Source organism: Hemiscyllium ocellatum, chromosome 39 (genome assembly GCF_020745735.1).
Source record: "Hemiscyllium ocellatum isolate sHemOce1 chromosome 39, sHemOce1.pat.X.cur, whole genome shotgun sequence".
Lineage (NCBI taxonomy): Eukaryota > Metazoa > Chordata > Chondrichthyes > Orectolobiformes > Hemiscylliidae > Hemiscyllium > Hemiscyllium ocellatum.
The window spans coordinates 16,118,480-16,190,568 of NC_083439.1; the positions used below are offsets into that span (position 1 = coordinate 16,118,480).

Consider the following 72,089-nt stretch of genomic DNA (forward strand, 5'->3'; position numbering starts at 1 on the left):
GGACTGTGACCCTGGTTCTTGAATGCCCAGTCAGTGGGAACACCCTTCCTGCATTTACTCTGTCCAATCATATTACAATTTTATATGTTTCTTTGCAATCCCCCTCATTCTAAACTTCAGTGAATATAGTTCAAACCAATCCAGTCTCTCTTCATATGTCAATCCTGCTCTCCCAGGAATCGCCCCAATATTCTAAAATATTTTTGTGCTCTGATTGCTAATCTTTTAAAAAGAAAAGCTAAATCTGGATAAAGGTGTCGAGGGCTGTAATTTTCCATCTTCACTTTCTGCAGCATATTAATCACTGGCCTAAATAGTAAGCACACAGTTTATCCCACCATGTGGGAGTTGCTGACATGGCTTGTTGGGGTTGCAGGGTGTGAGGCATGGACTGGTGTGGTACAACCAACCACATCCACAAATGAAGACGCTTATTTTTCCTTGCTACGTTTCACTCGCCAATGAGTTTAGTGCTTATGCCACAAAAGCTGAATTGTTTTGCCTGAACTGTTTCTGATATTTCATGAACTCTGGTAAAGAACGGGAAGTGCTCAATGTGGTTGGGGGGATGGGATAGACCAGCTGTGCCTTGAGGATGGGAGTTGAATTTGAGGAGGGATTAGAGTAAAGCTTATTCTTGGAGCAGTCAGAATCAAAGGCTTGAATTCTTTTAATAGCTTTGGGAATCGGCTGTGTGTGTTTTGTTTAATATTGCACTAACCTGCTATGAGACGCTGTATGGACTTGATCTGCTGCTGTTCTATGTAAATAAGGAATATTATACAATTCCATCCACCCATTTAGATTGTGTTTATGGAAATCACTGTAGGAGGAGAGCTTCTGGGAACACCGTAATTCATGTTTGGACTGGAATAGGTTCTGGCCTTTTTGGAGTTATTTTATTTTAGTGCAATATAAAATTATATGAATCTTCCCTCACACTTTTCAATCTACCTACAGTTTCAACAGAATGGAATCATGTGGGTTCCCTAGTTTAAACTCTGAATGAACGAGAGCGTCAGTATCCAATATGTGGGACACTTTGGGAATTGCATGTTCTTTCAATATAGTTTTAAAATAACATACCAACAATGCTAATATTACAAAATTATTTGCATGTAGTGCATTAAATATCTTCATTTGCAATCTAATGCTACTGTACATCCAATACTTCATAGTGTCCTCTTAAATTACTTTTTGCAACAATTTATGTCTGCAAGATTCATTCTGTCATTCATTATTATTATTGCTGGAGGATTTATTTATCCAGATTTACTAAAATCTGACATTCTGCATTAAAGTTTCACATCCTCCATATTCTTACTGTATAACTAATTGCATTTGAAAGATTTACAGTTTATTTGTAAAATTTGGCAAATGTTTTTAATTTATTGAAAGCAAATGAGACTTTTGGTCTGGTCACCTCATTTAAAGAAGTTGCTCTACTTAATGAAGACAAATGTAATTAGTTGCATTTTATTATTTATCTCTGTCTAATGCAAAGATGATATTAGTTTCTATAGTCTAAAAAGAATTACCTTCCACAACTTGCTTCACATTTCCACTGCTAACTTCAAGCTTTGTTTACTTGGCTTGGAATCCAAACTCAAGCCTAATAATCAAGCACAGTGAGCAACAATAGTAATTAGAATCACATAATCAAACACAGAACATTTGAGCACAACATAATCAAGTTAAGTGACAGGTTCTTGGATTTGCAGCTTATGTTAAAATAGAAATTGAATTGATATCGAATACCCAAATACATACAGTAAACCGAGAGAATTTACTATGGAAAATTGATTCGCAATGTTGATCTTTCAAAAACCTAATGGATATAAATTAGATTTTTTTTCCAGTTTATGATATATACAAAGTTAGCAGTCTATAACATTGACATGGTTAGAATTTGGATTTGCGCCATCACTCCCTACTGCACTGTGGCTCTGTTTTTCCATTTAGTAGATGATCTTGCCACATGTCCTGTCAGTAGTTTCAAGGCTTAAAATGTTCTCTTCTGGGTCTCTCATACCATATTGAAGTAATTTTTGAGAGAGGATAAGGTCAGTTAGCTTACAATAATATACCTACTTGATTGTAGTTTATATATTTGGAAAGAAAAGATTAGATTTACATTATCATAACTTTGAAACTGTTCAGTCATATGTCAGCATTTTGTATCTGCTTTCTGGCTCTTGTGTTTTCTCCGCTGTGTTTAGCTATAGACCTGGTGTAGCAGGCAGCCAACGGCTGCCCCTCGCCAATGTTTCCCCTCAAGCAGCCACTAGAAGTCCCAATGTGAGGAGCCTGGAGCAATTCATCATTTCCTTTCTGTTTTCTGATCAGTGGCCTCTGTTTGTTCACACTCCTCCCGGACATGGCATGGCCCACACCAGGGAGCCTGTAGTTAGTTGTCAATCTGCTATTTTATGGCCCTGTGTGTTCATCAATCTTGTGCTTATCCACTTTGCAGCACATCAGCAAGTTCTAGCCAGAGTTTTATCAATTGAATTTCCTTCCTCCTCTACTGTAAAGCAGATGCTGGGATCAATTATTGTTGTTTGGAGACCAAGGACATTGAGAATAATATCCCTAAAGCAACTTTGACTAGTATTGCAAACCCAATAGAGAGTGGGTTGGAAGATAGGGTCCAGTTTGGCTCATTAGTGCACTAGGAGAAAGTGAGGACTGCAAATGGTGGAGACCGGAGCCAAAAAGTATGGTGCTGGAAAAGCACAGCTGATCAGGCAGCATCTGAGGAGCAGGAGGGTCGACGTTTCAAGCATAATCTCTTGATCAGGAATATGAAGAGCTCATGCTCGAAATGTTGACTCCGCTGCTTCTTGGATGCTGCCTGACTGTGCTTTTCCAGCACCACACGTTTTGACTTTATTAGGGTACTATTCAGTATGCTCATCTTTGAGGTACTAAGGATCTTTGTTTTTCTTGAATTATATGTGACAATTGTGTAGTCTTGCTTTAAAAATGTAATTCCTTGAAGAATCTGACAGAAGTCATACAAATAATGGAATATACATGTAATATGAGAAATGGTTATCCATGTTTGTGTTCATTTAAAAGAAAAAAAAGACCCTATTGTTTTCAGCACTTTGATTTTCCCTTTGAAATTCTGGCACTTTTCCTCATTGAGTTCCCATTTTGCATTGAGAAAGAAACATCTCAACTTTTTAGAGTGTGCATAATAGATATTGTACCACATCCGTGCATCTCTCAGCCTCCTTCCCTCTCCACATTCCTGATGAAGGGCTTATGCCTGAAACATCAACTTTCCTGCTCCTCGGATGCTGCCCGACCTGCTCTGCTCCTCCAGAACCACACTTTTTGACAAGAAATATTTGCACAGAATCTTCATTGTCTACTTGACTGTTATCTTGGATTGATTTTCGCAAGTTGGAGATATGAAAGAAAAATCAATGGCATGAGTGTAATGTTTCTGAAGGAAAACCAATAAAACTTGGAAATGCTTGTACTGGTTCAAACTGGAGTTCCACATTCAGGTTCACAAGTTCAGACCTGTTCCATCATTTGCGAGGTTTACTGTGTTCTCTCCCTCTCCTTCTCTGAAGATCTTGCCCTTTACAATCTGCTATCCTTCTTGCTGACCTGACAGCCATGTCGCTGGTTACATGGGTGAGGGAAGACTCTTTATAAGACCTGTAATTTGTAACTAAGTCCTATTATCGTTGTACATAAAAGCCACCTCGGAGACCACATTGCATTAAAAAAAATGGAAATAATATTCTCTTTTTAAGATGTATGCTGACATTAAACATGGCCAATTATGTTTCTTCTCAGCAAAACTGTATTCCTAGTTCTTGCCCTAATTGAAGTCAGAATAAGATTCTAACTATCTTCAAACATTGGGTTTGTGCTTGTGTTTCACTTGCCTTTTTGTGTTAATATTCTTGCCTTGAAGGTTTATCTGCCAGGCCTTGAACATATATTTTACTGCTTTGTGCAAAGGTACTTGCAATGAAAGCCTTGTGTTTTGTCCAGTTTAGATTCCCTACAGTGTGGAAACTGGCCCTTTGGCCCAACAAGTCCATACCGACCCTCCAAAGAGTAACCCACCCAGACCCATTCCCCTACATTCAGCCCTGACTAATGAACCTAACACCTATGGGGGCAATTTAGAATGGCCAATTCACCTAACCCACATATCTTCAGATTGTGGGAGGAAACCGGAGCACCTGGAGGAAACCCACGCAGACATAGGGAGAATGTGCAAACTCCACGCAGACAGTCACCCGCTGCTGGACTCGAACCCAGGCGCTGTGAGGCAGCAGTGCTAACCACTGTGCCATTGTGTCGCCCCTTCATCTTTCTGAATTGCTGGAGTTATTCCTCTACATACCATCAGAAAGGATGCTATGAGTGTAGTTGAACAGTGCATATTGGTCATTGCTGTGATTCCTCACCAGAGGTTGTGTGGGCATTCTGATATATTGAAGAAAATTAAATCCAAATGTTCAACGAGGAGACAATAGTATTACCGCTGGAGTTTTAATCCAAAGACCGAGGGAGTGTTCCAGGTGACCCAGGTTTGAATCCTGACACAGCAGTTGGTGGCGATTGAGTTCAGTTTAAAAGAAAATCTGCAATCAAGATCCTAAAGATGACTATGAATCCATTGCCAGTTGTTGGAAAAGCCCATCAGGTTCACCAATGTCATTTAAAGAAGGAAATTGCCATCCTTACCTGGTCTGGCCTTCATGTGAGTCTGGACCCACTGCAACTAGGTTGATTCTTACCTGCTCTCTGGGCAATAAATACTAGTCGAGTGACTCCCTCATCCTGTGAATGAATAAAAGAAATCGGTTTCTAGCAGTTCCAATTGTTTTGCAGAAGTTTGTTAGTTTTTTGTCATACATTTGATAAAGCCAGGTGTCCTTATTTTGGTGCTTTTGGGTGGAACGCTGAAAAGTTTGCACTCTGACCAGTAACATTGTATAGATCCATTGTTACATATAGAATACATATCATTCAGCAGGACCGAATGTCAGGATTTCTCCAATTGTATGTAATCTTTGGTCTGAACAGAGCTAAATGTCAGATTTTGCACAGTTATCCCTCAATATAATGAAACTGTATCTGATATCTTGCTTATTGTGATCGATACATTAAAAAAAATTTAAATAACTTTCTTCAGGTTATCAAAGGTTCATCCTTCTTTGTATTAACCTACTAGTTTCCATTTATGTTTTTTTAAGATGGGGAGGTGGAATTTTGGTAAAAATCAATAATAATTATTTTAAATGGTGCAGCAGGTTCAAGTGGCCATGTAGTATTTCATTTGTTCTTAACTTAAATAGTTCAGCTATTTGCTTTCTTCTTTGTCAAGTCTCCTTACCTATTCGGTCACCAGTGGGTTCAACAGGCATCATGACTGTTTGGCATCACCTCTCTTCTTAAGCAAAGGTCACTAGATGATAATGCAAGTTAGAAATTAATCTCCTTTTTCCTTCCTCAATCTATTCAGAATCTAGGGACATTGAGGCTTATTTGAGTAATGGAACATTGAACTCAGTACAGGCAAATGATTGGAGCTGGGATTCTTGCTAATCAGTACAGTTGGGTATCAAGTTGTGTCCTTTTAATCTAAAAACGAGATATTGTGGAGTATATCATGGCTTCAAAATCACTGGACATCATCGATTCTTCACTATGCCCTGCTACCTAGTTTCCCCCTCCAACAGCAATTCTCATTTCCTGATTTGGTTTTGATGTTACATTATTGTGGAATTGTATTTTTTTTAAACAATCTTTTATGAAAACTCTTTCATGCTATATATATTTTTTGTTGAATGCTAATAAATTAGTTTATAATTTTAAAAATAACTGCTTTGTTCACAAATTCTACTTTCTAGAATAATCAGGCATCAAAGGAGTACAATTCTGATGTGGAATGAAGCCTTGTTTAAGAAAAAGAAAATCAAAAATTCACTGATGTTTGAGACTGTTCTTTAATCTGCAATGACGCAATTCTGGAAATACGACTCATGGGATATTTACAGAAGGAATAACATTAACGCGCGGAAAACAGAATTAAATATTCCATTTGATTTTTTTATTTTGACTTTACATGCGGAGTTAAAAACAAAATGTATGTCGTTATGTACACTTCCACAGTACAAGTTTACAAGGGTTTTCTATACATGTTACTTCAAAGGACATCATACAACAACAACATTTTTTTTCTTTTCTGGGTTAGCTTGCCAATGCACCATAAAGTGAAATGACCTGGGTTTACCTTAACACAAATGGAGAAAGTATTGGTGAATTGAAATGTATAGGCAATACAGGAAGTTGAAGATGGCACTGTAAAACTGAGCATGGGCTCAAATTGCAAAATACAGTGCAGCACTGTTTAACCAATTTGGATTTCTTTTACATTTAGGTAGAATTGTTGCAAAATTACTTTTTTCACAACTCTGCCAGTATAGAAACATACACTTTGTTCATTGACCATTAAGGATTCTGCAGCATCATGTAGATTTCATTACTGTGAGTGAACTGATCCATTTTAACCTTCACACCTCTCCCTTTCATTTGACACCACTGGTATTTCAGTCATACGGGTTGACCCTTCTGGTTAATGTCAGTAAGCATGGGCTACCAGTTCATATTGGTGGTTTCACATACCTTTTAAGCTGATGAGTCATATTTAAGGTAATCTGGCTCAACTAATGCTAGTTTTTGAAAAATAATTCCTTTGTACTTCTCAAAAACCGAACAGTGGAATGTTTATCGACATTGGGGTGAAACAAAATGTTGACCACTTGTCGTTTCTCCCACCTCTAATTGAATGACCACTAGCTAGTGGTTGCCTTTACATTTTAGGCTGTAACGTGATGGATTTGATTTTTATATGAATAATCATTTCAAAATAAAATACAACCGGCACACTGAAAAGCAGCTTTTCTGTTCGAGAACACTTGACAAGATTTCAATATCAATGATAATGCTTATTGAATAAGGCACAAAATGCACAGAATCCAGGTGAACACAGATACGCTATTTACAGAACAGTGTCATTACCTGCATGACTCTTCAGGACGCCCTATTAATCACATTTAAACACTCTTTAACAAAGTGATTGCACTGTCTTGTACACTGCCCATCTCTGTGGCACGGCAGCCTCTTGTCTACAGATTGCAAGATAAACTGACTGTATGGATTCACAATTATTGGTGTAAGTGTTGAATGTAATGGGTGTTACATTTGGTTAAGCTATGGACACATCTAAAAGAAAATGGCCGTAGACAGGTGGCTGCGTTCAACACAGTGATATGGTCCAAGTAAATCTGTAGTAGGACAGGAAGGTTCAGGTCAACTTTCGAGTTCAGTCGTGCTCAGTATATCAGGCAACACAACGTAACAGCTATAACAAGAACCATTAAGTGCATCCTAGTCTGTATAGCTTACACAGCATTTATCTGTGACGTTCTGAGGGAATACCACAAAGTATTTGTCCTTGCTACAATTGGGCTACCGTGGCATTTTGTCAAAGCAAAGCACAGTTGACGAAATCAGGAAATGTATGAAAAGTCATGAAACATCTGTGCAAGCAACAAGACAAATGTGGGTTCTGTCATTGAAAGTGTTCACATTTAATGGGAAGACGATGCTCAACAGCAGTGAGAATGGAACCATTGTTCAAGTATTTCCTTGTACGTTGATGCTTTTAACAAATTTCACAGGATAAATTCCATGTTGCACTTCTCCAAGGCTCCAAACCTTTAACAGTAATACATTCTGTACTACACAGCATCTTGTTCATGCAGCAGGAGAGCACTCCTGCCTTCAGTCTTTCATTAAAGATGCCATTTGAGGAAATGTAGCTACTTTGGCCACTTATTTGAGAATCTATCACAGCATTGTCACTGGTAGCTTTAAGCAATATTGATCTTCAAGTCCTCCCACATTATCTTAGCTAAGAAATGGACACTGCTTTTTAGCTGACTGTCCTGTTAGTAACTGTACTTGTGTAGTGGTTTGACTGGAGTTGTGGGTTGACCAAATGATGGTTTTGGTGGCACATCTGGTTTAATGGACGGTGTTCTCTTTATTCCTGATCGGGGCAGCGTACCGTTGCTTGTATAACTGCTCTGACGGGACAAAGAGCCAGGTTGTGGTTGTATAACGAGAGGAGTACCATGTACAGAATCCATCCTCATGGGGGGTGCAGGGGGGAAGTAGCCTCCCCTGTTAAAACTCTGATGTCGTGACAAGACAGCTCCGTTTAATGAACTAATAACATTCTTGGGGAGGACAGATATTGAATGCCTCTGTGAAGAATTTCTTGGGTAGCCCCGCTCTCTCTCTAAACTTGACAGCTGGATATTTGAAGCTGTTGGAACATCCACCCTCTTAGTTGGGCTGTGTCTTGGTAGAGTAGATGAAGGAGAATATAGTGAGGCCTCTCTGTTTGGGACTTTTGGCGGTATTTCAACTATTTTGGTCATTGGGTCTAACATTAGATTTTGTCGAGTCATAGGGACATCTCCTAAAATAGCTTTAGGGTTGGTGTTTCCACTTTCATTGAGATGTTTCAGGAGGTCATTTAGCGTGTTTCTCGCCTCAATAGCTCTTCGCTGTTCTTTTTTACTTGAATGACCAGTAATCGACATCTCTATGTTCTGCATTTTTCTTTCAGCTTTGTGTGCATTGGAATTGGAGAACGACATGTTGTAGGCATGGGTAGCATTGGGAAGTACCACTGCACTGGGTATTTGACCACTATGGTTTATAGGTGAGTGAGGAGGAGGACTGGATGGAATAATCTGAGGGCTTTTTAGAGGAGATTCTTTCCTTGCTGCATTGATATTGTTTTGGGCTTTCTCCCACTGGTTCTTGATCGGTTGAATACTTTTTTGTTGAAGTACTGGCGTAGACTCGGGAGTAGGCAATGCTGCCAGTTCTGGTGGTTGCCCATGGCTGTCTACAATCATGGACTTTGCATCACTGCTGGGTGCCAGCTCCTTGCCATTGGTAAGCAGGTTGGTATAAAGCTTCGGTGTGTCAATGTTTTGTGGATACTCCTTGACTGGACTGTCAAACAGCCCATTGAACTTGGTGAAGCTTCCACTCGAGTCGGTGCAGGACTGTGCCGATTCTGCATCCTTGTTCATCTTTCTGGCTTTGCGGAGATAAGTATCGCGGTGACAGTACACAGCTATGCCAGAAATGAAGGCTCCCAGAACAAAAGCGGCGAGAACGCAGGTGATCAGAACGTTCATGTGAACCATCTGGTTTGACTCTCCAGACTGCACCTCCCATCGTACACCTGGAATAGATGCAAGGTTGTAAAAGCATTAATCAGTGTTTTGTATACTGGTGAAAGCTTCTTCGCAAGGACTATACTAGAAACTGACAGTAGTTTTAAAAACTAGGCAAGGTACTTCAAGTCATAAACCTGTAACTGATTGTTATTTTGTCAGAAATCAGATTTAGTACCCTTTGTTTTTGATCATTTGTGAACATGAGTTCAGATCTTTGAGATAGTGATGTTTCAGGGCCAGCAGACACCTTGTGTAAACTCTATAAATGACTTCATGAACACGGACATAGCTGTAATTTGCACATGAATGAGCGAAGAATGTTCCTTCATTCAAACTTCATTTAAAATAATAATTTTTACCCACTGGCTGAATCCAAAATTCATTAGTCATTTTTCTCTGCTGTTAGATGATGTTTCTTAACATCCAAACAAATGATCCTTTTCCAATTGATAGCAAGCACTGTGCAGTGAAAATGATTATTTTAAATATTTGGAACTTCACGTTCACTTGAGTCTGATTTATATCCAAACCATTCTAGTAAGTTCATTTTAGTTTAATTTTAATATATTGTCATACTGTCCAAAGACTGCATCTAGAAATTCTGTTGGCAATAATAGTTCACAGACTTCAATTTGAAGGGAATGATCCTCAATTTAATTCCTGCAATTGGATGGTCTAGGGCTTGGAGCAGAGGGAAATTGGATAAGGAGGCTTCTCACTAAATTCTCACATCACTGCTTTCCTTCTCTATCAGCTTCTCCCCCGCTTTCAATGACAACTTCTAATGACAAATGCTAACTTCAGGCTTGACTTTGTATGGTGGCACATGTTGCTCTGTACTGACTACTGCTCTGGTGTCACAGCGGTGTCAGGAGGGGAGTGGGCTTGTGGAAGCCTGGTAAGCAAATCAGACTAGTTCTTTTCATCGCTTCTGCGACCTCATTCTCTTCCCCCACCATCAAAGCTAAGGGTGGGGGTTACTGTGGTGACTCTGCCCTGCTATAGGCAACAATAACTGGGCTGGACCATTGGCAGAAGATACACCCCAACTCACATCTGGTGGGGGCGATATAAATCTTGAGGTGAAACTCTTCCTCCAAAAATTAAAAAATACTATACCATTTATTTTACAATGAATGTGACCAGAGAATCTTAGGGAACTACAAAAAGAAGCCATTCAGTCCATCGTGTCCTGGCCTGCTAAATAAACTAGCCCTGCCCCTTCTTATCCCTCTGGGTGAAAGATATTTTTCATCTTTCCTCTAATTCTTCCATCAACTTAATAGAGACATATAAGATAATCAGAGGGTTAGATAGGGTGGACATGGAGAGCCTTTTTCCAAGTATGGGGACAGAGAGCATGAGGGGGCATAGCTTTAAATTGAGGGGTGATAGATATAGGACAGATGTCAGAGTTAGTTTCTTTACTCAGAGAGTAGTAAGGGTATGGAATGCTTTGCCTGCAACGGTAGTAGATTTGCCAACTTAAAGTACATTTAAGTTGTCATTGGACAAGCATATGGATGTACATGGAATAGTGTAGGTTAGATGGGCTTCAGATTGGTATGACAAGTCAGCGCAACATCGAGGGCTGAAGGGCCTGTACTGCGCTGTAATGTTCTATGTTCTATCTCCTTCAGTCTGTGTCCTAGTAATTTATTGTATAAACCAATATTTTATGTTTGTTTAATGGCTCATATGTAGTAAAAGCACTTTGTAGTTATTTTAGAAGCTTGTTAGAAACTTTTATTTTGTACCTCTAGGTGACTATTACAGGTTTCTTAATTGCACACTGCTGGTGCTTACTGTTGGCCATTACAATGTTCACTGATTGGCTCTTTACCCAAAAATATACAGGAAAAGGCTAATTGGAATTAGTTGTGGGCGAGCTGGCTTTGCTTGGCCATTTATTCCAGACCCAGTTCAGTATTACGTCTCAACTGCATATTGCAGGAGCCTGGAAACTTTACATTTTGAAATTACTGAACTATGCCACCAAGTGAAAACAGTATTTCTCAGTCATTGTATAGAACGTTGTACTGGAATTGAGATTGATGCAATGATAAAACTTAAATCTTATTTTCTAGTTCAAAAAAGCCTTGTGTTATGTCCAAGCTTGGTGTGAGCTTTTTATGTAAAGTGTTATCTACAAATAAGCGGAAAATTCCCAATTTACATCAAAATTACAATGTATGGTCTAAAGGAATGGTGGCACAGTGGTTAGCACTGCTGCTTCACAGCGCCAGAGACCTGGGTTCAATTCCCGCCTCAGGCAACTGTCTGTGTGGAGTTTGCACATTCTCCCTGTACCTGCGTGGGTTTGCTCCAGTTTCCTCCCACAGTCCAAAAATGTGCAGGTTAGGTGAATTGGCCATGCTAAATTGTCCATAGTGTTAGGTGAAGGGGTAAATGTAGGGGAATGAGTCTGGGTGGGTTGCTCTTTGGAGGGTTGGTGTGGACTTGTTGGGCCGAAGGGCCTGTTTCCACACTGTAAGTAATCTAATCTAAAACAACGTGGTTGATGATCAGCAATCCCTTGAACTGCTTCTCTCTTACTCCTGGACACCATCTCCATTTATTTGATTTACTCCTTTTTGCTCTCTCATCCCCAACTCCTGCATCAAACCCATCATTTCCCAGCTGCTTTCAGTTTTAATGCGGGGGCACTGGACTCAAAACATTTATTCTGTTTCTCTCTCCACAGATGCTGCCTGACCTGCTGCATTTCTCCAGCAATTTCTGTTTACATTTCACTCCTTTAGCATCTGCAGTGTTTTTTGTTTTATTATAGGGTTGACATTTCTTTACTAAGATCCAGAGTTGTCTAAGTATTCACATTTATTTATAGCTTTCAGTTGAAGAAAAAGATGAGGTTTTGTTGTGATGATGTTTATTTTAACACTGGATATCCTCAGCTCCTACTTTTCTTGTTCTAAAAGTAGACAGTGCTCTGGGTATCCTGGGGTAACTAATTTTGCTGTTGTAAGGTACTGAACTCAAATTAGGGAGGCATGGTGGCTCCGTGGTTAGCACTGCTGCTTCACAGCGCCAGGGACCCTAGTTCGATCCCAGCCTTGGGCGATTGTCTGTGTGGAGTTTGCACGTTCTCCCCGTGCCTGCGTGGGTTTCCGCTGGGTGTTTGGTTTCCTCCCACAGTCCAAAGATGTGCAGGCCAGGTGAACTGGCCATTCTAAGTTGCCCATGGTGTAGGTGAGTCACTCTTTGGAGGGTCGGTGTGGACTTGTTGGGAAGGGCTTGTTTTCACACTGCAGGGAATCTAATCTAAAAGCTTCAGTTTGAAGATTACACAAAGAACACTTTTTTAAAAAAAGTCATTCACAGGATGTGGGCATTGCTGGTTAGGCCAGCATCTATTGTCCATTGATGTTAAGATATAGTCTGGAAGTTAATTTTTAAACTGCTAAGTAACATTATCACAAAGTGAAGGATTGGAATACAATAGATTTACAAACTGCTGAACAATTCACATGTGGAATTTGAAGTTCAAGCACATTTCTTTTTGACTTTGTCTCTTTTCTATCTTTTATGGAGAGAGTCTCACTCAATGGTTGTGCAATATTACCATCATGTTGAGCGCAGCTAGGCAGCTGATATTTCTTAATATGCTTGGAAAAAAGTAAGGTAAAGATGAAATTTCCTAGAAGATCTGAATGAAAATTGGGTTTCTTTTTAATGGAATAGAAGGGATGTTTGTTTATCAGTTTCTTCACCCTCCCTGGAGATAACACATTTAATCTCCACTTTGAGGGGCTCTTAGATGAGTAAGTCCACTAACCAATACATCCAATGTCTCACTATATATCCATCTCTATCAAGTTGTCACTAGGATGAGTCATATCCTTTTTGTTCCTGGATGCCATGATCCAGCACGGTGTATCTTTTCAGAAAGGGATTCATTAGACCATCTCTTCATTTTCTTCTTAAGTCTAGTGCTTCACAGCACAAGTATTTCTCTTCATCTCTCGCCTTTTGAATTCGCTTTAGCTGGATGCTTATCCAATAGATTTCTGATAGGTGTGCCACATGCAGCCCTATCAGTGCTGTTCAGATGTGTTATGGTTAAACCTCTGGAACATGTGGGACTTGCACCCCAGCATTTTGGTCCAGGGACAGGCACAGTGCCACAACAGCCCTAAGGTCAAGCTGCCGCGATTGGATTTAAAACTACAATCTCACAGTATTAGCTTGTCTCTGAAATACTAGACAAGTGATATTGCCACTACCTACCTAGCAATACTGGGGTAAACTTGCCTGAATTGCTACAAGTGCAGCATGCCCTGTAGATTGGGGTAAAAGATACAGGAGTATACCTAATCAAACCCTCAATTTGGCATTAAAATACTGTGGGATAGACTGTGGGGAAAGTACAGATATATTATGGTTAATAAGGTAACGTATCTACTGCATTTCATGACTGAGAAGAAATTTTAATTTCTTTTGAAAGTCAGACACTTTGCAAATTTCATTATTGCTTAATTTAAAATTCTATTGCGAAATGTCAGCAATGACTCCTTAATGTCTAATTGAACTTCTGAGTAAACAAGCAATGGCTTTTTTTTCAGTCAAGCAACACGGCGGTTTTTTTTTAATATGCCAGAGTGCCATTATAATGCAGTGTTTGGCCAGGTCCCAAGTAGTGCATTTTAAAAAGGGCCAACTGTAATTAATATTCGTGGCTTGGCTCAATTACTTGGTTGATAGAAACCGGAAGTAATAGAGTTTTTAGTGTTCCTAGAATTCATTCCTGCTATTTGTGAAGAAAGCTCTGCACAGATGATAAGGATAAGCAAACTCCTAGAACTGTAATCTGTTGTCCTCCTAACGAAAACTGTGGCAATGGAGTGGAGCTAGCTTTATGCTGTTCAGTTTCTAACTGTGATCAGGATATTATTTAAGCCACCTGTTTATAAGGCAGCAAGTGAACACAACCTATGTCACAATAATGTTAGTAATGTTACTGCACTGGGACTAAAATTTATTTCTGGATATAAGATTTAATTTGTGTCCTCTGTTGGACAAGCTTGCAAATACTTCATAAACAAGTTGTACCACACTCAACCTATCAAACTGTGAAGTTCCGGCTCTGATTTTTTAAATCCATCCCGTTTTGTAATTCCCATGTCCCCCTTCCCTTGATTTTAAATGTCCCCTAAGCCAGCTGCCACTTTCTAAATTCTTCCATTTCAATTCAGGGAAACATCTGCTTGTGGATAAAGTGCTGTACTTTTAATTCCATCAGGCAACCCGTGCCAACAGTTATGTTTGCGTGCAAGATAGAAAGATTGTTTAAGTTCAAATAGAGGAAAAAAAATATTAGCGTTGGCAGTTTTTGAAAGCATCCTGTGTTGGTGGAATTCCAAATAAGTAAAATATAACATTTTCTATGATATCCAAGTAAAATACACAAATATAGAAAATATCAAGCTAAATCAAGCACCGTATTGTATAAAACATACAACCACGCAAACAGAAGGAAGCTGTTTCCTATTCAAAGCCAAAATGGATAATCTGGATACTACTAAGCCAATATATTCAAATACAATTTACAACCATAAATATTTTGCAATTACTACAGTCATCAAAATCAATGGTTCTTTAACACAACGATTTACATTAGTTTATTGTATAAACTATTTTTCACTTAGGTTTTATCTCAGAGCAGTTACTCAAGACAGAAGGAAAAATTGTTAGGATGACTGTCAGGATAAGATAAAATGTTAGCACAGTATATTAATATGAAACAGACGTGCTTAGTTTACATCTGTCACCATTGTGGGATTCCACTCAGGCACCAGTTGGTTAATAGGAGTTGCATTCTCTATTCTACACACATGCAGCTTTCTCATGACTCCACAGGTTAGTGAGATGTGAGAGCTATTAAGAGATTTTTGTTATATTACATACAAAAATCCAGGCAAGGCCTTTTGAACATCTTATCTTTCTAAATGATAAAATGCTCAGGGTTGGAACTGTTAATGGCAGTGGTCGACAGAAGGAAATGTCAAAAGGATAAAGGCAGCGTTGACGGTGAGATAACAAAAGCAACAAAGGAAGGAGAAGACAAGGTGACACAAACGTACAATGGACCAAGTTCAATCATGAATTGCTTACATAACCCTCATCAACACATTGAATAGAAATGTGCAAGTCTCAATCAAGGTAAGAGTGATTAACAGGGGGAAAAAAATCACTGCCAATATATCTGATAAGAAACCTGTTTTAGCTGCTTGTTTTTATGCCCAGACAAACCTGAACATTTTTCTTAAAAACCCCAAAACAGTCCTTTTGAAGCCTTTCATGTGCCGTTTTCTGATCTATATTCTCCTCAAATCCAAATTTGTGTTGATAGAAGGATTTAGCTACAAAAATGAATGTGGAATAAAAATGGAATAAAAATGGAATTTACTTTCCTCAAAGAAACGTGATTATTAATTCAAGGGGAAAAAGTATCAGCCATAGTGAAATGCCGCAGTATGGACATGATAATGCCACATTTTTTGACTGAACTCCACATGCAAATGTACTTCTCCGTACCTTGCAGTGTCTTGACTGAATTTCATGTGAAAACTTGCAGGACTAAACCAAACTGACTACGAGAGTGTTCTGAGCTTTGAAGTTCAAAACTATTCTTGGCTTCTTTTTAAAGTTCAATTCAAAAGGTTTTGATATTTAGAGAAAGAAGTTGGAAAAATTTTGCATTCTATACAGTGCAAACCTAGAATATGAAGTCTTGCAAAATTTTAAAATATCAGCATCTTTCTATTTTACTCAAGATTAATCTTGTTTTAATCAAAATTAAGCCATGAATCTTTGTGCCTATTTTGGCTGTCTGATATTTATAGAATTTGTTTGAAAAAACAGCAGCTTTTGTGTTTAAAAACCAGATTTCTATTCAGTGAAAGAAAGTTTCCCTTCAAAGGCCTTACCATTAGGGACAGCAGATAATGGTTCAAAATAATCATAAGTGTTCATATCATCTTGCACTGCAACTTTTCGTGAACCAATCACGTTTGGAGATACTACTGGGTCACTTGCACCCGTTGAAACAGAGACTGCCGAAACATCCGTGTCTGTGGTGATAAATTTAAATTATTTTCACAATTAATGGGGGGAAGAATTGAATAAATTTGCTTTGTAATGATGCCAAAAACGCACCACTTAGCAAATGTCTTAAATGTGCAAATAACAAAAACAGCATTTATTTGAACGATCGGAAAACACCCAGCCTCTGTGTTTGACTTGCATGGACCAGTTAGACCATTTTACTATCAATACATCACACCACCTCTGTCAGAGGGCAGAGGAGGTAATGCTAGGTACTGAGGGTTGATGGGTACTCGGCAACCAGCCAAGTGGATGGACATGTCTGATTCTGCAGGTCATGTTGCCCTCTGTGTCTGTTTCTCTCAAATTTCCTGGCATGAGTTTACAGCACAGAATTATAATGCACAGGAGGCCATTCAGCCCTCTCGGCCAGCAATCACAGAAAGAGCTGCAGTGTTAACTCCACAGACAACCAAATCCACTGAAATGCATTTATAATATATTTGGCATAATCTGTTCAAAGTGCTCTTAAACTGACCAGGACATTAGCCTGTTTTTTAAAAAAAACTGCTTCTTATTGAAGCAGAATATCTGAAATCTGTGACCAGTCTGCTGCCATGGCTGGTGCCTGAATCAGTTTTGATGCGTGGATACTGATATTAACCAGCTTCTAAAATGTGTCCCTTACCCCACCAGTCCTGAATACAGCAACTTGGCTTCAGCCAGACTAAAGATATCTGCGCAGGGCATCTTTTCTTTCTGAACAATAAATTTGTTTTGTGGACAGATGGAAATGAGAGCAGTTGGTTTGAGTCCAGAACATCTTTTTCAGTCAGGCAGAAATCAGGCTTCATCTGCTGTGACTACTGCTGACACATGCAAGATAGATGCCCAGAAAAGTGCTAATGTCTGAATTCAACTCGAAACTAATTCTGGCATGACCTACACACGGACAGACAGAGCACTGACTTTCGGAAAAGCTGAGATGTCTTTTTTTTTGCTTATGATTAAGGTCTATCACTCTGTGCTTATTGAGATTTATATCTCAGAGTTTCTTAGAGGTCTAACTGTAACAATGATTCTTGGGTAGGGCACCTGTCGTGGTGAGGGGCAAGATAGAATGCATGAATGACCTCTGTCTGCCATGTTGCTGCATTGTGGGGACATACTATGCTGTAAGGAATTAAATTAGTTAAGCATTCTTCAAAATGTCACTTTGTGAATCAGCAGTTTTTTGTTGAGTAGTAAAGAATTAGCTTGCAGCTTGACATCGTTATATCAGTATTCAATTTAGGAACTTTGGGTATCAGCCGCAGATAATTCAGACTCGATTTTTCAAATGTTGATGGGGACAAGGTTGAATAGGGCAGGGAGAGCTCTCCAGTGAAGTGTCAGCCTTTCCATTGCCTCTAAGACACACTGGTATTTTCACAGCAGGGTGAGGGGAGCAGAAACCTGCCCAGCTCCTAATTAAGAGCCAGATAAGCTCCTCAAAGAGCTCGTTAATGGGCTGAGGCAGAACAAGGGGATTCTTTCAAAGCACAGACTGGGAAAAGCAAACAGTCTGGGACAGGTAACTGCTCAGCTGTCAGCAGTAATGGATAGAGACATCATGTGATGAATAAAAGAAAAGGAAAACTAGGATGTGCCGAACAGAATCAGTCAACTTGACTCTCTGATCTGATGCCTGTTCCATTCTGAAAGGCAGTGGCAAGACATGTCTTGGTTACCATCTGCTATTGAGCAATCTAAAGTCTGCTCCGGTCTCTGCAATGCCCGACATCCCCAATTGAGTGTCGAGCTTACCTCTGGCTCAATTAATGAGTCTCCACTTCAGCGCAGCTACACAGTGGAGTCAGGCCCTAGAAACAGACCAAGTGTCTGATTCCTGACAGTGGACTGGAAATCAAACAAACACTTTGTTGTCATTTCAGAAACACCACCACGCCACAACTTTTTTGAAACCTCCAAACATTTTGCTTTTAAGACACCTGCAATTTATGGAGTCCAGAAAAGCTCAGGTGAATTAAGATCAAAGCCTTTTGAATGTTCTTCAGGAAGTTTCTGATTTTACAAAAGGGGCTACTTGTTTCCAGACGAGTGGAGCTTGTCATCAGGGGGAAGTAGAAAGCTTTTTGAGAGAATCAAAATTTTGGGACTCAACCCATAATTACCCAAAATGGCACCCGGTGCTCAAACGTTTCAAGAGCTGCTTGCAACAGATTTAGAAATGTGGACTTTTGACATGGCAAACCATCCATGGAAAATGCTCATTAGTTAAATACTTTGGTCTTGTTCACAATAGAATGAAGCCATTTAAACAGATGCTCAAAAGAATGGAATACAATTTCTACCACAAAATACAAATAAAGTGCTTCATTTTCACTGAACAGCATTTTGTCAAATTGGGAATATACGCAAACATCGAATGAATAAATGCTTTATGGTGTTATGCTATATTACTGAAGCACACTTCTTGATTTCTGAGAGAAAACAGATAAGCAAGTGAGTAGTTAACCAGCAAGATGCCTATACATGCTTGGGAAGCAGAGCGATCTGGACTGCTACAAGTGTTAAAAAGGTAACCTAAAGGTAAGAAGTCTGATTAGTCACCGGTGGCTGGGAAAACGTGCTGGAAGTGCTAATGAAGAAGGAGGAAAGAACAATTAGTCAGGTACGCAGTTCTCATGGCTGGCAGATATAGAGCAATTTAGAAACGGCCATCTGGGTGTGCAGCAAGGAAAAGGGGGAAAGTTTGCTGAGGAAGTGGAGGGAGAAAAACAAGTGAACATAAACAGCAACAACATGACTAACCAGATGTCGGATCACCAAATGTTTTGTAATCTGATGTGGTGGCCAAGATTTCTAAGAGAATTAAAACAGAAAGATTGGTGAAATTAAAAAAAAGTTAGCAACTGAAATACTTTCATTAATCCCAGCTGTGAATGCAACAACAACAACACTTGTTGTGCACCCACTTAGAACACATGAGACGTTATGGATTTCAGTGCTGCACATCATTTAGGAAGATGAAAGGCTTGACTTTTTTTTGAGACTACACACATTATTTGTTTGACATGTTAGCCACACATGAAATCATATACCGCAAGTTGATAAGTCAAGGTTTCAGCACCTACATGGAACTTTAAATGATTGGTTTATGCCTTCACTTCCTAAATTCCCTCCATATTAAATCAAAATCGATCGAGAAATCTTACTTACCATGACAATCTCCAAGATGTGCTGTGTTGCCCGACTCTACATCTTGTTCAAACACGGTGCTGGTGATAAAGAGCCAAAAAAAACACTCTTGAGACACGTGAAATACAACCCCATTTAGTCTATAAAACATAAACTGCTTCAACAGAAACAGGTGGAGAATAAAATAAGCCCTCACTGCAGCCTTGACGAGGAGAATTCAGCCTCATCAGAAATGAAGGTATGAGCGTGAAAATAATACTTACTTTATACCAGGCTTCACAACTCCACATGATTTATTATCCAACCATGCACAGTATGGATCCCGTGAACCAATGCAGGCTCTGTGGGTAAAATGGAAAAGAATCATTTGTAATTTTTAGGGTTTTTGGTAATAATTACAGAATGGGTAGGGTATTTAGGGGTTACTGTCTGTCATCACTTGCAAAGAGACTGCTTAGAAGATTAGGTCCATGAGAATTCTACATCCAAGGAATAATCCTGGATTTGGGGACCCTTTTGCACAAACCCAAGAATATTTGAAATAGGAATGTCCACAGCTGACATTCACCCAACTCTTTCTAATTTCTTGTCATTCTCCTCAATCCTGTGTGTCACTAAAAATGCCTTTCTTTAGGGAGTTGGTGTTGCAAATCTGGTAAGTTTTAGGTGATGAAACATCACTTGACTTTCATGTTTTGGTTTCCTTTCTTACCAAGTTCTTCAAATGTGTATTCTGGAACTTGAACCGATTGCCTGGATGACCTGTTCATGTGAGAAGATAAAGAGGAGGAGTAACCCTAATATCCCTTTAGAGGTTGTTCTGAATTCATGAAAGTTGAGGATGATCTTTGTATATCGGCTCTCTTCTCTCCTCTCCTCTCCACCCTCGCCCCCGCCCAACACCCCCCACACCTCCTGACTACCGTAGAGTTCACAGTTCATTGGATCAGCAACCATGTCAAGGCTTGGTGGGTGAGTGCCACAGTGCCAGCATGGTAGCCACTGTGAATTCCCAAGCAGCCTTTTGAACTGGGGACCTCTACAGCTGCAGCCTACCTCCCTTGGCTGCCGATTTCCCTACCCAGCCTCTGACAAGGAAATCGCAACCTTGTTCCTGCAGACCTTTCTGGCCCGCTGCATAGCCCTCACCTCTTCCTTCCAGTCATGTTCAAATTTCAGCCCAAGGTTTCCTAGGCTCTAAGGTGTTTCAACCAAGGTGCGCAAGCAACCTTTTTAAAAACTGACAGAATTTTGTATCTGCAAAAATTTTGGGATGTTCTATCTGCTGACACACCCTGTCATTTGAACAATTCAGTGAACAGTTTTCTTGAAATCAACTTTGTCAGTCACTTTTGCGACACATTTAAAATATGCGTAACATTTCACACCATTCTCATTATGGATGCTGCATAGTTTCCACTCTGACCTTGTAAGCAAACAGTAATAAAAGGTTTATTATTATCAAGTGAAGAATGACTAACTTTTTGCATGTGCCATAATGTTCACAGTGGCTAAGTGGAACTCGGATGACACAGCTGGAGAAGGCCACAAACAAGACGTGGTGATCTCGGTCAATCTGTAAACCCAGCACTTTCCTGTCATCTTCGCTCGCAGTGTTACACCTGTTTGTTTTGGTATAGAAAGAAAATTTCAGTCAGACATTTTCGCAAACAGTCTTGATTCGACTGCTATAAGTGCGACTGGAATATTCTATGTACATAGCAGCTTGAATTCACATTAGATACAGTACGCCATCTCTTTAATCCCTGATGATTTAAGAAGCTTGGAAAATCATCTGCTGACGTGTTTTCATGTAATTCTTCCACGTGAAGAGAACCTCACTGGTATGCTGCTGAATGTTCAGCAGCAGAAGACTGTACAATTCAGCAAACAGATTAATGGAGGATGGTTTGAAAATAATATTATTAATACATAGTATTCTAAACAAATGGTGTGGGAAAAGTAACAAATCCTCTTCTACCCTGTACAATGCATCCTCATTTAGATGACTCATTTCTAGAAGCATTTTATACCTTTTGAAGTAGATAGCTGATGCAAGACATTATGGATCGATAAGGGAATGATATATTGGAACAGCCCAGTAATTGGGGTTTACTGCAGCTTGGAATACCAATAGAGGGATGCCTGAACTTGATATATATTGACACTGACTATGATGGCTCTGGTTACCACAAGAAATTCACAGATTTCTTCAAACATCTGCTCCTTGATGCATCTTTGGAAACAACACTTGTTGGAAGACAAGTTCCTAAAAGCATCGTGGGCACAGGAGAAAGAAATGATTGTCAAAAATTCCTTGGTCAGTTTATTTTACGCTGCTGGATGATTTTTTTTTTAAGAATTAGAATCTCTACACTGTGGAAACAGACCCTTCAGCCCAATAAGTCCACACTGACCCTTCAAAGAGTATCTCACCCAGACCATTCCCTTACATTTACCCCTGACTCATGCACATCACTGAACACTACGGGCAATTTAGCATGATCAATTCACCTAACCTGCACATCTTTGGGTTGTGGGAGGAAACCCACGCAGACACGGGGAGAATGTGCAAACTCCACACAGACAGTTGTCCGAGGCTGGAATCGAACCTGGGACCCTGGCACTGTGAGGTAGCGGTGCTAACCGCTGAGGCCACTGTGCCACATTCTCTTTCAGTACTTTTCGCCTGACACCTGATGTTATTTACTTTGTAACTGCTTTAATTTCTTTTCAACATTTTTGTTTTTGCAAAATATAAAATTATAAACACCTTACGTACTTTAAGGAGTTAAAAACGTCCATTTCCTCCAGTAGTATGCTGTCATTGAGAGAACTGGGACTGGTTTTTGTTAACACTTTAAGCACCATGCCAGCTTCTGAACCAATAAAGGTAACCGTGTAGTTCTGACGTGGACCTGCAGCATTGTCAATAGCAATTGCCGTCAGACGGTATCTAGAAAATGGAAATTCATCCTCATTAAAGAGTTCCAAGTGAACAAGAGTCTGGAATTTAACACAGCCAGCTGGTTGGATATCTTACCTGACCCTTGTCTTGGTGAACCACGGTTCCTCTATGACGGAGGGAACAGCAGAATCCATAAGTGGATGCGATTTGATGAAGGAGAGTGTTTCATCGGGGAAATCAATCGAGACTTTGTAAGACTCTGCTGGACCATCTCCTGCACAGCAGCCAGGTCTTCTCATTAAAACAAGTTATAAGTTAGCAGAACAAAAAAATGGTACAGGGCTTCATCAAAGTATATCCTGTAATTGCTACATGATTACAGTTTCTACTGGCAGTCTAAAAATGTACACTTGGCATCAGATTGGCAAAAGCTTTGCATTTATGTAGCACCCTTCATGACCACAGCCACTGAGGTCTGGTCATTGGGGAAATGCAGCAGTAAATTTGCACAAAGCAAGCTCCTACAAATGTCAGCTCAATGAGATAATGATCAGATCATCTGTTTTTATGACACTATTTGTTTGAGGGATACACAGCCAGCACTGCTCTTCTACGAACCAACCAGTGCCAGCTATCTTCCACATCCACCTGAGGCGGCAAACTGGGCTTTTGTTTTAATGTCACAGCTAAAGACAGCAAGGCAACAGTGTTGCACTGCCTTAGTATTGCTTGACTATGTGTTCCAATTCTGAGAATGGGACTTGAATCCACCAAGCTTCTGACTCAAGGTGAGTCAACTGAGCCAAGACTCTGCCCAGATATCAAAGTTGAGAATGGTAATGGTAGGAACGCACCTTGGACTTGGTACCCTATCTTCTGGCACAGCTGTCCAAACAGAGTCTGGGGTTTTTTGTTCTTTAAATCTTCCTTTGAATGATTTTTCAATATCTTCCATGTTGAAGGCACACACTGCTGATCCAGGGATGCTGTACGAGAAGGGAAGACAATGCTTTAAAATTTCCTTCCGCAAATTCCTTTTGACCAATTTGATTTGTGAAGAGGCTTAATTGAGCTGCTGAAAGGGAACAGGATTAAAAATACGGGGTAGACCATTTAGGACAGAGATGAGGAGAAAGTTCTTCACCCAGAATGTGGTGGCTGTGTGGAATGCTCTGCCCCGGAGGGCAGTGGAGGCCCAGTCTCTGGATTCATTTAAGAAAGAGTTGGATAGAGCTCTCAAGGATAGTGGAATCAAGGGTTATGGAGATAAGGCAGGAACAGGATACTGATTAAGGATGATCAGCCATGATCATATTGAATGGCGGTGCAGGCTCAAAGGGCAGAATGGCCTACTTCTGCACCTATTGTCTATTGATTGGCTCACATCACGTTCTAGTCGAGACTGTGGTGCTGGAAAAGCACAGCAGGTCAGGCAGCATCCGAGGAGCAGGAAAATCGACGTTTCCTGATGAAGGGCTTTTGCTCGAAACGTCGATTTTCCTGTTCCTCGGATGCTGCCTGACCTGCTGTGTATTTTCCAGGACCACACTCTCGACTCTGATCTCCAGCATCTGCAGTCTTCACTTTCACCTAGTTGATTTTCACGTCACATTCCAACCTGCCGGCCTTAGGAAGTAATAGAGGCAAGCGAAGGAGCAGGTCTGTTCTCCTTGAGGGTAACAAATATAAGGAATCTTGCTGTCTCTGATTTAACCCATTTGTAAGTTAGAAAGTGGGAAAACCCTTCAGTTGAAGAAAGGCAAAGGTGTCAGTTGGAGAGATGAAAGGTGCTTTTACACCACAGCTTGTGGGCCAGGAGAAACAGTGGAGAACCCATCTTTACCAGTCCCATTGGATTGGGTTTCTCTTCTCAAGTGGTCTGTTCCATGACTCTCCTTATGTCACTGGATAAACCATAAATAAAACTGATGTACGCAATGGTGGATGGGCAGGGGACACGGAGTCCACTAAATGCAGCACATGTGGAATCCCAGACCTCAAGGTTTCCTATGTTAAATTCTGCAAACCCACCTCCTTTTTAACACCAAGTCTAATAACTTTCATAACTTTCCTCACCTGTTTAACTGGGTTGTAAATACTCCCACAATGGCAGGCGACCCATTGATCTCTGTAATGTCTGTGACAGACTGTAACACATCAAAGTAGAAGAATGAATCTCCAGGAACTGAGCAGTTTAAACGAGCTTTTAGAAATGATGTCCAGTGTTTTTCCAGCACTCGTTGTGATCCTCCCATGTCATTCTTGCAAATTCTTGCTACACGTGAATAAACGGCCTGTGGAAAAAACATAAACGACACGTTGAACATTTCTGCAGAGCTGGAATAAAGGATTGATTTCATATCATTGCTGTGCATTTATTCTCTACGTTTAATAAATTACTCCAGGTACCATCGGTAACTAATGCTTGGAAATTTTTTATTAAATGGAATTCCAAATAAGGAGAATACTCCCCGACCTGTGCTACAATATCGAAAAACATATGGTCATTGAGTTGTAACCGCTTTAATTAACCATGAGTAAAATGTTTAATAATTTACCATGGCAAATCTATGTGGGATTGCAAGTAACATGAACAGCATTAGTGAGAATAAAATATTTATTAGTGGGAACCTTCAGAGAGAAGAATAAATTTTAGAAAAATTGATCATAATGTCTGTCAACATTAGATTTCCACTTAAAGAACAAATGTAAAAGGAACAAGATCTTCAGCAGCAATTCCAACATAAATCCCTTTAACACAGATTCTAATTGTATCAAAAGGAAATGCCTAACACTTTATAACCTCCCACTCTTCTAAATGTGCAATCCAGTTCAGTCAACACAAATATTCATGAACAAACCTGCCATATGTTTACTGGGCGTGCTGATATAAATTCAACAATTTGCTTATTTAGACCAAATTCATTAATATTTCTCACGCTTATTTGAGAGTGTGAACTAACACATCTAGGGGAGATACTTGCCTTTCCAAGATTGTTATGTTCAACAGCTATTTCTCTGAAGAAGAAATACACATAGTTTTCATATTCAACAGCATGCAGGAAGTGGGGCTCTGTGAGGGAAAAAATAGATTAAACATGTATTATAAGCTTCTGGCATATTCAGCCAAACACAGAACTCTTAACTTTGTCACCCACTTGGGAGTTAGAAACACTACTAACAAATTGCTTAATGTCTAGGAACAAAGGTGTGTGCTTTATCTGTAGTAACCTTGAGGTCAGATTCTACAGGCTGCATGATTTTAGCATTACCTTTGATCCATTTTGAATCATATTTAATTGTCCTCAGAGCCGATCCATCCCCCATACTACGGTAGATGACTGCATCGCTGGCTAGGAAATCAGCAACTGTAGCTGAGTACAATTTATTGTCTGGAAAATTAAACAGACGTAAAGCAAGTTACAGGTTTGAGACTTACTCCAGTGTGATTTTTCAAATTGTACAATGTCCCCCAGCGTTTGCTTTAGAGTATAATAACAGTTCATGGATATTGTTACTCTATTTATTTGTATATATAATTGCTATAAATGTATATAGTTGGTGTTCTGAGTAGTTCCACATTGAAATGAATAATGGGCAAATATAATGTTTGTGACACAAACTTGGCACACAATGAGCTGTCGTATCTTTCCAAGCTTGTATTGACACATAAACATCATCAATCATTTAGATTCATTGCTAATGAACATCTTACCAGCAAAGAGGGCAACATTGGTTTGCTTGGCATCAAATGGGCATCGTGCCAATCCACTGACTTCTTCACCATTATAATCCAAAGTATCCAACTGCATAAAATGAAGATATATTATACCTTTGTGTCAGCATTGTTCTGTACAACAGCTGTGAAGCAATAACATTTTATATGGCTATAATGCAATTACTATTGTTGTATTCAAGTGTTCTGCTCTTCCTCAAGATTTGCATTAAAAACTTTGCAAACTTGAAATATTACAAAGGAAAAAAAAGCTTCTTTTTGAAGGGATTTATTAATATTTTTGAAGTATATTTTTCATACCATTCTGACCTGAAAAAAATCTTTCAGATAAGAGATCTAAATTTGAAAGACTCCTTTCAGAAATGAAAGTTTCACGAAGCCTCTACTACGTAATTACTGCAAATTTGGAATTTCTTTTCGGATTTGAATTTTATGCTCGGCAGTGTACTGGCTGACCTTGGTGTCCATTTTACATTGTTTGAAATGCAAAGGTTGAGCTATTCAGAGAGCTTATAAAAGTCACACTAGATAGTGATATACACATTTGCAGGTCTAATTCCACTAAATTTGTTAATCACTTAGTCTGCAAAGTGCCAAACCGTTGATGGATTGCTGGAAATACAGAAGTCACATTGGGCTTATTTCTGCAGAAAAAGGAATCAATTCTTTTCAATGCATCTAATTTTAATTGACCAAAAGTCTCATCATTACTCACCCGATAATATCTGCATACAGGGTAAAAAGCATTCGTGCCACAGACAAAAACAGTTCCGTCAGATTTGGGGACAAAGACTTTGATAAAATTGTGGCATTCATCCTAATGGAAAAAAATAAATCCAAAAGTGCATTAGATAGATACTGCATCTCTGATTTAATCAGTTTATAATAAATGAAAGTAGTCTGTCTCAGTCTAAATACAGCATAGTTCAGATAAATGAATGTCTGGTGCAGACTTAGATTATCAATGCTTACAGGTATTCCCATTCATTCCAAGATCTATCAATATGTCATTCCCATTCATTCCAATCCATCTCAGTGCATCTATCTGAGACATAGGTATTTATATTAATCAATACTTTTGTCATTCAGCTAATACAATGTATTCTGTACTCCACTATATACAGATCTTGAACTAAGCAGTGTCTGTGGTAAATCAGCTGGTTACTGGAGAATAATTGTATTGGCAGGCAATAATTCATAATACTTACTTTGTGTTTGCCCTTCATAGCGCAGTTATTTCGGTCTTCTTGTCTTGATTTCCAGGTTAGTTTCTGTCACAATGCAAGTGCATAGTTACATTTATTGTTCGAATTGTCCTCATTAATCCAATAAAAAGAATTTGCAATCTTTTTTTAAAAAATAATTTCTTGAAGGAGTTTCATTTTCTATATTCTTTAGCTGATTATTTTGCAGGTTGCTACAGTAACTTTGCAGCTATACAATAGCACCCTCACTCTACATGGGTGTACAGTTGTTCAAATATTTCAGATGAATCTGCATTGTGGATTAGAAGGATCCAATCCTGTCCAAGCCCTATCTACGTGATCATATGCAATCCCTTCCATTGTCATGCAAGAGTAAGCAGTACAAAACTTCCACTCAACTTGAGAGCTCTAAGATTTTACAAGCTCAGCACAAAGTATTGGATAATCTGCCACATTGTAACGTCCTCCAGTGACCAAGCTGGCTGCTTCAACCGAATACTCATATGTCAGAACTGCTGAGTTTGGCAGGCTCTGTTAGCATTTCTTTAAGTGTACAGTGACAGACAAATAGCACAGCGCAGATAAAGGGAAGTGGGGATGGTAGTACACAACTGAAATAACATATTTTCCTTTATATGGTGTTTTTAGTGTAGCAAACAACAGCGCCATCACCAAAGACCAAAGGAAGAAATATTTGCCTAGGTGCTTAATGTTCAGGAGAGGGAGATGGTGGGGCAGAGAGTTTTAAACAGGATAAAGGTGGAGACAACTATTGAAAAATTCCTTCAAGTGATGTGGATGTGCTGACTTGGTCAGTATTTATTGCCCATCCCCAATTGTCCAGAGGGCAGTTAAGAGTCAACTACATTGATGTCACCTGTAGGCCAGACCAGGTAAGGATGGTAGATTTCTTTCCCTAGGGCGGCATGTTGGCTCAGTGGTTAGCACTGCTGCCTCACATCACCAGGGTCCCAGGTTCAATTCCAGCCTTGGGTGACTGTCCGTATGGAGTTTGCATATTCTCTGTGTGTTTGCATGGGTTTCCTCTGGGTGCTTCGGTTTCCTCCCACAGTCCAAAGATGTGCAGTTCAGGTGAACTGGCCATGCTAAATTGTGTTAGGTGCATCAGTCAGAGGGAAGTGGGGACTGGGTGGGTTACTCTTCGGAGGGTCGGTGTGGACTCGTTGTGCTGTTTCCAGGAATCTAATCTAATCTTAAAAAAGACATTGGTGAAGCAGATGGGCTTTTTACAACAATTCATATTAGTGCACCATCACCATTCAGCCAGCTTTTTTCTTATATTTTATGAAAGGATGACTGCTAATAATTAGACAAGGAGTGGAGGGTGGACAGATCAAGAGATTAGAGTCAAAAAATTTGGGCAGATGATAGGGTTGGGGGTGGAGTAGAATGGTGGTGAAACTGTCTGAGGTCAGAAAAGAAAGGCTGCAGGCTACGATAGAGACAGCAGGAATTTGGTGGAGGTAAAACATGGGAGCATACGTAAATCGTTTGGCTGGAACCTTGGCCACGATTTAATAAGATCATGGTTGATCTGCTTGTGCTTCAAGTTCTATACTCCTGTCTTGCCCGCTCACTCAACCTACCTTTATTTGTCTTTGACTTCCTTCTATCCTCTTCACAACATACTTTCCTACTTATCTTGGCATTATTTCAAATTCAGCTACTGTGCCTTTGCACCCATTGTCTGAGTCATTGATGCAAATTACAAAAACAAAAGGCAAGGCCTCAGCTTGGTCAAACTCTGCTCATTACATCCTACAATCAGACAAAGATCCATTTATGCATATTCTCTCTTTTCTGCCAGACAGCTGTCTTCCACCATAACCTTTGAAACAGCAAATTACCAAATGTCTTCTGGAAATCCAAATATAGTACATCTACAGGCACCCCTTTATCCACATCACCTTACCCCTTCAAAGAATTGTGATGAGTTGGTTGAATATGATTTCGCTTTGACGAAACCATACCAACTCTTGCTCAGCTTGAGATTTTTGAAGTGCTATAATCCCTTTAATAATTGTTTGTAATACCTTATCCATGACAAATTAACTGACTTAATGTTTTGTATCTCTCCCTTCTTAAGTAAAGAGTTTAAGTTTACTACTTTCAAGTCTGATACAACCTTTTCTAAATCGAGGGGCTCTTGAACAATTAGAACAATACAACCTCTTTTAAGATTAGAGGATGAAATCTGTCGGGACCTGGAGACCTGTCAATCTGCAGCAACATTACATTGTTTTTAGTACCATCACCCTTGTGATTGTTATTTCACGAAGTTCCTCTCATCCTTCTTCCTCTTGAATTACAACTATTTTGTAAATGTATTTGGTATCTCCTGACTTTGTATGTTTATGGATGATGTGGTCAAGAGGGCAGCATGCAGATAAGGAGGAAGACACATTATTAAAGAGGAATTAAAGGAAAGGCAATGGAGATGGAACAAGGTGAAAGTGCTTAAAGAAGAAAGTGTCATAAGAGTCAGGACAGAAATGAAAATTTGATTTGGTGGTAAAGGCCAAATCACCACTGGGACATAAACCAGACAAGTACGTATATAGTTCACCCAAGGATTTGTTTATTAGTCCAAATGACCAAAATACATAGTGGTTCAGGTGGAGGGGCAGAGCTGATGTGAAAAGGGAAGAAAAGAGGAGATACTTACTTTACTCGAAATTATTTCTCCCCTTGGCGGATCATTTAAATTAATAGCATAGACTTGGTCCCTAAAACAAAAATACAAGTTCAGTGTGTAAATATGTTTAGTATGTTACATTTCTAAAATTGAGCTAACCATTCAAGCTTAAGATTATTTTTTTCTTTTAAAAATGTATTTTTGGTGAAAATTCCTACTAGAGGATTTAAGTTTAAACGTTTAGATCGGTAATGTAATACAAAAGGACAAGGAATAGAAAAACCTATGGTAGCTCAGTTACCTGCCAGCAATATATAGTACATCTTCGATTTTCAGCATTAGCTGATAGTCCAATCTATGAAAAGACTCGTTTCCTAAAAGCCGTCCTCTGAATACTGGATATTGTCTTGAATCTGTGAATACAGAATGTGGTCACACAAGACTGCATCGCTCTGAAATCTATGCAACACATTAACTGGAGGCATGTATCTAGTACAAACCATTTGTAAACATAATGCATCATATTGTAGATTGATTTTACTTGAACAAAACAAAGCTGGCACTTCAGTGATCAACATCAAGCATGCAAGACATTAACATTTGTTTTCTAATTAATGATTGTCAGACAATCAGATGTAGTTACTGGTCCTGATAAAGTATTCTTTCAGAATACTCTCCTGCTCACTGATTCAGATGTCTCAGTTAATGTATTAATTCTCTTTGTTCACCGGTCACAGGGTTCCTCTGAACATCAAAGGAACAGGATGGTGAATGTTGAAGGAATGCCCACTGTAGCCAGAGTCAGGAGTCACACGATACCAGGTTATAGTCCAACAGGTTTATTTAAAACCACAAACTTTCAAAGCTCTTCCCCGTTCGCCAGGTGAAGTCCGCCTGACAACGGAGCAGTGCTCCAAAGGCTTGTGTGGCTTTGTCAGACTGTAACCTGGTGTCATGTGACTTTTCACTTTGCCTACCCCAGTCCACGTCGCTGTAGCCAGGATTGTTTTGATGCATAGACAGCAATTACTGGAGAAACTCAGCAGGCCTGGCAGTATCTGTGGAGAAACAGAACTTCTGAAGGAGGATCACTGGAGTTGAAACGTTAATGTTTCTCTTTCCACAGATCCTGCCAGACTTGCCGAGGTTCTCCAACAAATTCTGTTTTGGTTTCAGATTTCCAGCAGCTGCAGTTTGTTGGTTTATTGTTTCACTTTGGCAAATCTGCTCTTACGGAAGGGTTTCTCTGTTTACAACTCTTGATACTGTATTACCTTAAACATTGCAACACAAATGTTGCCAGATTCGGAAATATACATATACATGTTAAACTAATTTAAGTCAACACAAAATGTAGAACTGCTGGGGAAAAATTATTAGATGGAATACGGACATAGACGCAAAAAAAAGTAGACCAAGGAATTCTTGTGGTGTGGTAGTCTCCCTACTTCTGGATCGGGAGACCCAGGTTCAACTCCCATCTGCTCCAAAGCTGTGTAATAACATCTTTGAACAGATGATTTAAAAATATTTATAAAACAGGTTATGGGATGGGCCTGCTGAATTCTGCTCCAGACAGGGATTAGTCCTTGTGTAACAGGATGACTGGCTCTGGTCAGCACTGCTGCCTCACAGCACCAGGGTCCCAGGTTCAATTCCATCCTTGGGTGACGGTCTGTGTGGAGTTTGCACATTCTCCCCATGTCTGCGTGGGTTTCCTCCCAAAGATGTGCAGGCCAGGTGAATTGGCCATGTTAAATTGCCCATAGTGTTAGGTGCTTTAGTCAGAGGTGGGTGGGTTGGTTTTCGAAGGGTTGGTGTGGACTTCTTGGGCCGAAGGGCCTGTTTCCACACTGTAGGGAATCTAATCTAATAAACTACGATCCTTTCCACTCAGATTTCCTGAGGTATTACCGCAACAAATTCCAGTTCTGGACCCAGTGACAGCGAAGAAATGGTAACGTGTTTGAGTTAAGATGGTGTGTGTCTTAAAGTGATCTTAAAGGCAGCACCATTCCAAAGATCTTGCTGGCCTCTATAGTGGTGAATGCCATGGAGCTAGGAGATAATGTTTCAGTAAGCTTGGTGGCTTGCTGCACTGCATTCTATAAAGTGTATACTGCAACCACAGTGCAGTAATGCAGTAATGCAAGGCACTGTGCTTAGGAAGTTCTAGTTAGGCAGCAGAATATTTTCTCCTAGATGGCATTGAACTCAAAACATTGTTACAGCAGCATCCATCTAGATCTGTTCCAAGTCTTCCAAGCCTGTACATGACTTGAACTTTGTTGATGGTGTAGAGACTTTCACAGTCAGGAATCTCTCGGATTAGCCAGCCTAAGCTCCTGTTGTAGTCAGTGGAATAGAGACAGCTGATGCTGACCAGCACTGTTTGGGCAAATTGGATCCTGTACCAACTTGTTGCAGGGAGAAAGTGAGGACTGGAAATGCTGGAGATCAGAGTTGAAACATGTGGTGCTGGAAAAGCACAGCCAGTCAGGCAGCATCCGAGGGGCAGGAGAGTCAATGTTTCAAAGATTAAGTCCTGATGAGTTCATGCTCAAAATGCTGACTCTCCTGCTCCTTGGATGCTGCCTGACCGGCTGTGCTTTTCCAGCACCACACTTCCTGACTTGTTGCAACCTTGACTCCCAACTTTGAGTCAAAAAGTTTGCAAATTCAAGGTCCACAAAAAGGATTGTGCAATTAGTTAATGGTAGGGTCCTACGGAGTGTTGTCAAAGTGGCCTAGGGGTGCAAGTGCATAGTTCCTTGAAAGTGGATTTGTAGGTACAGAGTGGGGAAGGTGGTGTTTGGTAAGCTTGGCTTCATTGGTAAAACATTGAGTACAGAGGTTGGGATGGCATGTTGCTGCTGTACAGAACATTGGTGAGGCCACTTTCAGAATACTGAGTACAATTCTGGTCGCCCTTCTTTCAGAAGGATGTTGTTAAACTTGAGAAAGTGCAGAAAAGATTTACAAGGATGTTGCCAGGACTGGAGGGTTTGAGTCATAGATAGAGGCTGCACGGCTGGGGCTGTCTTTCCAAACTCAAGCATCACAGACTGAGGGCTGACGTTATAGAGGTTTATAAAATCATGCGGGCATAGACAGGGTAAATAGACAAAGTCTTTTTCCTAGGGCGCGGGAAGTCCAAAACTAGACAGCATAGGTGAGAGGGGAAATATTTAAAAAGAACCTATGGGGCAACTTTTTCATGCAGAGGGTGGAATGTGTATGGAATGAGCTACCACAGGAAATGGTGGAGGTGAGTACAATTGCAACATTGAAAAAGGCACCTGGATGGATATATGAAAAAGAAGTGTTTAGAGGGATATGGGCCAAGTGCTGGCAAATGGGACTCGATTAGGTTAGGATACCTGGTCAGCATGGACAAGTTGGACCGAAGGGTCTGTTCCGTGCTGTACATCTCTATGACTAAGGACATGCTGCATCTTTGGAGCCACCATCAGTCAGCTGAGATGTTAAACCAATTTCCTAGACGCTTGCTTACAAAACATGACCCGACTTGAAGAAAAGCAGAAGTCCTCCCGCTTTAACAAAGAACGTTGTCCAGCACACCCATCATCATAAAAGATCACTGTGTTCCTTGTTTCCTCTTCATGGGGCCTTGCTGTCTGTACAATTCAATGATTAGCATTTTTCATGTTTACTCATTGAGAGGAGCGAAGGCTCTGTGTTACTGTTCATGTGCAGTCAAACCCAATTAGCTAAGCTGAACAGATCTGCCCAGTGACACATATCCCTAGTTCAACCGCTGAGTAAACAGTGTAGTAAGAATGTTACAAGTGACAACTGCAGCAGAAATTAATTATTATTTTTAAGTGCATTAGTTGCACGATAAGATGGTAAAGTGAATGTCCTATAAGTAGAATCAAGAACAATGATGTGAATTATAAAGTCAACATTAATCTATGCAATGCGAATAATGATTATTTTTATAGCAGATTACAATTTGCACTGTAATTATTACACTGCCTCAAACAGCAGGCCTTTTTTTTAGTTTCAGTGACTGAATGGTTTACACTGTCAGGTGATTCTGTGAATTATTTTTTCTAAACTCATTATTTGCACAAGCACAGGCTAAACGATGATATTCCAGGAGCCCACTGCACTTACGGTGGAACTCAATGGTGTTAATGGGTTCGTCGTCTTCCGGGAAGCTGACGGCAGCTGTAGGGCAAACCATCAGCAATAAGAAGGTCACCGTGAAGAAGGAATACTCTGTACAGAGCTTCATGCTGGCCACAGGGTCTCCCTTTCGCAAAACGGAAGCTACCTGCAGTAAAGCAAAAGGAAAAACAGAAGTGATTAAATCACACATCAACACCAGTGATTTTTAAAAATTCATTCACAGGATGAAGGCATCACTGACTAGACAGCATTTATTACTCAGATGGCAGTTGAGAGTCAACCATGTTGCTGTGGATCTGGGGTCACATGTAGGCCAGACCAGGTAAGGGTGCCTGTTTCCTTCCCGAAAGGACATTAGTGAACCAGTTGGGTGTTTTTTCCCCTTCAATCAGCAATGGATTCATAGTCATCATTAGACTCTTGATTCCAGATTTTTAATCAAATTCAAAATTCCAGGATTTGAACCCGGGACCCCAGAACATTACCTGGATCTCTGGATTGACAGTCCAGTGATATTACCACAATGCCATCACCTCCCCAGGTTGTAACTCCTTCCACTACATTCTGGAGCACAGTCAAAACACAAATTCTATCATCAACAAAAAAAGGAAAGTGCTGGTGAAACTCAGCATGTCTGACAGAATCTGTGAGAAAAAAACAGAGTTAACATTTCAAGTTCAGGATGACTCTTCTTCAGTGACCCAGTGCTGGGTGTTTTGTTTCAGATTCTCAGCATCCGCAGTACTTTATTTAATTTAGCTTAAATTCTATGATGTTCGCCTACAAATTTCCCTTGTTAATATAGAGTTATAGAGATGTACAGTATGGAAACAGACTCTTCGATCCAACTTGACCATGCCAGTCAGATATCCCAACCCAATTTAGTCCCACCTGCCAGCACCCGCATATATCCCTCCAAATCCTTCCTATTTATTTACCCATCCAAATGCCTCTTAAATGTTGCAATTGTACCAACCTCCACCACTTCCTCTGGCAGCTCATTCTATACACGTATCTTTTCTCTGTGAAAAAGTTGCCCCTTAGGTCTCTTTTATATCTTTCCCCTCTCACCCAAGCAAAGGTTACCTCAGATTACAACAGGATCTTGATCGGATGGGCCAATGGGCTGAGAAGTGGCAGATGGAGTTTAATTTAGATAAATACGAGGTGCTGCATTTTGGGAAAGCAAATCTTAGCACAACTTATACACTTAATGGCAAGGTCCTAGGAAGTGCTCCTGAACAAACAGCCTTGGAGTGCAGGTTCAAATCTCCTTAAAAACGGAGTCACAGGTAAATAGGATAGTGAAGAAGGGATTTGGTATGCTTTCCTTTATTGGTTAGAGCATTGAGTACAGGAGCTGGGAGGTTAAGCTGTGGCTGTACAGGACATTGGTGAGGCTACTGTTGGAATATTGCATGAAATTCTGGTCTCCTTCCTATTGGAAAGATGTTGTGAAACTTGAAAGGGTTCAGAAAAGATTTATAAGGATGTTGCCAGAGTTGGGGGATTTGAGCTATAGGGAGAGGTTAAATAGGCTGGGGCAGTATTTCCTGGAGTATAGGAGGTTCAGCGGTGACCTTACCGCGGTTTATAAATTCGTGAGGGGCTTTATGTAGTTTTAAATCCAACATGTCACTGTTTTTAAAAAAAAAACTGTTAAGAAACTTGATGAAGAAATTGAGTGATCTAATGTAATAATGAAATCCAAAACAGTACTCTGCTTTGGATCAACAGTTAACCATCAAGCAACTTCTTTTTGTAGATGGTGAGATGTCCCTGTCACTGGGGAATGGTCATTGTCATGGCTTTGCTTGCAGTCAGAGCATATCTTTTCTTTGCTATTAACACCAATTCTGGATTGATGCTTTGCTTGCCTCTACAACACTTTTTGCCCTTTGTTCTAGGCCTCCTCTGTGTACTTCCTTCCTTTTAATCTTTCCCAGACATTCACTTCTGTTCCACTTGCTTTTTCCCTCTATTCTTAACAGCATAAACCACAACACATTTCTCTCTCTTTTCCAGGTCAAAGTGTGTGTGATTTTGGACTCAAAGCGTTAGCTCTGTTTCCTTAACATCTTTTGTTTTTTTTAAAAAAATCTTGTTGCTTTGGTGTTTTGTTCGCCTACATTGCAACACTAATCATACTTCAAAAGGACTTCATTGGCATTGAAAAGCATTGGAACGTCCCTAGGTTGTGATTAAGTCATTTCTTTCTTTAGTTTGGTCATATCAATAGCTGTTTTTCACTTGATTTTGAATTGAGCTAAATTAAACAGCTTTGATTTAAGCACACCTTATTATTTATTATTGACTAATAACAAAAGACAAGCATGAGCAAAGCTTAAATCTTTGGGCAAGTTTTGACAAAGTGATTCTGCAAGCTAATTGATTTGTTGATAAATATTTTTGATCACAGAATGCCAGAAAAGTTGAAGAATCTGCACTTGATGAGTATTCAGTACAAAACTCCCATGTGCAAACAAAATCATCCACATTCTGCAAACTGATCTTATGTCACCTCACAGCAGAGGCAAGCTTTACAAAGAGAAGGTTTTTTTTGTTATCTGAGCTTAAATTTACTGATCCCTGAAACTAACTTATGTGGCACATCCAGAATTAACCATTTATAATTTGTGATGGTACAATATAACCTTTAATTCCAGATTTGTCACTAATTTTGGATCTGAGATGGTTTAACTCTACAGTAAATCCCCTGCAGAGTCAACTTTATGGGGTGGCACGTGGTGAGCACCGCTGCCTCACAGCACCAGGGACCCGGGTTAGATTGCAGTCTCGGCAACTGTCTGTGTGCAGTTTGCACATTCTCAGTGTCTGCGTGGATTTCCTCTGGGTGCTCCGGTTTTCTCCCACACCCCAAAGATGTACAGGTTTGGTACACTGACCATGTTAATCTGCCCTGTAATGTCCAGAGGTGCTTGGAGGAAGGTAGTGGGGAATTCGATAGGTAGATGAAGGTGGGGGTTGACGGTGATAGGTCAGAGTGGATAGGTGGGAAGGAAGACGGACAGGTAGGACAGTTCAAGAGGATGCTGCTGAGTTGGAGGGTTAAATTTGGGATAGGTGGGGGGGGGGGGGAAGAGGAGAAGAGATAAGGAAACTGGTGAAATTGACATTGATCCTGTGTGGCTGCAGGGTCCCAAAGGTGGTAAATGAGGTGTTCTTCCTCGAGGTGTTGGGTGGCTAGAATTTGTCAGTGGAGGTGGCCCATGTCTTGCATGTATTTGGCAGAGTGGGAGGGGAGTTGTAGTATTTGGCCACAGGGCAGTGGGGTTGTTTAGTGCATGTGCGCCAGAGATGTTCTCTGAAATGGTGGCTCAGTCGTAAGCACTGCTGCTTCACAGTACCAGGGACCCGGGTTCGATTCCTGGTTCAGGCGACTGTAACAAGTTTGCACATTCTCCCTGTGTCTATGTGACCTTCCTCCAGGTGCTCCGGTTTCCTCCTACAGTCCAAAGTTGAGCAGTTCAGGTGAATTGGCCATGCTAAATTGCCTACAGTGTTAGGTGCATTAGTCAGGTGTAAACATAGGGTAGGGGACTGGTTCTAGGTGGCTTACTCTTCAGAGGGTTGGTGTGGACTTGTTGGGCCAAATGGCCTGTTTTCACACTATAGGGAATCTAATCTAATAAAAACATCCCAAAATTGTTGGCCTGTCTCCCCAAATGTACAGGAGACCACATCAAGAGCAACAGACACAGCATGTGTGTGGAGGTGCAAGAAAATCTCTGTCGGATGTGGAAGGCCAGATGGATTAGCCATGGGAAATACAAGGTTATAGGGATTGGGTCAGGGGTTATGTGTGGGTGTGATGCTCTTCAGATGCATGTAGGGATTCTACGTTAACATGTACAAACTCAGTTTGTCTTTCACTGGCATTCCCATGTAGAAACTGCAGCAGCAGAGTTGTTACTGAGCATGTTTGGGCTGGTGCATCATATCGAGTTTAATTGCTTTATTAAAGGAGGAGATATCATATTCAACAGAAACAGAAGTAGAAATATATAGAAGGACTCAAATTTTCCCTGCACTGTAATAGAGATCAAATTGCTTTTCATTCCTGGTCGTATTGAGTTTAGCAATTCTTTCATGGAACAATGCTGTAGAGCTCACAAATCCTGCAGGCTTTGACGTCACAATTTTCTCTGTCCCTTTCCAGGGGACATATGGAAGGCTCTGGTTTCCCAGGTGCCAGCAGCCCTCTGGCACCTCACTCAATTGGCTGTTCTCCCTCAGTGGAGAGCTTTGTCCCCACACGCACAGTGCCCCAGCAGCAGACAATGGGTCAAAACAAGAACATGGGTTCATTCTACAGCTTCTGAGCCTTCAGCTGTTTAAAGCAACTGTAAAGCTGCCTCAATTGCAGAGACATGGATCACTGCCGTCTCGAATTCTCGGCACTTGCTTGACACTTCTTAACAGGAGGAGGGCTGTTCTGCTTCCATTTGGAGGCTCTTGCAGCAAATATCGAAGGCCGGTGGATTCCCAATAAGAATGGTCAAAATGGCGCCAATAAAATGAGCAATAATTACGTTATCTAATTTGAACACAATGCCAATATTATATAAAAATGCACTGTTTAGTTCAGAAAGTGTTCTATAAGGACATGGTTCTGAAAGGGTAAATGTGGAAGGCTGCATTAAGCTCCACCCAATCTGATAATGTTATAAGGATTTGTGTGGGGAAAAGTAGAACATCTTGGAAGGTGTACATCCACAGACCTGAGTAACGAATGTGTCTTGGCCCCGATCGCTATTATGCCACAGAATCCATCTTGTTCAACATGATACCCTCTTCTTGTTAAGATTCACCAGTGGGCTATCCTCGAACACTGTAAGCCAAATCGGCTCTTAACCCAGACAAGGAAATAGGATGAAAGCAAAGTACTATGGATGGAGGAAATTTGACATAAAAATAGAAGGTGCTGGAGAAACTCAGCAGGTCTGGTCACACTTAGAAAGAAAACAAAAGAGATAGACTCAAAATGTTGATATGACTCTTCTTCAGAATGGGAAGAGGAAAGAAGATGGCAGTAGCAAGTTACCTCAGGACTAGCCAGCAATGGTTAGTGTCACAGCACATGCCACGGTAATCTGTAAAATTACTACGCCATTGCATTTATTTTTTAAACGCCATCTCCAAATCTTTTCAGACAGTAAATTCTGCTTGTCACTAGCTTCCTTGAGTCAATAATTAGAAATGACATGCGGAGTGTGAAGATACAGCGTATGTTTTAAACAAAACCACATAACACTTTCATTCTACAGCTGAATGTGATGATAATGTAGTGTTCTCCTTCTGTTCCTGTGAACAATAACTCCCTATCACAGAGGAGGAGATGATCTAGATTCAGTAGGCAGCTGTTGAGTGGAGACAATTACAAAATGTAACATTTACTAATTCAGGTTCCCTTGATCTTTAGTACACAAAATGAGATAAAGTTTGTCCTAGTCAGGGCCTTTGGCAATTGCTAATGAGATATTGTGCACCATAAGTTTGGATACAAAAACTAAAAGAGAACAAACATGAGATTTGACATTTCAAAAGAGCACCCAGCCTTGTGAAAGGCCAATTTACGATTTCTGATCAAAGTCAAAAACAACACTCGTTCCATTAACGTGTTGAAAATAAAAGTCTTAATAAATAGTAGAGAAAAGGTGACACTTGTTTCTGTTTCTATACCATAAACAGTAGAAGGGCTATCATTGCTCTCAGGAAGGCCCTCAGCCTGGTATATTGATGATAAAAACCAGAAAGTTGGGGATGCTAATTTCTGCAGCCACTCAGGTGGTAATTAGAATTGCTTTCCTTAACCTTCATAACTTTCAAGGTTACAGGTACTTTAATATTTTGAATGGCTGCTGCCATCAGTTTATGTACATCACAAGGTAACACCAAAAATGAAGAATAATCACATTATTTCTCCTTGGAGAGAAAAAGAGAGGGAAAAAAACATCTCATGGAGTCAAATTACCCACAGCTCTTGCTCAAGATTGAGATGTTATCAAAAATGTATGTCATGGATATATAAATTTTTATGCATGCATCTTGTAAAATTTCAAGGCCGTGATATAATCATATTAGTGACACCTTTTAAAATTTGTAGTGATTGCAATGATGTGCACTGAATATTGAGCACAGGCAACCTATCTACACAATAAAAACCCCAGCTAATTAATGTTTCCAGCTGCTTCCCTTTCATCAGGATTTTTGATGTACAGTACTATTTAATGTTGAAACTTGCAATTTATGATTATGGAATAGGTTACATTTAAGGTGCAAGAACATCTAGGTGAATATTCACACTGTAGGAGCCATCTCCTCAAGTCAGTATCTTTAAGCATCGGTTGCTGGTGCTATCCCAAGTGCGCAGTCCTTCTAGTTTCTAAAACGGTCAAATTAAAGAACTCGTTAACATAATTTGTCACTATGTTAGTCTTCAAGCAAAAGCTAAACATGTCACTAAATTTGTGTTTTGACGGCTGCATGCTTTTATTAAAAAAAAGCAAACTTTAATCAACATAAACAGAAAGGTAATGTTTCAGGCTTACTTGGCTTATACTGAAAGTAACTTCAATGTGGTACAGCAAGACTGATGTTGTTGAGGATCCCTGACAGTCATGGGATAAACTACAGATCCAAAACTACTTGATGACCTTAGCTCTGTATCATCGACCTGCGACTCCAGCTCTGTTTGATGGTATGACTCATTACACAAAACCTGATCAGGCAACTAAAAACAAGCTGGTTAAACTAGTCTGAATTGTTTGAACTAAGCCCCTAGAGTCAGGTTCAGGGCCTTGCGTTTAAAAAACCCTGCCTAATATATGAACTTGCCAAGTGTTATGTTGTGAAAAATAATGTCTCCTTTCCCCATCAATCTACACAACTACTGTGGAAGAGTTTAAACTGTTATCATTTTAGAAAACTAATGTATTACCTATGGAAAAGTATGGACAATAAGGAAAAATAAATATGAGTTTCTGCTGCTGCTTAAATTTACCAATGAATAATAAATGTTTAACACCACTATTTGTAAATGATAAATTCTCAACCAGCTCCCCAGTGTTTCCAATTTCAGTTCTGGAGTTTTGTGCCCCTGTTGTTTTAACAACTTTATACATAGGTTTTTCACTAAACCATTATGGTTCTGACAACACATTTAGAACTTGAAGACAAAACGGTGTCTGTGCTTTATCTGTAGCTTGATTGCTTATGTCTGAAAATGCAGCCTCGACATTGATTACACGCATTAGGGAGTTGTTTTCTGGAGAGGAAGTATATCCATACAGTCAACTTTGGCACATAAACCTTTTGCCCAGTACAGACTTGTTGAAAATCTCTGCAGATGGTCACGTTATTAACCTATGACTAAAAGTCTTTCTTTTATTTTCCCCAATCATGTAAACCAATATTAAATTATTTTATTTAAAAATATAGCCATCTAGTTTTAGACAAGCACTTCAACCTATAGCACAATTGACGTGAATCAGTTGATCTATACATTTCACTTGTTGTATTTTTAATTTGATTGTCACACTTTAATAACTGATATAACATGTTAACTATGCTATTTTGCATGAATATCTCAAAGTAGACAAAAGTAACATTGCCATTTATAAACAAAAGAAACACTAAGAGTTAAGTAATTCACTCAGTTTGTTTCAATTTTAAAAGATCCCCTGCTTTTTAGAAAGTGGTTTCCATGGTAATTTTGATACTTGACTGTAATGAGTGAATAGTATTCTTTTATATATGTCTAAAATATCCAAATATTTCTGTATGGAAAGTAAATTAACTCATTTTTAAAGTCATTAATTAGATTCTAAAAACAGTTTCAGATGGTTTATAAACACTTTATAAACTGGTACAGGACTAACAATCCTGAGAAATATCGCCAATGTAAATTACAATAATATGATGATTTGGGGATTGGCACTAGAAAAACAAGCAATGAAAGACAAAAGAATTTGCCAGGTTGTCACAGTAATCCAATTCAATTATTAATTGTCTGGTAGCGTGGCCCAGTGGTCTAAATTGCTGTATTGAGATTCCAGCCTCTAAGGAAGCGCGGGTTCAAATCCCACTGCAGCCACTTGTGCTGATTGACTATTAGGTGGCTCAGTGATTAGCACTGCTGCCTCACAGCGCAAGGGACCCAATTTGATTCCAGCCTGAGGCAGTTGTGTGTGGAGTTTGCACATTCTCCACGTGTTTGTGTGGGTTTCCTCCAGGTGCATCCTACAGTTCAAAGATGTGCAGGTGAGGTGAATTGGCCATGCTAAATGGCCCATAGTGTTCAGGGATGTGGAGGTTATGTGCATTAGTCAGAAATAAATATAGGGTAGGGGAATGGGTCTGGGTGGGTTACTCTTTGGAGGGCGGTATGGCCTTGTTGGGCCAAGGGGCTCGTTTCCACACTGTAGAGATTCCATGATTCATTAATGCCCTTCAGAAAAAAGAGTGTTTCACATGTGTGATTCTAACTAGACACACTGTGATTGCCTCTTAATGCCAGAGGGCAACCTGGTACAGACAATAACTTAGTCATGTCACCCACATTTTAAAGGAAGATGTTAAATTTGAGAAACGAAAATCAGAAAATTTACCCATAAAGCTACTTCATGTGGAAAAGGTTTTAAATTATCATCACCTCTATCTCCACAGTCTACTCCTCTCTCCTGGCTCAGGACTGGAGTCCTGTTGTACCTGCAGTTAACTTTATGTATCTCTGACTCAATAAATAAAATGCTGAAGTGCCACTCTGTTGTAGGGTTCAAGAGTAAACATGACATGCCTTAATGGTCAAACTTGCTGTCAATCATTAACTAAAAGCTCTTCGCAGTTTAGACAACTACTTCAATTCTCAGATTGTATTGAAGATATTTTCTCCCTGATACATATGATTGGAAATCACTGGGTCACTGCCTCACCAGTATTATTAAAGAAATAAGCTTCCTCCTCTCTCCAAGATTTGATGGCGTCAATGGTAAAATGTTGAATACAGTTCCCAAGCTAAAAGCTGCTCCATGGTTTACCACTCCATAATGTGCTTTGAGTTCCCACATTCAAATTTCAACACGTGAGCAACTCAGTGAGGAAAAAGAAATGTTTGTTTGCATTTCTTTTTCCCCTAGGCTTTAGCCAGTTAGATTTTAACCTCTAACTTTAGCTAGTTAGAAACTAGTCATTTGTCAAAACATGGTCACACACATTTAACTGAAAATTGGACGATGGACACTGCTCAACGGCAGGATCAATAACTTAAAACTTTGTGTAATAATAAGTTCTACAACAATCACCCTTACCACCTCTAGTGCTGAGATTAGCCAATGATTGTACACAGTGACCAAACTGGTCACTGTGACCGTTGAACTGGATCACTCCAGGGCAAGTCCAAGCAGACAAAAGACCCTGCATTTTCTGGATGTTAACTTTAGTTACTATAGCTGGACAATGCAACCAGTGGTGTGGAAGAAATAAATAGGTGTAGCCAGCTGTGCTGTTCACAGTCAGACGAGCTTTATGTAGTTCAAAATGATTCTGGAGCCAGTAGCCTGTTGTGGCCAAGGACAGGATGATGGATGATCTACACACATTGTCCGGTTGCACAGAATAGAAGAAGTTCACTTTATGTCTATTAAAATGCTAATCTCCATTGGTTAACAAAAAAAAGTAGAGAAACCAAGTTGAAATAAATTAATACTGGAAATGCAACGGGTACCGTTCAGTTTACAATTTGATTCTGTCTCCTCAAATATTACATCGAGGCACAAATATGATTGTCTCCTGACTGAAGTGAAATCATTTCAGTCAAGTTACTTGAAGCATTTAGACCAAGCCGTTTTTCTTGTATCAACAATTCTCTGGCCCATTCATCCCGAACAACTGGCAATTGGATATAGTACATTCTGTCACAGAAGGGAGTATCAACAGGTCAGTAGCACAAAAAAAAGGTCAACTTAAGCCAAGACCTCCATTTTGTAGGAGATTGATTTTAACAAATCTATTCACTGGGTGGAGGTTGCACAGTTAATCATCTAAGGCCGTTCAAAACACTAAAAATTGGAGGACAAAATACATTTTGTTGTTGTTTCGTAACTAAAAACTGCTAAACAAAACCGAAAATGCAGTTTAAATGTCAGTTGGTCTGAATAATTTTGTCATACTGCATTTATTAAATGCTGTATGTATTTTCTGCTCCAAGTTGTTTGAAATCTGAAGGCAATCCAAAAATTATTTTGCCTCAACTTCACATAGATCACATGAAGAGATGACGATCATGAGACTTTATAAGAAAGTAAACAGTGATTTTTGTGATCTGAAATGGGGAATAAAAAGAAGTTCAGCGGGACAATTCAATAAAGAACTGGAAGAACGTTTAGAAGAAAACAAAATCACAGGACTGTGGGTTTAACAGGAAAGCTCTATCAAAGATCCACCAGGAGTTCACCGGCTTCCTGCACTGCGCCAGTCATTATGATCGTGTTTTTCATGTGCTGATTTACTGTAATTTACAGTAGGCTTAAGAATCCCTGGACCTCGTCTGACTTCCGAAATACAAAATGATTCCTTGTGCAAGTAATCTGCCCCCATGTCCCAGGCCCTGGCTAAAAGGCAACAACTCTTGCTATAAGATGAATATGAACCACAACATGTTTTTTTTTCTTTACCACCCTCTGTAATGGCCCTTCAGCAAACCACAGTTCAAGGACAATTAGAGGAGGGTAACAAATGCTGACTTTGCCCATGATGATCACACCCCAAAGAATAAGTAAATCAAGAACCATATGAACCAACATCAAGTTCAATGTCCTTCCGAAGGAGAGTTGGATTACTGCCAACATTCAATTATTGTACTAATAAAGTAAGTAAACAAATAAAAGTGGATTTATCTATGTTAACTGTATAGTTTATATAGGTTTTAATTACTTTTACCTGTACTGAATGCTGAACTAACAGGGATAGGTACATGAGACTGGCTGGATTTTCCATTGGGTCAATGGTGAAGGCTTACTGGTGACATTTCTTGTTGTTCACCAGGAGTAATTTATTCGAAAACTTGCTCTAGTCTTTATTACAACATTCTGGACAATTATACACCTCTGGTTTTCATGAATAGAATGTTTTTAAAAAGTGAACATTAGAAGTTCCAATGCAGGGCTCAAGTATGGACCAAGTCAGAACTGAGAAGAGCTGAAAGGTCAGCTTTAATCAGTCCCTGATGAAAACATTACCCTAAAGTGATTGCATATAGGATACAGAAAGAATAAAGAGGCACTCGAGAGGCTGGAGAGATAATTTCTTGGGAGGATGTCAAAAGTGTGGATTTACATTGACAGGCCAAGTCTCTTCTTCTGAAAAAATGGTGGCTGACTCAAAATAACTCAAAAGTCATTAAGACTATGAAAAATTTTAATTGAGTTGATATAGAGACAGAGAGAGAGAATATGTCCTTTTATGAACAAAAGCATAACTTTAGCATCAGAGGATGAGGGGTGACCTTATAGAGGTTTATAGAATCATGAATGGCATGGATAGGTGAAATAGACAAAGTCTTTTCCCTGGGGTGGCGGACACCAGAACTGGAGGGCATAGGTTTAGGGTGAGAGGGGAAAGACATAAAAGAGACCTAAGGGGCAACTCTTCCACACAGAGGGTGGTATGTGTATGGAATGAGCTGCCAGAGGAAATGGTGGAGGCTGCTACAATTACAACATTTAAAAGGTATCTGGATGGGTATACAAATAGGAATGGTTTGGAGGGTTATAGGTCGGGTGCTGGCAAGTGGGACTAGATTCAGTTGGGATAGCTGGTCGGTGTGGATGAGTTGGACCGAAGGGACTGTTTCCATGCTGTACATCTCTATGACAACTATCAATATAAAGAAATCCAATAAGGAGATCCGAATAAACTTCTCAACTCAAAGAGGAGTGAGAATCTGGTGCATACCAGCACAGGAGAGTGGTTGAAGCGATAACATAACTTGGAAGGAGTAAAAAGAGTTACAATAATAAATTTAAATTAAAAAAGATGGGAGGGAATCTTGAATAGAACATAGGCATCAGCATGGACCAGCTGGGCTGAACAAACAGCCTGTTTCTATGCCAGACAACCTACATAAACCCAAACATGGAGAGTTATTTGTTCTACATATCTCTGTAAAAGGAGTGAACAATGGAGAAAGATTAGAGAAACTTAAGTTTAAACAAAAAAAGTGATCAGTAATCTTAACAATATAAATAAGCAATGAATATGCATTGATGATAAGGTGAGGCCAGTCTGTTACTCAAGGAAACTCAACTCTGTAGAATGATAGAACCTGAATTAGTGACAAGTAACAAATTATCATTGGCAAACACTGTGGAGCATTAAAACTAAAGATTCATTGGAACATGCGGCATAGTTAAGGAGCAGAAAATGGCATCAGACCCATCAGGCTAGCTTTTCCAATAATCCCACCATCCAACTGCAGTTTGAATCAACCTCTAATCTTTGAATCTTGTAGATTGTCTCCAGTCTTTGACTAAACAAATTTGTTCTGTGACCCGCCTCAAATTTACACTTGTGTATTTCATGAAATTATTCCACAGATTTCTATCCCAGAATGTGCTCTGTTCACATGCAATGAGCACCCCTGAAATAAGAACTTTCTTAAGGAGGAAGAGTTGTTGATTTGCACATTAAATTAAGGTGATTTCCTGCTCCTGCCTGTGTGTAAATTGGCGTCACACTAAGTATTTTTGGTTGGAGTACACCATCCATCTGAAAGGACTGCAATATACAAGATCAATTAACAAAATCAATAAAACACATTGCACTCGCTAGCAGTTCATGTTGGAAAGGGTCAAAGGCAAGGCTTAGGATCCTCCTCTACCTGGTTCCTCTCTAATTAAAAAGATGGTTCGAGATACAGGATTAAGCAAAAAAAAGGAGAAATAGAAATGAGAAAATCTGAGATACCCAAATTATATTTAGAATTCCCAATGTGGCTTGCAATGTTTACAGCATGAGGGATTGATGAAAATAACTAAAATTACTCAAATTGATAACATCTGCAAGCTTCATTGTATCATTTAACTCACAATCTCATTCAGAGACAGACTCAAAATGTGTCCCCATCTATTGTGCATATATACAGAAATATGCAGTTTGGTGAAATTGTATCTGCTTACAAAGGGAAGCAATGACTGCAACTAATTTTAAATTCAATTTCTATTGACTAGGAGGAATGACAATTTTTCTGGACTTCAATTTCCAAATACTTCATTAGACCTTCCTTTCTTGCAAATTACCTGGCATGAATACCATTTTATAAAGTTGCATCATATTGTTGAATACGTAGTCACAGTATTCATTTATATTTAGATTTTGTTTTTAAAAACCTGTGCAGAAATGTAATTAATCACACAACACCAGGTTACAGTCCAACAGGTAACTAGCTGATGAAGGAGCAGCGCCCTGAAAGCTTGTACTTCCAAATAAACCTGTTGGACTATAACCTGGTGTTGTGTGATTTCTAACTTTGTCCAGTTCAGCACTGGCACCTCCACATCAGAGATGCCATGGCATCACCTCTGGTGCAGATGGAACTTGAACCAGGTTTCATGGCTCAAAGGTAGGGACACTACCACTACACCACAAGAGCCCTTTAATTTAGATATATACAGAACTTAATTAATTGGATCTGACAGCATAACGTTGAGGAAATAGCTGGCTTTGATGTCCTTAATAAAAGGAGCATTATCCGACAAAGCGAATGCATTATCTTTTTGTTCTGCTGAGATTGCAAATTAGACTTCTCAATGACAAATTAAAAACCATTAACAATTTTACTCAGAAATTTTCAACAAATGCACATTGCAAATTCTCAAACCTATTTGTTGTTTCCTTCTTAACTTAAAACTGGTAATCTCCCTTTTAACACTTAATCTTCCATGTCTATATCTCTCTCTCTCCCTCCAAAACACTATCTCCATTCACATTTTTGCCCATTGTTGAAACAGCAAAGCATTTTGAAAATAGTGCTTTTTCACAGCATTTGGGTGTTTCTGGAAAGTCAAGCATTTATTAGCCATCCCCAATTGCCCTTAAATTGAAAAAGCTGCCATCTGAATGGCCGGTAGGCCAAGTGTCAACCACATCACTGGAGCTAGGAGATGTAGGCCAGACCATGTAAGGATAGCACATTCCAGAAAAAAAAAGAACCACATGGGTTTTACAACATCACCATTACTGAGCCTGGCTTTCATTTCCAGATTCATTTTGTGCCGCTGTGTTGGGATTTGAATCTTTGTCTCCAGAGCATTTAGTTAGCCCTCTGGATTCTTCTCTAGTGGCATTTCTGCCTTTCATAGATATGGTCACCACTATTCCTATTTAGATTAAAAGTCTCTCTGCCCTTATTATCCAGATCTCTTGATCTTATTAGAATCTTTGGCAATTATTGAAGCCTAAACTTAAATTCCAGATGAGAAGTTGACTCCAGCTCTGTTTTTGCTCCTGACAGGCATCAGTGTCACCATGCTCAATATGAATACACACCATCCACATCAACAATGTCCCCATTTTTCATTCCTGCCAAGGCAGGAGAGAACACAACACTACAGGCAGAGTATGCCAGTAAGGTGTACTGTAAAGAGGAAAACAAGACCAGTCTATAAGACAACACAGCTGTTCCATTACTTTTAGGAGCATATGGACAAAGTGATTCCTTTTCTGTTTCTAAACTTCATTCAATGTTAAAGAGAATAACATCTGTAAATGTGTCTGCGTGGGTTTCCTCCGGGTGTTCCGGTTTTCTCCCACAATCCAAAGATGTGTAGGTTAGGTGAACTGGCCATGCTAAATTGCCCATAATGTTCAGGGATGTATAGCGTAGGTGCATGAGTCAGGGTTAAATGTAGGGAAATGGGTCTGGGTGGGATACTGTTTGGAGGGTCAACGTGGACTTGTTGGGCCGAAGGACCTGTTTCCACACTGTAGGGATTCTAATTCTAAAAACCACTTTTCAATAAACAATATGCAAACATCCGGCATTCCAACCGAAACTCTATCAACAAACACATCGAGTTAGACACCATCTAACAACCACTGAGAAAAGGAACAGGAAGTGACTTCACCACAGGAAATGACATCACCAATCCAAAGAAACCAAAACATATAAATAGAAAGCAGGAATTGCTTCACCTGAGGCCCACTGAAGATGTTACCTAATAGGGTAACGAAACGTTTGGAAATGAACCTTGCAGCTCAGCAAGCAAACCTACATCCAAAATCTGCATAAGGTGATGTTGCTATACTTGTGCAATTCCTGACTGGTGCAGCTTGGGACCAGCATATGGGATGATGTGTATTTGTGAACTTGCTGTTCTGCAAGTTGGTGTGAAGTAATTGGAAGGGCCTTAATCAAAATCCATTTTGACATGTAAAAATAAATTAATTTTGCAGAATGAATACCTGTAAAGTATATATTAGCACCTGGCAGGCTTGTTCTAGTACCTGAAGATAGCTTAAAAGAAGTGGTGAAATAGAGAATAGTTCAGTCATTAGCTCAAAAACATGGACCCAGTTTCTGCTCTGACAAAACTTAGAACTAAAGTTAAGGAGCAATATATTTGTACACTATTTTAATGGAGAATGGGTACAGTTACAGATCCTGTGCCCTACCTGGTTCTTTTTATTTCCTTTATTTCAGCTGATCTTCCACTGAAACTCTCCCTTTCATGTAGATATTATTTCTCAACAGAACCATTCCAATATTCTCCCAGCTGATCTGCCACTTTAATTTGAGCTCATTCAAAAATCTAGTACTATTCTTCTAACCCAACTGGCACCAAGTCCTGTGTGCCTATCTTCTCTGTGTTCACTAACCAGCAGATGTCCACAGTAGCACCTCAAGTTTCAATGTAAAAAGTGAGGTCTGCAGATGCTGGAGATCAGAGCTGAAAATGTGTTGCTGGTTAAAGCACAGCAGGTTAGGCAGCATCCAAGGAACAGGAAATTCGACGTTTCGGGTGAAGGGCTCTGGCAGCAACACATTTCACCTCAAGTTTCAATGTCTTCTTGTACTGACACCCTCTATGGCCTCACCTCTCCCTCTTTGGGTAATGTCCTACAACCCTTCAATATCGCTGCATTCTTCCAAGTTTTCTTATCACTTATTCTACTTCATTGTTCCATTCTGGTAGCCATGTCTTTCACCACCCAGGCTCCAAGCTCTGGAACTCTCCCCATAAACTGCTCCAGATCTCAATTTAAAGTGCTCCATAACCTCATTGTCCAAACTTTCCCAATATCTCTTTGGCTTTTGCTTGAACATTCCTAAGGATCATTTCAATGTTTTATTATATATTAAAAATGTGCTTTACTAATATATGTTTAATTATATAAAATAAATTGCTGTGTATTTTACCTGGATTCTTTCTCTACTATGAATCTGATTAAGTTATGCACAAACAGTACACTGAACAATTTGGCACACTGCCCAATCAACTAAAGTACAACGGGTACATTATAATTTTAAAAAACAAATGTTCCTTTAAGTGCTCTAGAGATTACCAGTTGAATCAAACAATTATTTGTTTTTTTTCCACAATTCTGTATTCATTCAGTGCTTAAGAATAGTGGAAGAACACTAAATCCCCTTTTGAACTGCAGGAGAGGATATTGTACTGTCACTTTCACTGAGATGTATCTTATTAGATGAAATTTTTATAATTTCCATTCACAAACAATTACTTGATAGAGAGGTGTAAACGTTCAATAAGGCTCCCACTCTGCCAATTATCTTTACTGCTTTAAATGGGTATATTTTCTCCTACATAATTCATGTCGGTATCAAATATAGTTTTCTTTACATACAAGGATATTGCTAGTTGTGAATAATAGAAAGCTCATACTGTTACATGCTTTGCAACTATTCAAGGTAATGCTAGCTGGATGAATGCATGCATTTTCTCATCGTGCCCTTCAACATTTCAACTATTTAAACACAGAGGGTGAACTAAAGTTCATTTGAAATACCACTCTAGGGCAAAGGATCGCAGCTAGCACTAGGACCTTACTGACACACGAATTCAATGCTTTTCCCCACAGAACCCTCCACACTAGGAAGTCCAAATTAAAGTATTGTGTCCCGTACATGAGAAACGATAAACATTTCAGAATCCTCGTTGTGGACTGTTTGTGCGGACTGAAAGTACAGAGTATGACGCAAGCATTTACACGTTGTTTTTGAAAACTTTCAAGTCTAAACTTTCACTGACTCTGATCACAAACTGGTTAACTTTGCGTGCCAATTTTGAATCACCAACTACCACTTCTGATGAGGAGGTCACGCAATAAGGCACTAAAGTGAACAGTCAAGTCGTAAAAACAGACCGCCTCTCCCCCCTCCCCCAACATTTTACATCGACACTTAGAATATGGACTAAGTTTATGTAAATCTCCTGTTTCATCTTTTGTGAGTGTTTTGCACACCAGCTGATGCGTGACAAGCACGGCCCTCTGACTGTGCCAATGGGTTAATTTGGCTTTAAAATCAGTCCCTGTGTTCTATTTATCAGAGGTTACCCTTATTTTGTCACGTCGTGCGATATTGACTCGCACTCGCTTAAAAAGGTTAAAAGGAGGAATACAGGACACATAATGTTTGCCCAGCACCATTAATATGGCAAACGTCCCGAGGCGTTTCTCAGGAGTTCTCTCAAACAAAATCTGACACAGAGCCAACAGGGAGATATTAGGGCAGATGACTAACTCTTGATAAAAGAGCGAGGTTTTAAGGAGTGTCTTAACTTTCTTCCTTTAGAGAAGGGGAAAGGTTTAGTGAGGGAATTCCAATGCCCAGGGCCTTGGCAACTGAAGACATGACCACCAATGGTGAAACAATTAAAATCAGGCATCAAGAAATGAAAATTGGAGAAGAGCAGATTATTTCCAACAAAGGAACATTTGTCCCAAACAGGAATAATGTGCAAAAAAGGCTCTTCGGAAACAGCATACACTCTAGCCAACAAAAATCCACCAAGTAAACATTTTTCATAGTTCTCAACTTGTTATCAAAAGGAAAGTTTTAAGAGCACACTGGTAGCCAATTCCGGCGGGAGTTTTACCTTATTTCACAACTGTAAACACTCTTCATTGGTTTTAGCATCTGCACAGATGCCGGGTTGTTTTTCATTGTACCAATACGTTTTCAACTAGAGCTTCGGGTTCATAGAATCCATTGTTTGCTTTCACAACTGCTTTTCATCAGTTCTTCAGTCTCCTCCTCCCCAAGTCTAGGACAGGTCAGGCAGTGCTGTTTTGATCCAGCTGTAGTTAGAAAACCATGCACTGTGCTGTCAAAAAAAAACCCAGCCCCTTGCCCACTATCCTAAAACGCTGACTGGAGACCTGAGGCCCAAATGAAAGCTTTCTGATCAAAGTTCAGGAGTGATCAAATGTCAGCCAGCTCCCTCCTTTCAAGTTTCTTACCATCCCCCCCCCTTTAAAAAAAACACACGTTGTACCTCTGAAAACAAACAAGGGTCTATGTTACAACATTCAGTGCAATTTCTTGTCTGTAATACACTGCAGTTTCAGCTTGCAAATGCACAATCGCAGCACCGATTCATCTGATCGGTATTCTTTCCAGAAACCCCAAGGACAACCGATTCTCGAGTAAAAATAGCGCTTCTAGGTGCTATTTCTGCACCTCTCTTGTCAGCCGCTTCTGAGGACACTTCAACCCCATCTCCATTCACCGAGACGGTCTAGCAATCTACAAACAACAGATTTTTTTTTGGTCTTAATGCAAACCTACGTACAAAGATGTGCCACACAGTCATTGCAATAAAACCTTACCTCATATGTCACCTAAATATTCCCAAAAGTTGTTTTCCTGCCAATAATCCCTCCGAACAGCAAACGCTCAAACTCTCAACTCCTGCAAGTCAGAGACACGCCAGGGTAAAAACAAACTAATGCACAGCAAATGGTGTAATTTGATCCATCTGAAGTCAATCCGTCAAGAGAGCAGCAGGCTGCCTACCAATAAGCCTGCACCAGCCCAGGGGTCCCACCCCCTAGTCCATTTTCCAGCTCTGGCTTTAAAGCTCAAGATGTGAAGTTTTTTGTCTGCTGTCTTTCCCTGGCTGCCGACAGTGGGGCCTCTAGCTCTCAGTGACCCTTTCATGGCCCCAACCTCGAATGAGGCTGTTGTAAAACCTTTAACAGAGTAGTACTTCAGTGGGGCGGGAATGCGTTTGTCACAAGGAAAATGTGGACTTTGTTATAAACCAACTTAGGATCAGGACTGATTCTTGCTGTCAACATGTACAAATTGCATCTTGTCATAATTGAATCTCGGCTACTCTTCTGCATTGCTGAGTGTAATTTTATGAGTAACGATCCTAATTGTATTCTCCCCCGTCCCCCCCCACCTTCCTAGGGAGCACAGCAAACCGCATCGCTGGTCACTTCTCAAGCTTAACTCATAAGGTTTCCTTCTGACTGAAGCTTCAGCCCATTTTCCAACTTCAAGTAATAAATCTTTTTTTTGTCTAAGCGACCATGCATTACTTAGTGCTCAGCAGAGGCGGTTTTAATTAAAAATAAAACTCAATGAACTTTTCTGACCATTAACTAGATATGACCAGCTGTTTGATGAAATTTTGCATTAGTTTGGAGGGCAGAGTCGCGGCTTGAGACAGCCTTACAATGCTAAGGTTTCTACTTTCCTACGTCCCATTTGTCTCGCTGTCATAGAGGCTCAAACCCATTAGAGTTGGCAGTAGCCTCTCAGAATTGGCAGCAGCCTTTGTCTTAATCAGTTCACAAGCCATGGATGGTTTCAAAATCATTTCTTTTCTAAATGGATTTGCAATGTTTTCACATATTTCAACAGCCACCATAGCATGCAAGAAAACTTCTGCACTGGTTTCCTGTTATGCTACACATTGCAATAAAATTTTAAGTATTTTTATGATGGGACTCAGCCGATACAATTTCCTTTGTTAATTATTTAAAGACGATATGCCCGCTAAGTGCTGCATACCATCCTTTCTTGAAGTGTAAGGCACCAGCTGTTAACGTGAAAATTGTAACATAAATGTGAGCCTTGCAAAGACTGTAACTTATTTTTTTGTATTTTTGATTTTGTGGGTTGAAATGACAACAGTATGATTTTCAAACCAAAGCTTTGTGGAAGGAATTTTATCCTTTAAAAAAAATCAAGTTCCAAAAAGTCGTGAGTTGTGTTAATATTGCTGCTTTGTTCAGGCAGTGAAGAAGGGTGTTTGTCAATGGGCTGGCCTCAGGAGGTGTGAGGTATAAAGTGAGATTCAGCTGGCAACAGGTTGCTGATTGGTGTGTGGGGTTGTGACCAGGTTGTAGGTGACAAAGGGTGTTAGCCTAACAATAGCTATCTGATTGAGTCCTAGGTAACTGAACAGCTTGTGTACTTGCAGGATACTGGCAGAAACCTTCAGATTGCTGTAACAGAGTATATCTTTCTCTCCAGTAAAAGGCCTGAAGAATACCAATATATTTTCCCTCACCAGTTGCTATAATGACCTTTAACCAGTAACTACAGTTAATATACCAATTGCCTGTACTTCTTGAGAAGAAGTGAAAAGGAGCAGGAGAAAATAACTTGGTGAACAGAACACCCTGAGAAGCCAAAAGATCATCATAGTGAACTGCTTCCCCAGTTTTATTCCCCTCCAACCATAACCCCAATATGTTTTTGGTATGTTTGTGTCTGTACAGGTTTGTATGTGTCCTAGAATATAAGGGGGTTAGTGATTTAACTAGTAGAGTTATTTATCAATAAATCATAGTTGTTCTCCCATGGTTAGAATCCATTTGTTTGTAATAAAAAGTATTTTTTGTTAATACAGAAACCTGGCTTGTGTTTCTGCTAGCCTGGGTCTAAATGAAGACTTGGAATACTTTGATTAAATTCTTAAGTTTTATAACAACTTCAAGGGAACTTGATTTCCAGTGGACTACCCTAATAAGGTGTGACAAAGTTTGGGAGCTCATCTGGAATATTTTGAAATAGAGACAACAAGAATTTGGACGTGGTATTAGTAAACAGCACAGATGAAGGAACATTTCTGGATGTGTATTGCATTTAAAAAATTGCTATGAAAATGGCAAATGATTCCCTGTAGTTTTATTCCTCTCCAACCATAACCCCAATACTTCTTCTGTATGTTTGTGTGTGGGGTAGATTATAAGGGGGTTAGTGATTTAACTAGTAGAGTTATTTTCCTACAGGTGTCATATAGTACCTGATTGTCTTAAGTGAACTTTCAAAACCCTCCCTGATTGAATTGGCAGGTAAACTAGTGGTAGCATTGCCTGACAGAGCAAGTAAGGAAGAAATAATTGATAACTGATCCAAGCTTAATACTTGGATTTAGTAGAGATACAAGGGAGATACTTTGGGTAGTTACACATAGGATCAGCTAATATTGAGTTATGATTTCAGCAGTTTGAACATTAGGAGAAAATGAAAGATCTGCAAATGAAGATGGAGGAACTCAAAATGGAATTCCAAAGGGCAGAAAAAAGATCAGGAAAGGCAAATGGAATTAAAATGACATGAAATGGAAATGAGATGACTGGAGTTAGAACTACAAGAGAAAGAGAATGCGAGAGAATAATGCCGTTGAAAAAGGAGACGTCAAATGCAAATGCAGACTCTTGTGGGAAAAATCTAATTCATAATCTAAAGTCCCAGTGAGGAGATGTTCACGTTTATACAGGCCCAATCAAAATTTGAGGAAAATGCTGTAGAGGCATTTGTCATGTTATTTTAAAAAAAAGTCAGATATATGAATTAGGCAACAGAAGACTGGTCCTGCAGATGAAGTTAAGAGTCATAGGGTCATAAAGATGTACAGCACGGAAACAGACCCTTCGGTCCAACCCATCCATGCCAACCAGATATCCTAATCCAATCTAGTCCCACCTGCCAGCACCCAGACCATATCCCTCCAAACCCATCCAGATGCCTTCTAAATGTTGCAATTGTACCAGCCTCCACCACTTCCTCTGGCAGCTCATTTCATACACATACCACCCTCTGCGTGAAAAAGTTGCCCTGTAGGTCTCTTTTATATCTTTCCCCTCTCACCCTAAACCTATGCCCTCTAATTCTGGACTCCCCCACCCCAGGGAAAATACTTTGTCTATTTACCCTATCCATGCCCCTCATGATTTTATAAACATCTATAAGGTCACCCCTCAGCCTCCAAGAAAAACAGCCCCCGCCTATTCAACCTCTCCCTATAGCTCAAATGCTCCAACCCTGGCAACATCCTTGTAAATCATTTCTGAACCCTTTCAAGTTTCACAACATCTTTCCGATTGGAAGAAGACTAGAATTGCACGCAATATTCCAACAGTGGCCTAACCAATGTCCTGTACAGCCGCAACATGACCCCCCCCACAACTCCTGTACTCAATACTCTGACCAATAAAGGAAAGCATACCAGATGACTTCTTCACTATCCTATCTACCTGAGACTCCACTTTCAAGGAGCTATGAACTTGCACTCCGAGGTCTCTAAGTTGGCAGATGAAGCACAGGAAATTTCTGTTGTTTTACAATGACCAGAGCAATGGCTAAATAGACTATATCACCACAGGAATATGCAAGAAGATGTTAGGGTACTCAAATCACTATTTAGGAATGAGGATAATTCAAAAGAAGTGTTCCGCATGTTTATGTTAGGTGAGGCTTTGGAAGCAGATCTACAGTTACATAAGTTAGCACAAGTAGCTTAGGTGAAGCTGAGGCTGAAGCAGTTCTGATGAGGAAAAGGAGATATCCTCATAGACCTGAGGTCAAAAAATGGATGGTTGTTCATCAAATAGTGATACTGTCCAGATATTGTTAGGAGATATGCCAAATAGTACATGGAAGTTCTAAGGCAGGAAATAAAGGATAATGAAAAATGCAAGCTTCGATAGACAGGTATTTAACATGACCAAAAAGAGTGCAGTTCTGTAAATTATATCATATGTGTCAGGTGGTATAAAACCTCAACATGTAATCATAGCAGCATCTTCAATTTCCATCCAGCTTTAAAAGCATTCAGTTGTGTGTGAGTAAATTGTATAGGACTATTACTGAAAATGAAAGCAAGACATTAGTACATCCTGCCATTACAGATATAACAACCCAATTCCCAGAAGCTATTCTTTTAAGGACCATTACAACCAGGGTGGAAAAGTTCTCTGTTTTTAACTCATTATGGATTATCAATTGATCTACAGTCTGATTAGGATTCTGATTTTGTCTAATATTTTCCAGGAGATCATCAACAATAGAGTATAAAAGAATTGAAATCAACTGCATATCATCTGTAAACTCAGGAACCTTTGGAGAAATACCATCAGACTCTCAAGACCATGATTAAAGCATATTATTATGGATATATGATGCAATTCTGCTCTCCCTACTATACGAAAAGTGTTGTGAAACTTGAAATGGGTTCAGAAAAGATTTACAAGGATGTTGTTAGGATTGGAGCGTTTGAGCTACAGGGAGAGGCTGAACAAGTTGGGACTGTTTTCCCTGAACCGTCAGAAACTGAAAGCTGACCTTATAGAGGTTTATAAAATAACGAGGGGCATGGATCGGGTAAATAAACAAGATCTTTTCCCTGGGGTGGGACAGTCCAGAACTAGAGGGCACAGATTTAAGGTGAGAGGAAAGGATTTAATAGGGACCTAAAGGGCAACTGTTTCATGCAGAGGATGGTGCATGTATTGAACGAGCTCTCAGCGGAAGTGGTAGAGGCTGTTACAATTACAACATTTAAAAGGAATCTGCATGGGTTGATGAATAGGAAGGGTTTTGAGTGATATGGGCCAAATGCGGGCAAATGGGACTAGATCAATTCAGGATACCTGGTCAGTATAGATGTGTTGGACCAAAGGGTAGGTCTCCGTGCTGTACATTTCTATGACTATTTCTGGAAAAGATAACATAATTGCAGATGCAATGTATGGCATGTAAAATAATGGAATATGTTCAAAAGATTTGAAAAATGTTAAGATTATGTCAGATAGTATAAGTGGAAAGAAAACATGAATGGATTCAAGTCTCATGTCTTCTTGTTTGTGTATCACATATCTTTTGATGAAAGTAATTTTCAAATGACATTTCATCTTACAAGGGTGGCAACCTACAAAGATTACCTTTTTAATTTGCAGTATGCTTGATTGTGGAATGAAATGGAAAAAAAACAGTTTTAAAGCAAGGACTGTGGAAGTGGTTGTACTTTGAAAAACCATGTGACTGAAACTCATTGTAAGTTGTGTTTGCATTGCTGCTTTGTCCAAGCAGCGGGGGATGGAGACTGTAGATTTGACCGGCAACATATTATTGATTGGTTCATGGACCTGTGACTAGTTTTGGGTGCCAAAGTCCAACAGCCTGACAACAACTGTCTGATTGGCTTTTTGGGTGGTTGAACAGGTTGTGGGTATAAACAATACTTGCAGAAGCCTGCAGACTGTTTCAAGAGCACATAGAGTGTCTTTCTCTCTTGTTAAATATCTAAAACCTGAAGAAAGCCAATTTATTTTCCCTCACTAGTTGCTGTAAACTGGCCTTTAACCAGTAATTAAGAGACTTTGCAATTACTGTACCAATCATTAGAATAATATGGACAAAAAAATCCTGATGAGCAAAAGGATTGTGTGTGTGTGTGTGTGTGTGTAGTGTATTTTCTGTTAGCCTTGGTTTATTTTACAATAATTTGGTTATTTGCATGCTTTTCATAAAATACTTAACTTTTGTGATGATTCTGGGAATAACACAATTTGATTTCCAGTATGCTATACCAGTGAGGCGTAACAACCTCAAAAAATGCAATAGAAGATTTACAATGCCTTCCAAAATCATCAGATTTTCCAGAATGAAAGCAGCATGCTTGTTTTGAACTAACAATTAAAAAGTATCTCGGTTCGTGCACTATCTTAAAATGATTCTAGAATCAGTCATGTGTAAGTCCATCAATTTAGCTGGTACATCACAAAAAAGCAGCTGTGGTAGATTTGATGTGACTAAAGTCACCACCTAATGAGTTACTCGCCTAATGAGTTACATTAATAGCATACAATAGACAGTCTGATCAATTTTTCCCTTCTGCAGATGCTATCAATAATTCACATATGTCTACGATTGTTGTGTTCTCATGTTGAACTGAATAGATACTGTATAATTTTTTTTATCTACTTCCTAGGATTATATTCTTGAAGTCAGTAGAAAATAGATGAAGTCAAATTTGGTATTCAGTTTGAAATAGTATAGTGGAGCTGCTAAAAGAGACGAAGGCCCAGTTTTTGTATTGCCAAGAAAAATTGCAGAACATGTTGGAAACTCTAAGTCTTGTCCCTGAACTCAGCAATTCCCATTTTTACCAAGTCAGATTTGGGGCTGTTTGTAGTTTTCATGTGTGCAAATGCAGTGGGCTATTGAAATGATCAGCTGCCTTAACTCAATTGGATATTGGAGTCCATGGTATCTGGAACTCAAATTGTGGAGATCTGGTCAGCTGAGAGCATCTTTGTTCTCAATGCATTTCTTATGAATAGTTGGTACCCTTGTGGAGAACTGAGATACCTCTGAGGATGTTGATCCCAGGACATCTTTTGGGGTGGAGGTCATGGATTCTATGGAAGGAGGGAATCCTTTGTGGGTTTGGATCAGGGATCCTTTGGAGACAAGGCTCAAGAGGCCTTTGGGATTGTTAACTATGGAGAAAGTTGTATGTAAGAGGTGCATTAAACTCTGGAACTGTTCAACTTGTCAAGAATTGTCAAACTGTCAAGACATGCCAAGAAGTGTCAAAAATTAACAATAATTTTCAACCTGTCAAGAAGTGTCAAGAACTGTCAACACCTGTTGAAATGTATTTATATGAATGAGTGTGCTTGGGTTACCTGGCCTGACTTTCAAACCAGTTGATAACACCAGAGGAAATAATGGGGAGTTCAGGCAGTCATTCTGAAAGGTCAAGTTCATGTAGTTGGAAATCCTCCCACCTCTGCACACCTAACCCAGGAATGATTGGGGCCTGAATTAGAATACTTTTTATTGTCACATGTACTCAGGTACAGGAGTACAGTGACAAGTTTTTACAATGGCTATTTTAATGGTGCCATCTTAGGTACTAGTACCTCACCACAAATCTTGGTTACAAAAGCAGATTAAAAGAGAAGTAGTAGCTTTACTACAGCATCTAAAAATAAGTTAGAAATAAGATAGGTATAACTGAGTTACAGGATTTACATTACATCAATATGGAGGGAATTCACATACTGACACAGTCCTTTAGATAAATGACCCAGTACAAAACCTCCTTTTTTTTTACATTTGACTTACAGTGTGGAAACAGGCCCTTCGGCCCAACAAGTCCACACCGACCCGCCGAAGCGCAACCCACCCATACCCCTTACCTAACACTACGGGCAATTTAGCATGGCCAATTCACCTGACCCGCACATCTTTGTGACTGTGGGAGGAAACCGGAGCACCCGGAGGAAACCCACGCAGACACGGGGAGAACGTGCAAACTCCACACAGTCAGTCGCCTGAGTCGGGAATTGAACCCGGGTCTACAGGCGCTGTGAGGCAGCAGTGCTAACCACTGTGCCACAACAATTTAAGAAGATGGAGATGCATTCCAGCTTGGAGCCGTGGATTTTAGATTCAAAGAGGGCAGCAAAAACAAAAACTCTTTAAAATGGTGAATGCTGGTTGTAGGAGTGACAATATATATAATTATTGTGGTCTGGGAGTACGATCATTTGGATAAAGGTAATCAGTAAGGCTTGGATGCTATTTGCAATTCTTTCTCAACACACATTGCTTCATGCATCCAACTCCAGGCAGGTTGCCTTTTATTCTTTTATGACCATGGGCTGGATCTAACTTAGTCCATGCAAGGGCAAACACAGCTGCCAAGCTCACAGATAATCATGGAAGAAGCCATGCACTAATCTCCTGGCAGTGGCAAATTGCTTCCAATTAAACTGGAGAACAAAGGGGACTGCTACAGGGTTCCAGGGTCTTTGGCAGTGGCACATCAGTTAGGTTCATTAATGCACCCATTACCCACAATGCACTGTGACTCGGTGGTAGCACAGACATTAAGTGGAAATGCTGCAGCTTTGCTGCACCCTTGGAAGGCCATCCTAAGGAATCCTTTTAAGTTTACCAGTGGCCCCCCCAGGAAGAGTGGGGTTTGCTTGTAGTCAGGCACTTGGTGCCTAATTGAGGAGGGATCAACTTACAAGCAGGGCAGCAGTGTACATCTTTCCCTGTCCCTGATCCTCCCCTTCTGCAACATCCCCATGCTTTCTCATGCCCCTTTGAACCCACCATGGCCTGGGCCTCTGTTGCGTGCACTACCACTAACAGCTATTATTCGCCCTGGCACCATGATGAGCTACCTGCCTGAGCAGCTCTTAGTGGATGGGACCTCAGTTGCAGAGACGGTTTAAATGTCTGAAGAGCATCCACTAGAACTCTAGCACCCAGAACAGTGATGGGCATTCCCCACCAGTTCCCCAGCTAGTGAGTGAGACCCTGTGTGGCTTGTCAAAATTCATTCTTATCGGGAGAATGCTTGGGTCCAATCTCTGCACTTCCTTCTTGTGATTCGTGGATGTTTTCAAAAATGTACAAAATTTTTATTATTCTGCTTCATTCACCTAGTTTCATGGTCAACCTTTCCTTCTGCCCTGTTGTCATTCTGTTTCATCCTTGTGTTGTTTCAATTGTCTCTTGTAGTTCAATGACATACATTGTATTTGATTCCCTTTGATTGCTCCTCTCTTTGGTCCTGCAATGTGGGCCAGGTAGTGTGTCTGTCTGTCGATGTACCTATCTATCTATCCCTAACTGTATTCACCTTGCTGTCTTCTCACTACATTTGCTTTATTCTGGTAGCAGCAGGAGACAGGCCTTTCACTTTGACGTGTGTACAAAGAAAGCTTGACACAGTGAAGTATTGCTGAGGTTTCAACAGAAGGTAAACCACATAGTGAGATCAAGCCGAGGCAAAGGCAGATTTTAATTGGAAGAATTGCCATAACAGGTCGGAATGACCTGAGGAGATGAAGTAAGTCAGAAAGAAGACTGTTAAGCTGGGAGAGAGCACAGACACCTTGATAAATGTAATTGATGATTTAGTATCATATGGATAAAAATATTCTAAGATGTGCAGGCTACATATTAAATATAAACATTAAAGAAGCATTTATTGCAGAAGAATTTACTTCATAAAAAGGCTGTACAAATAGAATGAAGATATAAAACTGGAAATCAGGACGACTGGGAAGCATATGAGATTTTTAAAAATTGTGAAAGTGTTTTCTGCAGGCAGCTTGGTGGATATTTTAACATAGGAGCAAATAATGAGAGTAAGAGGTTGTAGTGAAGCTGGAGACAGTAATATGGGGATAGTGCAGGAAAATGGCATTGAGAAGATCAGCTACAATGAGCTAACTAGACTACCCCTACGCTTATTTCCCAAGTTGCTAAGTGAGAGAAATCCTAAATCAGTACTTAATGTTCATTTCTGTACAGAAGATAGACATTGACATTGAATCCCCCAGGGATAGATATGGTACAATTAGTGAATGAAGTAATTCAAGAAATAGTACAAAAGATATTGTTGAAAGACGAGGTCGACAAACAACTGAGATTTGATAGGTTACATCTGAATATTCCAAAGCAAGCTAGCAAAGAATATCAAAGATTCTGAATTTTCCAAACATTTGTCATAGAGTCTTGGAGCTGTACAGATCCTTCATCGTCCATGCCATCCAGATATCTTCAATTAATCTAGTCCCATTTTCCAGTGTTTGGCCCATATCCCCCTAAACCCATACTATTCATGTAATCATGCAAATACCTTTTAAAATGCTGTAATTGTACTAGCCTCCACCATTTCCTCTGGCAGCTCATTCCATACACGCACCAACCTCTGTGTGAAAATGTTGCCCCTTAGGTCCCTTTTAAATCTTTCCCCTCTCACTTTAAACCCATGCTGTCTAGTTTTGGACTCCCCTACCCTGGGGAAAAGACCTTGACTATTCAAGCTATCCCTGCCCCTCATGATTTTATCAACCTTTGTAAGGTCACCCCTCAGCCTCTGACGCTCCAGTCACTGACGGCATAGTGGTAGTGGAATTTAAAACTGGTAAATATAACTTTCCTCTTCAAAGAGGGTCAAGTTAGACAAGTACAGGCCATTTTATGCTTCAGTTGGCTTGTGCACAGAAATGGACTGCATGAGCTGAATGGCTTAACTCTGTGCCGGAATATCTTATGATTCATTCTCAACGAAAGTGTATTACCCAACACATCTTCATGGTAGTTTTTCTTTGGTCATCCTAACTTGTGTATGGTTGTTTTGTTGAATATAAATAAGTCTTGGACCTCCCATCCCAAATGGATTTAGCTGTGTGAAATGTAATCAGTTGTTTGAGAGGAAGTGAGTTTCCACAGTTAAAATGCTTCCTGATAATGTTGAGAAAATCTGCAAGCATGTATAATTACAAAGGGCACTTCGGCAAATGCTACAACCTCCCCTCTGGGAGCGGCTTCATAAGTTTATATGGCAAGAACTAACTGACGAAGGCTATGCTTAAAAGCAACGTTGAAATCCCAGCGGTAGTCAGGGAGACACTAGGTGCCGGGAGCAGAAAGTTGGAATTTATAGTTGGTTCAGGGTTTTGAACAGAGCACTGGTGCCTGGGCTGGTCCATACTGATGGTCTCATCATACCACAACTTGTGTTGTTTTCTTTGTACTCAGGAGTTTTGATGAGCTACAGACCTTGCTCCCAGACTAGTTTGAGTGGCCCTTTAAAAGTTCAAGTAGAATTCTTTAGATGCATATAAGCTCAGACAATAACAAAAAAAAACTATTCACTTTGTTGGACAGCATAATTTCAAAGACTTTGCCAAGATTGGTCCACTTACCTTCTGGACGTCAGTCGTATGCTCCCTCACCTCAGCCATTCAGAACATGCTGACTTCTAACTTTGTTGCCAAGAGAAAATGCAAATATGACTTTAAGAAGCTGACCAGTATAATTCTACCATTTTAGCTTATCCCAAGTTCTGCACTCCCTATGCACCAAGCTGACTGTGCTCCATGTGTACCAGCTGTATTTACATGAGGAGACAGCAGTAAACTGTGGAAACATCTCTCTGGAACGACTTTGCAAAAAGCATCAGGAAGAATGTACTAACGCTGCTCATGTATGTAGAACTACAAATCCTTTAAGTCCACATTGCATTGAAGTTAATAACACTGCCTTCACAAAACATACAACTGCATTCACCAGACAGAAATTAAACTGGGATAGGCCTTTTTTCTGTGCTATTGCATGTGTTACTTTTATGGATACTGCTTCAGGAATATGATCTCTGCAGACGCCTCTCCCACTCATAAACACTGAGTCAGCAAGTGATACAGAAGGAACTCTCCTGTATAATGTGGAAGCCCGAAGGACAAACTCAAGAGCAATTATTTCACAAAAACCTATTTCCTTAGTCTGCAGGATCACTCCATGATGTAAATCAGCTATTCTCAATGGAGGCCATTTGGCGCCCTTAGGGGCCCTGGCACATTTGAAGGGAGCCACAGGGTGTTCAATAATAAATTATTTTCAGTCTATCTGTTTGTGTTGCATCCCTGTTTAAAAGGGGGGTCCAGGAACCTAATAAGTGTTCCTGGGTAGAGGGCAATAAATGGTTGAAAATCACTGGTTAGCTGAGATTCAGTGAGTACTTTAGTGGGTGTATGGTTCCAGTGGCTTTCACTAGAATTCCTACTACATGGAAATAGGCCATTCAGCCCATCAAGTATACACCAACTCTCTGATCAGCCTTCCACCTGGACACACATCCATACCCTATTCCTGTAACACTGAATTTCCACAGCTAAACCATCTAGCCTGCACATCTTTGAACTTTGGGAGGTCTTGGCTGCTTTATAGCAACAAGTGTAGTTGGCAGACAAAGAACCAATTTGGCTGAACAACTGTAAAGTAAAAAAATGGTGTGAGAAACATAGAAAAATCGTGCTACAGGAAATGACCACAGCTGGTACCTCGTTTTGCTCACATCTACTTTGGGTAGATATGCAGCCACTAATCCTTCCTGGTAAACTAGTCTATGGGACTGAATAGCATAGGTTGGTAGTAGACTTCATAACAGATATTGTCATCTCCTCAGGGATGCCAGGTTAACATAAGTGACATGATTGTGAGTAGACGGGAACAACTACAACAGGCAACTAGAACTGACTAGCTCCTCCCATAGGCTACCATACATATCTGTGAGTGGAGCTATACAGAAGCTTCAAAGTTAACCCTTTCGGACTAATGCCTTTCAGTCCCTCAAGGCTACTCTGTCATTCTCAATCATGGCTAATCATTTACCTCAAAAGATTTCCCACCGGCATCAACTTGTTAATTCCTTTAAACATTTTGCATTCTTCAAAGATATCAATTGTAGAGTCACAGGTCAGTGTCTGCAATCTCTCCTCATAGGACAACCCTGCATCCTAGAAGTAAGTCTGTTGAATTTCTGCAGCACTCTCACTATTGTAAGCATGTCATTACTTTGGTGAGAAGACCAAAACTGAACGAAATACTCCAGGTGAGGTCTCATCAAGGTTCTATATATTTGCAGCAAGACCTGCATACTCCTGTATTCAAATCCTTTTGTGACAAGCCAACACACCATTTGCCTTCCTAATTGCTTGATTCACCTTTTTAATTTCATTGACTTATGTACAAGGACGCCTAGGTCCCATTTGGACATCACCACTTCCCAATCTCTCAGGGCTCTTCCTAACAAAGTGGATAATCTCACTATTATCCACATCATATTTTGCCACACTATTGCCCATTCACTCAACCAGTCCAAATTCCCTTGGGGTCTCTTTGTATCTTCCTTGCAACTCATATTCCGATCTAGTGTTCTGTCACCCATAAACTTAGAGATGTTACATGTAGTCTCCACATCTAATCACTGATATGGTTTATGATTTACATCCCAAAGAGCATAGGTACTGCCAGAAAATTAGATTGGCAGGAATGGACTGTCCTTAAGTGCTAAAAATAATCAGGTTTATCTATCAGTGATATATTACAAGGAAGGTTAATTTTCCAAAATGAGTAGGATCAATGCTGCACACTGTTACTGAAATTGCATCAATATCCAGTTGAGATAGTGGAATGCAAGTTCTACATAATCACACATCTGCGGGATTCGATATTGTCTCAAATTCCTCTTTTCACCTTTTTGATGGTGATGTTAAACCATTTGTTTCAAATAGATTAGTACCACTGCCAACATAACCAAGGCAAACATTTTAGACAAACACAACAGCACTGGTAGCCTACTGTGTTAAGGTCAAAGATGGTTTTCAAAGTTGAACTTTGCATGCGGCACACAGGGACACACACATTTAAACTTGTGGAAACATGGTAAAGACAAATGCCTTATTATTTTTTCAACAAAAATAATTATAACATCAAATTCTCTGTGTCTGGTGTTAATTTAATGTCAATAAGATTTGAAACTAATAGCTGCATTCTGTTTTTTTAAAAAATATACTTGTCAACACAGTCAGCTGCTTTTGTTTGTGTAGATGGCCTAAAGCAACTAACACAAACTGAAAACATTTGATCAATAATACAATGTACAGAGAATTATTTAGAAATCCAAAATTTGTAATCGTGCAATATTATTAATAGTTAAAATTAATATGTATTGCCAGAATCCACATTCTCCCATGGAGAGGAAAAAGATTATTCATGTGCAAAAATCCATTACTTTAAGGTAAAACTTAAAGTAATCAATTCTATGCCATTTCCATTTATAAATGTTCGATGTGTTAATATTATATAGTCGACGGAGAAAATCAATTTAACTCTGCCTGAAACCTCCATCAACAGTAACTTCACTTATGTACAGCTCAAAAGTACTGTGCTGCAAGAGTATTTGTATAATGGACAGAGAACCATGTTCTATCATCAATTCTGCCCATCAGGAGTCAAAATAATATTTTACTGAGAGCCATTCTACAGATTTTCTCAAAGGTTACTTTTTATTTCTCAGGATCTCCTTTCATATCCTCACTAACTCCTTCATTAGGTAAATCAGTCACATTTTACTCTGTAGTTGTGTTGATTGTTCACATGGTTTCCTTTCTTTAGATAAATAAGGATTAAAGATTATGTATGTTATTAAACCTTTTAATTTGGAATCTGCTGAAGTCTTCATTCATGCCTTCATTACCTCTGGACTCAACAATTCAAACATACTCAATAATTCAGATTAGATTAGATTCCCTACAGTGTGGAAAGATTCCCTATAGTCTGGAAACAGGCCCTTCAGCCCAACAAGTCCACACCAACCCTCCAAAGAGTAACCTATCCAGACCCATTTCCCTCTGACTAATGCACCTAACACTACGGCCAATTTAGAATGGCCAGTTCACCTGACCTGCACATCTTTGGACTGTGGGAGGAAACCAGAGCACCCGGAGGAAACCCACGCAGACACAGGGAGAATGTGCAAACTCCTCACAGACAGTCACCCAAGACTGGAATCGAACCTGGGTCCCTGGCGCTGTGAGCCACCGTGCCGCCCACATGAGTTTGAGTATACTTATGGTTGGTCTCTCACCCGCCTTATTCTTGAGGTTTTATGATTCTCCTGTTCAACCATGTTGGACACTTCCATTACAACATAGGCACTATATGAGTTTAAGGTGTTAGACTTCCATTGGCACTCAAATCTAAATGTGGCTTTGTTGCCAATCTAAGATTTTGATGCCTTCTATCTCCTCTGCTATCCATCCACATGAATCCTTCTGCCTTACTGTTTTTCTAATACTATTTAGAGGAATCCTTGTCTTTTGAGATATTTTGATGATTTTCTAGCTGAAAGGAATTAGGAAAACCATAATATTCACACCAGTTAAAACAACAGACAATGGGCAACTGAATGCTCAAGTAATTTCTCGTGAAATATAAATAATGAATTATAATTGTTGTCATAGATGAAACAATGCGTCTTCTTTATGTGGAATTTAAGTGCTCCCCTGTGGAGGTTGCCATTTAATCAAATGACACAGTAGTGGATGGGGGCCCCATGGTACCTATCTAAGACTGTGACAAGAAGACTAATGGATGACCTTTCAGCGACATTGCCAATTGTGGCTGTGTGAATTAACCACCACTTAAGGGGCACTCATCTGCCAATGCTGACATTTACCCAATGGTGATTGGTGAACTTATCATGTAACAAGACTGAAAAGAAAACCCTTTTTTGGGAGGGAGGAATGTACTTTTTGGAATATGTCAAAGGACCTCTGAAATGCCACCGCCTGCCCTTAATGGTGAGCCCTCTACCCTTGTGACCCATACCTTGCCAAGATCCTTTAAGTGATGCTGGTCCTCAGGTGGGTGCACTACCAGAATCTACCACGCCCTCCAAAGTAGTGCTGTCAAGCTAAGAATACATGCCTATCTTTAATTGGCTGACAGATCCTGGCAGGTGACATCCTTGGCAAGGATCTGATTGAGACTTAGTGGATTCCCCTAAAAAGAAGTGATTCAGGGCTCTCGTCAGCTCTCCAGCCATCAGTCAAGTGCTCAATTGCCTCTATTAATGATCACAGTTTGATTCTCTCACTCATTATTTGATTCCTGATGAAGGGCTTATGCCCGAAACGTCGATTCTCGGCGGCTGCCTGACCTGTTGTGCTTTTCCAGCACCACACTTTCGACTGTTATTTCCAGCATCTGCAGTCCTCACTTTCTCCTCACTCATTGTTAAGACAGACAGAGAAAAAAAAATTCCTAACAGCAGGTTTCGAGCTGGGAGGATTTAACTAATGCTGCAAATTATGATAGAGTGGTTAATTTAACTTCTAGCTAAAAGCTGACTTGAAGGAAAAGGATACAATAAAGCAAATTCCCCCTTTTCCTTTGGGGGATATTGTGTTTTTTTTGACATGGCAAGTATATATCGCAAAAGTTTTGAAAAGGCTTGAATTGGTACTATTGGTCGGTCAAGTATATTCTGGAAAAAAAAGTTTCTTTCTTTCACCAATGATTCCACTAAATCACCCCCTCAGTCTTTGGTTGGAAAGACTGAGGAAATAACGGTGCAATACTCACAATTGGCCTGTTCAGAGTTGAAGGGAATACATGTTGTTACACATCATATAGGTACAGAGCAACGTGAATCATAAACTGCTCAAACCCTTCACAGAACTGATTAATGCTATTGAATCCAAGAGGCTATCAAACCCTATCTTGGCCTTCAGATTTCCAACACCTTCCCAGGTTGTTCTATGCACTTACCCTCCTGTGGTAGATACCTTGATGCATTTACCATGTTGATAAAATTATATCATACCATTGTCGATGGCAAACAGGACACAATTATTTTCAGACAGGATATTACCTTCTCTTTGTTATTGAAGAAATGAAACTCTACCAGAGTGCTTTGTAAAAACTACCTATTGTCCTTTTATTTTTGAAACCGGTGTGAATTACAACATTCTTTGATTAAAACACTCTTTTCTTTCCCAAGTTCACCTCTGCTGCAAAATAATCCAAAACAACTCAAAAGTATGCACTAGTAATGTTTATATTTACATAGGGCATAAACTTTAATTTGCAGAGTCTGACTTTGATATTCAGCCATTCATCACCAATCCCATCGTTGCTTCTTTGTTTTGTTTGGAATATGTACGAGAATATCTCTCTTTGCCTCTCATTTTTCAAGTGAAATGTTTTTGAGTGAATTTAATTTTCCCATTCTACACTTTATATCTGCTCCATTCAATAAGAATTTTAATAAACAAGTGCCCAACAATGAGAGATGTTTCCAATAAAAACAATGCCTCTTGCAAGCTTGGATTTTCTCTTTAATTGCAAACTGGTTATGGCACACAAGGAGGTCCTGTCAGTGTGTTCCCACTGACTCTTTGCAAAAACAACCCACCTAGTCCCACTTTCCTGCCTTTTCCTGTCCGATTTTTTTTTCTTCTGGTAATTACCTGGCTGCCCTTTGAAGGTTTTGATTGCTTCTGCCACACTCTCAGGCTGTGGAATTCCAGATCTTAATCACTCACTGTACAAGAAAGAATTACCTCATGTCACTGCCACTTTTTTCCCCAAGCACCTTAAATTAGACTGCTCTGATTCTTGACCCTTCTACTAATGGGACCAGACTCTTCATGATTTTGAACACGAACAATAAACATGAACAATCCGTGGCTCTGACCATGCACATTAACACGTCTTCCACTGGGAAGAAAAAACATTATTCGATGTATACCAATTCAATATAAGTCAATTGTTTTCAACAACTATTTTCATATTTTAAAAAGTCATGCCAAGATGTTATTGATTTTTGTTTTATTGAATATGGAAATATGGTTTATGTGCTTTTGCAATGAAGGTGATTTCTGCAAATATCAATGCCTCCATACAAAACCTGGACTTCAAGTTCTTGCTGTCTGTTATGACCTTTGGAGTTTATTAATGCAGAATGCTTGTCCGTATGTAAGTTTAAGATGAGGAGTAAGTTTAGAAGAGGAGATCTGGGAAAAAATGGTTTCACCCAGGGAGTGGTGAACTTGATGTCTGAGAGCGTGGTGAAGGCAGATACTCTTGCAACATTTAAGAGGCATATGGATGGGCACTTAAAATGTCAGGGCATAGTTGATTATAGGCACAGTCCAGGTAAATGGAATTAGTATAATTTGGTGTTTGCTGGTTGGCATAGACAGGGTGGGCCGAAGGGCCTGTTTCTATGCTGTGTGACTCTATGACTCTATATACAGTGTAGGTGCAATTGAGCTGATAATTGTGCACAATAAGGCTAAATGGTCTTGCCACCAGGACCTAGTTGCAACATCAGATATGCAAACAGAGAGGAAATATTTGCCAACTGCAACCAAAAAGCAGATGCAGGGGGTGTATTTTGCCGTTTTTCTCTCCAAGTTCTTCCCTCTGTTCCTACAGTGGAACTATGTCAAAATGTTGAACAGATGGTTCTTATTACTAAAGTTGGAAGATTAGAGAGATTTAACAGAGTACTGGCTGTGTCGGCAGGGATTGTTGTACCACAGTGAATACTATACGGCAAGGTGAAGGATTCTGGATATTTTCTTGAGAGGGAAGTGGGGAGGGGGAGAGGTGTAGGGAGAGGGAAGCGTTGATCCTAATGTCAAAAGCAACAAATACGCTAATGTATATATAATATGGAAGCACAAAGAGTTTTTTTTGTCTACAAAAGGAATTTTTAAAAACTTTGTTTCTTCTCTTTCTCTGACTTTTTCAGCCCTTCCTTTGAATGCTGTGATTAGACTTCATGAACAGAAGCCATTTTCTGATGCCTCACCAATTAAGCAGTTTTTGTTTATGTCTGAGTCAAATTATAGAGCATTTACAACCTTTTTGACTGTAGCATGAGGATTTGAGCATCAAGTAAAGCTTGACACTGTCCACAAATGATGCAATACACAGGCGCTTACCAAATTGAGACATTGAATAATAAGTAGGAATGGGAAACCTGGTTAATAAATCCTCCCTTCCTTAACCTCAGTGAACTTGAAGCTACTTATGTACTGGCCAGCTCATTTATTAACTCTGTTATGAAGGATGTGTTAGCTTTCCTGGTTTCTTAGCTTAGAAATTATTTTCAGTGGTTTCGCCATGTGATTGCATGATCGCCTCAAATTATATCAATTCTCTCCTTGTATTTCGGATACCCACATGCACTTA

General features: G+C 39.8%; 1 protein-coding gene across 4 annotated transcripts; it reads right to left on the reverse strand.

Annotated features, from left to right (window-relative positions):
• Window positions 1-6,066: 6,066 nt before the first annotated feature.
• Window positions 6,067-53,397, reverse strand: sema6dl (sema domain, transmembrane domain (TM), and cytoplasmic domain, (semaphorin) 6D, like). Of its 4 annotated transcripts, XM_060853259.1 has the most exons (20): window positions 53,099-53,397; window positions 52,366-52,567; window positions 34,214-34,373; window positions 30,375-30,486; window positions 30,104-30,164; window positions 27,421-27,483; window positions 26,928-27,029; window positions 26,192-26,282; window positions 25,749-25,868; window positions 25,461-25,549; window positions 24,553-24,770; window positions 23,331-23,462; window positions 22,612-22,767; window positions 22,351-22,524; window positions 21,050-21,190; window positions 19,832-19,909; window positions 19,590-19,648; window positions 19,182-19,232; window positions 16,250-16,393; window positions 6,067-9,307 (listed from the first exon to the last, which is right to left on the reverse strand). In XM_060853259.1, the coding sequence occupies exons 3-20, from the start codon at window positions 34,332-34,334 to the stop codon at window positions 7,992-7,994; spliced, it is 3,228 nt and encodes a 1,075-aa protein (XP_060709242.1). In that variant the 5' UTR covers window positions 34,335-34,373; window positions 52,366-52,567; window positions 53,099-53,397; the 3' UTR covers window positions 6,067-7,991. The 4 variants fall into 4 exon arrangements, with proteins under 4 accessions (XP_060709242.1, XP_060709241.1, XP_060709243.1 ...); XM_060853258.1 differs by lacking the exon at window positions 52,366-52,567; XM_060853260.1 differs by lacking the exons at window positions 16,250-16,393; window positions 52,366-52,567.
• Between the last annotated feature and the right edge of the window lie 18,692 nt (window positions 53,398-72,089).

Bases quoted from the DNA above. Each gene is read 5' to 3' on its own strand.
- sema6dl (XM_060853258.1), bottom strand. From the start codon at position 34,334: ATGAAGCTCTGTACAGAGTATTCCTTCTTCACGGTGACCTTCTTATTG. The intron at 19,649-19,831 runs GTAAGTATTATT...CTTTATCACCAG, and splicing joins GTTGTGAAGCCTGGTATAAA to CACCGTGTTTGAACAAGATG. The intron at 16,394-19,181 runs GTTAGTCATGTT...TTATCACCACAG, and splicing joins ATTTGGTGATCCGACATCTG to ACACGGATGTTTCGGCAGTC.